This window comes from Triticum aestivum, chromosome 5A (assembly GCF_018294505.1).
Source record: "Triticum aestivum cultivar Chinese Spring chromosome 5A, IWGSC CS RefSeq v2.1, whole genome shotgun sequence".
NCBI classification, from domain to species: Eukaryota; Viridiplantae; Streptophyta; class Magnoliopsida; order Poales; family Poaceae; genus Triticum; species Triticum aestivum.
Window position 1 is genome coordinate 122,768,016 of NC_057806.1, and position 72,089 is coordinate 122,840,104.

At 44.6% G+C, this 72,089-nt stretch overlaps 2 protein-coding genes across 3 annotated transcripts; one reads left to right on the plus strand and one right to left on the minus strand.

Moving 5' to 3' along the window:
- The first annotated feature begins 12,231 nt into the window (after positions 1 to 12,231).
- Positions 12,232 to 18,504, plus strand: LOC123102586 (uncharacterized). The gene is made up of 11 exons (XM_044523989.1): positions 12,232 to 12,506; positions 12,701 to 13,034; positions 13,118 to 13,314; positions 13,591 to 14,040; positions 14,264 to 14,621; positions 14,700 to 14,785; positions 14,978 to 15,069; positions 15,493 to 15,709; positions 16,436 to 17,086; positions 17,191 to 17,386; positions 17,733 to 18,504. The coding sequence occupies exons 2-11, from the start codon at positions 12,713 to 12,715 to the stop codon at positions 18,275 to 18,277; spliced, it is 3,114 nt and encodes a 1,037-aa protein (XP_044379924.1). The 5' UTR covers positions 12,232 to 12,506; positions 12,701 to 12,712; the 3' UTR covers positions 18,278 to 18,504.
- Positions 18,505 to 19,686: 1,182 nt separating this feature from the next.
- LOC123102587 (calmodulin-binding protein 60 A) lies at positions 19,687 to 24,257 on the minus strand. 2 transcript variants are annotated; one of them, XR_006449062.1, is made up of 11 exons: positions 23,887 to 24,257; positions 23,679 to 23,778; positions 23,026 to 23,078; positions 22,388 to 22,872; positions 22,139 to 22,299; positions 21,856 to 22,053; positions 21,227 to 21,350; positions 21,017 to 21,132; positions 20,501 to 20,702; positions 20,079 to 20,263; positions 19,687 to 19,909 (listed from the first exon to the last, which is right to left on the minus strand). XR_006449062.1 is itself a non-coding variant. In XM_044523991.1 (10 exons), exons 1-10 carry the CDS (start codon positions 23,982 to 23,984, stop codon positions 20,130 to 20,132), a joined length of 1,671 nt encoding a protein of 556 aa, XP_044379926.1. In that variant the 5' UTR covers positions 23,985 to 24,256; the 3' UTR covers positions 19,687 to 20,129. The 2 variants fall into 2 exon arrangements, 1 of the variants encoding a protein (XP_044379926.1); XM_044523991.1 differs by having other exon boundaries at positions 19,687 to 20,263; positions 23,887 to 24,256.
- Positions 24,258 to 72,089: the final 47,832 nt, after the last annotated feature.

The following is a 72,089-nucleotide window of genomic DNA, read 5'->3' on the forward strand; positions in this document are numbered from 1 at the left end:
ACAAATCAGCAACATTAACAGCATCATCGCTTTTATGACATGGTATAAAGTGTGCCATTTTCGAGAACCTATCCACGACAACAAATATGCTATCCCTCCCCTTCTTTGTTCGAGGTAAACCTAAAACAAAGTCCATAGATATATCCTCCCAAGGAACACTAGGTACTGGCAAAGGCATATATAAACCATGAGGATTGAGTCGTGACTTAGCTCTTTGACATGTAGTGCAGCGAGCAACAAAACGCTCAACATCCCGTCTCATCTTTGGCCAAAAGAAATGTGTAGCAAGTATATCCTCTGTCTTCTTGACGCCAAAGTGTCCCATTAATCCTCCTCCATGCGCCTCCTGCAACAACAAAAGACGAACGGAGCTAGCTGGAATGCATAGCTTGTTAGCACGAAACACAAATCCATCGTTAAGAACGAACTTGTTCCAAGTTCTCCCTTCCTTACAATTCTGCAATACATCTTTAAATTCAGCATCATGAACATATTGATCTTTGATGGTCTCCAAACCAAATATTTTAAAGTCAAGTTGTGAAAGCATAGTATAACGACGAGACAAGGCATCAGCAATAACATTTTCTTTACCCTTCTTGTGTTTAATGACATAAGGGAAAATCTCAATGAATTCAACCCATTTAGCATGTCTACGGTTCAGTTTTGCTTGACTTTTAATGTGTTTCAAAGATTCATGATCAGAATGTATAACAAATTCCTTGGGCCATAAATAATGTTGCCATGTTTCTAAGCTCCGAACAAGAGCATATAATTCTTTATCATAAGTAGAATAGTTCAGACTAGGCCCACTCAATTTTTCAGAAAAGTATGCAACAGGTTTTCCATCTTGTAATAACACACCTCCTAATCCAATTCCACTAGCATCACATTCAAGCTCAAAAGTCTTATTGAAATTAGGAAGTTGGAGTAAAGGAGCATGTGTCAACTTATCTTTCAATACCGTGAAGGCTTCTTCCTGTGCGGTACCCCAAACAAAAGGCACATCCTTCTTTGTAAGCTCGTTGAGAGGTGCAGCAATGGTGCTGAAATCTCTCACAAAACGCCTATAGAAACCAGCAAGGCCAAGGAAACTCCTCACTTGTGTGACCGTTTTGGGCTGCGGCCAACTCTCAATAGCTTCAATCTTGGCTTTATCAACTTCAATTCCCTGTGGAGTAACAACATAGCCAAGAAAAGATACTCGGTCGGTGCAAAAGGTGCACTTTCCAATGTTTCCAAACAAACGTGCATCACATAGAGCAATAAAAACAGCACGTAAATGTTCCAAATGTTCCTCCAAAGATTTGCTATAAATCAATATGTCATCAAAGTAAACTACCACAAATCGTCCAATGAAAGCACGTAAAACTTCGTTCATTAACCTCATGAAAGTACTAGGTGCATTAGTTAACCCAAAAGGCATGACTAACCACTCATATAATCCAAACTTAGTTTTAAATGCTGTTTTCCATTCATCACCCAATTTCATACGAATTTGATGGTATCCACTACGCAAATCAACTTTGGAGAATATTGTAGAGCCACTCAATTCATCAAGCATATCATCTAGCCTAGGAATAGGATGACGATAACGAATAGTAATATTATTAATGCCTCTACAATCAATGCACATACGCGACGTACCATCCTTTTTCGGCACTAAAATGATAGGAACAGCACAAGGACTAAGGGATTCGCGTATATAACCTTTGTCGAGCAGTTCTTGTACTTGACGCATAATCTCCTTCGTCTCCTCTGGATTGGTACGGTATGGTGCACGGTTGGGTAGCGAAGCACCGGGAATTAAGTCAATTTGATGCTCAATCCCTCGAATAGTTGGTAATCCCGGTGGCACGTCTTGTGGAAAGACGTCAGCGAACTCCTGCAAAATGTTAGTGACAGCAGGGGGCAAAGAGGAAGGCACGTCCTCGAATGAAAATAATGCCTCTTTGCACACAAAAGCATAGCAAACAGATTTGCTGAAATCTAGCTCATCAATATCAGATTTGGTGGCAAGTAAACATGCACTTTTCAATTTAATTTCAGAAACAACAGTAGATGGTTTATTATTAGGCTTCATTTGGTGCTCAAATTCTTTTGCCACAATCTGATTTTCACTCTTATTTGTCTCCTGTTTTGCTTTATTAGCTCTATTAATATCATCTTTCAAAATGGAATCAGGAGTCATAGGAAGCAAAGTAATATTTTTATCGTTATGAACAAGAGTATACTGATTGTTTCTACCATGGTGTACAGAATTTTTATCAAATTGCCATGGTCTACCAAGTAATAAGGAACATGCTTGCATAGGTACCACATCACAATCAACATAATCAGCATATGTAGAGATACTAAAATGCACACGAACAGTACGTGTTACCTTAACCTTGCCGCTGTTGTTGAACCATTGGATGCAGTAAGGATGTGGATGTGGTCTTGTGGTGAGAGATAGCTTCTCCACCATCTACATGGTAGCCAAGTTATTGCAGCTCCCTCTATCTATGATCACGCGAACAGAACGTTCCTTCACAACTCCCTTTGTATGGAACAAATTATGCCTCTGATTTTGCTCAGCTTGTGTAACCTGCACACTCAAAACACGTTGAGCAACTAAACATTCATACCTGTCAGCATCTTCAGGAGCCATGTATTGCGTCTCATGATCAGAATCGTCTCCACCGTGTTCATCACGTGTAATAAGAGCCAAAGTCTCCTCATCATAGTCACTAGCGGACTCATACCCACCATCCTCAGTAACAATCATCACACGCTTAGATGGGCATTCTCTCGCATAATGACCTCCACCCTTGCAACGTCGACAAATAATATCATGTGTTTGCCCTGTTGATGCCATGGATGAAGAAGAGCTCTTTGCAGGCCCAGAAGGTGTGCTCTTGGCAGATAGTGGTGATTGTGCCTGCTTTATTGTATCACGGTTGGAGGTGGCAGCCGATGGAGGCGCCGGTGTAGTAGAACGTGTGGAAGTAGATGATGCACGTGGTGTCCATGATGAAGGTCGACCTGCAGAAAAGTTAGTCCGCGCCAATGCCTGTCGATCCTGCACTTCACGTTCAGCTTTACAAGCAAGATGGAATAAACGAGTGATATTAGTATACTCCTTATACTCTAGAATCGTCTGAATATCTCTATTTAATCCACCCATAAAACGTGCAAGCATAGCTTCATTCTCCTCAACAATACCACATCTAATCATGCCAGTTTGTAATTCCTGATAATATTCTTCTACATAATTTTTTCCCTGTCTTAAGCGCTGCAATTTTTGAAGTAATTCACGTTGATAATATGGTGGAACCCAACGAGTACGCATAGCAGTTTTCAAAGCAGCCCAAGTAGCCGGAATAGGATATAATCTACAATGCTTAGACCACCAAACACATGCAAAACTAGTGAAAGCACAAACAGCAGCAGGAACACGTCTCTCCTCGGGATATTGTAAACATGTAAATCGTTGTTCAGTTTCTAACTCCCAAGTAAGATATATATCAGGAACATATCTACCCTCAAATGGTGGAATATTCAATTTTAGTTTAGGGAGATGGTCATGACCTCGTACCTGAGGGTGAGCCCTACCATTGCCATTATTTGCATGTGGACGACCTGGTGGTTGCTGTGCTGTTGGTGGCACGTAGTTCTGATTTTGATCAACCTCATCCTCATAATCTCCCACATAAGCATCCTCCTCCACATCAGCAGTAGGAGCCACAGAAGTATCAACAGCAGCACCAGCAGTTTGGCCCGACTGAAGAGGGACACGGCTCGCTCGGCGGAGGGCTATTTCCCGACGTGGAGGTAGTCGGTGTTGTTGCTGTTGTTGCAGAGGTGCGACCGGAGCAGCCGGTGGTGGTGGTGGAAAACGCGAAAGCAATTCAGCAAACTTGTTATCGAGCTTTGTTTCAAACGTCTTCTCCATGCCATCTATCTTCTCCATGGCCTCTTCAAATCTGTTTATCACATCTTGCACCTGTCCATTCATCATTTGCTGAAACGTATCATGAAGCTCCTTGTTCGTCAAGTTCTCCCAGTCAGTCTCGTTGGCTTGTGATCCTGGCATGGTTAGCAGCAATAGAAACACACAAGAATATGATCCTACAGACTACTAACAAGTGGTGGTGGTGGCGGGTGTCACAAATCCGTCAAGCAAATCTCAAATTCTTACCAGTTCTTACCCAGCAGCAGGCGGTGATCGGCAACCGTTGTAGTCAAAAACTCTCAAAAGCTTGGATAGAGCGATTGCCAGGGAGAGTCAAACGCACGACGTAGATGTATGTGGAGCTGGGAAGGCTTATAGTATGGTAGCAAAAAGGGTCACAATAATCAATTCAGAGATGCAAAGTTGAATAAACGCTCAACGACGGTACTGTGTTGGTCCTAGGCTAGACCGTGCTAGAGACGCGAGCCTAGAACACTAACAAAATCACGGTGCTGCACGTAAATAAGGGAAAAGCACACTCTGGAACTTTTTTTTTCGCTCTCTTTTTTTTTCGTTCTTTTTTTTGCGCTCCTCTTTTTTTTGCGCTCCTCTTTTTTTTTGCGAAAAATCACTATAATGGCGAGTGTCTCAAAACTCTTCCCTCGTCAAACTGATAGGATGGGCACGAATTTTTTTTTTCACTTTTTCTTTCGGAAATCAGGGCAGCGACGACGAAAAAGTGTGACAAAAAATCACTATGATGGCACGTGGCTCAAAAGACTCAGAAAAGCCTAAAAATAGGATAGGGAAAAAAATTTGCCCGTGAAAATTTTGGCCTAAAAACTGCCCGGGGGTCTCCAATCTTTTTTTTCCGAGACCTACGCAGACAAGGAAACACGACTCGGAATTTAGATTGATCTCAAGAACAAACCTAATATGGGAAGAACTCGGATTGGTGGTGGATATATGGTTGTGGTATATGGCAGTGGTGGTGGTATATGGTAGCGGTGGTGGTATATGGATACAGATTGGTGGTGGTATATGGATACGGATTGGTGGTGGTATATGGATATGGATTCAGAGCGGTGGCGGATAAGAAAAAGTGGTAGATGGGCGATGATGATGGTGCGGCGGCGGCGTGACAACTTATGACCAGAACTCGAAACTCTAAAGGACTAGACTCTAAGACCAGCAACTTGACACGACGATGCAACCGCAAATTCAACAAAGCAAAAACCCTAAAAAGATTATGCAAAGGCTCAGATTGGTTCGGATATGATGAACTAACCCTATTTTTTTGTGTGGCTTTTTTTTCGTGGACTGTAGGTATGAAGAACAGACTCGATCTAATTTACGAAAAACTGTAAAAATCTCACCGAGCAACCTGGAAATCTGATACCACTTGATAGAGGCTAAGGTGTCCCGATGTTTCGATGAGATGGTGGCTATCGTTTTCTGTGGGAGTCGACCTTGACGATCCGACTACGAACGTGCGAGATGTCGCGCCTTAGCAATCGCTAAACCAACTTCCGAGGGTTATTGACCACGCTGGAGCACGATCAACTTGACCACGAGGGTCTGTTTCCTGCGAGCAAACGAAAAACAAGCAAGAAACTGAGATTGCAATCGGGATATTGCGAATATAAGATGAAAGCTTTATTGATCAAGGTGAGGTTCTGTGACGTCTTGGTCTGGTCGTTGGACACAAACGAAGTACGCGAAGTTGCAGCTATGGCGAACTTTTAATCTAAACAAAACCCAAAGTCTAAACGACGCCCTAAGGGCTGTATATATGGAGGAAGAGGGGGGAATTTCGTGGCCCTTGAGGGTGGGGTCCGAAACCAACCCTAACTCTTGTTTCCCCACACATACGGACTCTAAAAATAGCCTATACTTAAGTATTTCGAAATTACATGGGCCTGGCCCATTAATAAGGTGACGCAGCACCTAGAATAGCCTATGGATGAATATTATGAAGTGGCATCTTGTATATTTCGTCCAAGGCTTCATGCACTCCTTATGGCGGCTTCAAAGTCCTGAAATCATCACTTGTAACTCCGTTCTTGATCCCCTTGCGCATGCCATCAACTCCATGCGTGTTCTTGCTCCAATGTTCATCCTTCTCCAAGATAGGCCCTTCATTTGTAAGCAAAACAAATGTATCCAATTTAGGCAGCATCATAATCTCATGAACATTAGAATCATTACCAAGAAACGAAAGTACCTGGTAATTTAATTGGCGTGGGCGAGCTCTAGTAATTGGTCCAGTATATGTAACAGTAGGGGTTGTGGGTGTAACAATGGTATTGATGTCCTCATCAGATGTTGCCTCACTAGTCCACTTGAAGTTTTTTATTTTCTTAAGCAGCCTGTAGAGAGGTAGTGCTTTTTCACCGAGGCGGGAGATGAAACGACTTAGAGCTGCCACGCAACCTACCAGCTTCTGGACGTGTTTGAGTTCCGTTGGTATTGCAAGCTGGGATAGACCTTGATTTTGGCCGGAGTGGCCTCAATTCCTCTATGGGAGACAATAAATCCAAGCAGTTTGCCAGCAGGGACTCCGAAGACACATTTGTCTGGGTTAAGCCATATGTCATAGGCCCGTAGGTTTTTGAAGGTCAAGCGGAGATCGTCCATGAGTTGATCGACTTTTTTGGTTTTAGTGACCACGTCATCGATGTATGTGATGACCCACAAGTATAGGGGATCTATCATAGTCCTTTCGATAAGTAAGAGTGTCGAACCCAACGAGGAGCAGAAGGAAATGATAAGCGGTTTTCAGCAAGGTATTCTCTGCAAGTACTGAAATAAGTGGTAACAGATAGTTTTGTGATAAGATAAATTGTAACGAGCAACAAGTAACAAAAGTAAATAAAGTGCAGCAAGGTGGCCCGATCCTTTTTGTAGCAAAGGACAAGCCGGAACAAACTCTTATATAAGGAAAAGCGCTCCCGAGGACACATGGGAATATCGTCAAGCTAGTTTTCATCACGTTCATATGATTCGTGTTCGATACTTTGATAATTTGATATGTGGGTGGACCGGTGCTTGGGTGCTATTCTTACTTGAACAAGCATCCCACTTATGATTAACCTCTATTGCAAGCATCCGCAACTACAACAAAAGTATTAAGGTAAACCTAACCATAGCATGAAACATATGGATCCAAATCAGCCCCTTACAAAGCAACGCATAAACTAGGTCTTAAGCTTCTGTCACTCTAGCAACCCATCATCTATTTATTACTTCCCAATGCCTTCCTCTAGGCCCAAATAATGGTGAAGTGTTATGTAGTCGACGTTCACATAACACCACTAGAGGCTAGACAACATACATCTTATCAAAAAATCAAACCGAATACCAAATTCACATGACTACTAATAGCAAGACTTCTCCCTTGTCCTCAGGAACAAACGTAATTACTCACAAAGCATATTCATGTTCATAATCAGAGGGGTAATAATATGCATATAGTATCTGAACATATGATCTTCCACCAATTAAACCAACTAGCATCAACTACAAGGAGTAATCAACACTACTAGCAACCTACTAGCACCAATCCCGGACTTTGAGACAAGAATTGGATACAAGAGATGAACTAGGGTTTGGAGATGAGATGGTGCTGGTGAAGATGTTGATGGAGATTGCCCTCTCCCGATGAGAGGAGCGTTGGTGATGACGATGGTGATGATTTCCCCCTCCCGGAGGGAAGTATCCCCGGCAGAACAGCTCTGCCAGAACTCTAGATTGGTTCCGCCAAGGTTCCGCCTCGTGGCGGCGGAGTCTCGTCCCGAAAAGTTCCCTCTGGTTTTTTTCTCATCGAAAGACTTCATATAGGAGAAGATGGACGTGGGAGAGCCACCAGGGGGCCCACGAGGGTGGGGGGCGCGCCCCCCACCCTCGTGAGCAAGGTGTGGGCCTCCTGGCCTTTATCTTTGGCGAGGGTTTTTCTTTATTTATTTTAAGATGTTCCGTGGAGTTTCAGGACTTTTGGAGTTGCGCAGAATAGGTCTCTAATATTTGCTCCTTTTCCAGCCCAGAATTCTAGCTGCCGGCATTCTCCCTCCTTATGTAAACCTTGTAAAATAAGAGAGAATAGCCATAAGTATTGTGACATAAAGTGAGATAACAACCCATAATGCAATAAATATCGATATAAAAGCATGATGCAAAATGGACGTATCAGTATGCCTCGACCGTTTTGCCGATCTGGTTTTCTAGGCATGTTTGAATCATGCATTGGTACGTGGCTCCTGCGTTCTTTAACCCAAAAGGTATCATGTTGAAGCAGAATGGCCCATAGGGGGCGATGAACGCGGTTGCAGCTTGGTCGGACTCCTTCATCTTTATTTGATGATATCCGGAGTATGCGTCGAGGAAGCATAGTGAGTCATGTCCGGCGGTGGCGTCGATGATCTGGTCTATGCGAGGTAGGGGGAAGGGATCCTTGGGGAAGGCCTTGTTTAGGTCCTTAAAGTCGATACAGAGTCTCCATGACTTGTCCTTCTTGGGTACCATGACCAGGTTTGCTAGCCACTCCGGGTGCTTTATTTCACAGATGAATCCGGCCTCCAGTAGTTTTGCCAACTCTTCACCCATAGCCTGTTGTTTAGGTTCGAAGAATCGACGTAGTGTCTGTTTGACTGGCTTGAAACCTTTGATGATGTTCAGGCTATCTATCAGGGGGTGTGAGACCAAGTATGTTTTCACCGCTTTTGGCCACCTGCCTTACCACCCAACAAGCTTGAAGCATGTGAGTTGGATTTGCATTAAGCATGGCCGAGTGTATAGGGCATTGTTTATCCAACAATTCGTCTAGAACCGTTTTGGGTTTATTTCTTTTTCTGACGGGCTCGTGTTCGAGCGAACCTCTTGCGTGCGACCGCTTTGCTTGGGTTTTCCTAGGCCTCGGGGCAGGGACTGACCCCCTACGCATCTGCTGTAACCTCCAGGTGCTCTCCATGGCGCAATATTTGCATACCATATCCGCTAATTTGGCAAAGCTTTGCACACGGCGGCGGGCGAGGGCATTTAAAATCCCTGCGTCCCGGCAATTGAGTCAGAATGCTTCGATTATTTCTTCGTCACGACAGTCGATTATGTTGTTTTTAACTAGGAGAAATCTGGCCCAATAATGATGGACCGTTTCTTCGGGCTGCTACTTGACGTGCAATAGGTCCCATATGTCTGGTCTTCTCGCATCCGGACAATATTCGACATGGGAGGTGGGTGGGAAATTTTTGGGCGATCTCGTCTTCTGTGAGTTTGGGGCGTCGGTAGCGTCGAGCCATCCCTGGGCTGTATCCAGATCTAATAGCGCAGTGGTCGGGTGAATGCCTGCATGGGTCACTTCAAGGTCAGATCCCGTATCACAGGCCGAGTCCGAACTTTCATCTTGACAGGTGTCCGCATTCGGGCTAGAGACCCGAGTGTATACTGTCATGAGCTTCGGAGATCGCGATCCCTCCGTCCTTTCTTTGATGGTAGCGACGAGGTGAGTGATGGGCGGGGTGCAGATCTCTCTATTGTCAGGTTTAAGCCTGATCTGGTTGTAGGCTGTAGGCCTACTGACGAAGATATCTCTATTCACCCCTCTGGCCGTAGGCTATATGCGAGCTGTCCTAGGAATCGACCCAAAAGGTCGTTTACCGAAGAGGTCCTTGCCGGAGGCATGCCTCCTCGGTGTTCGGCGGGACTTTCTTTGGGCACTTAGGTGGGGCCTGGTGTTAGGGCCAGATTCAGGCCTGAGTTGGTTCCCTTTACGCCCACTGAATCCGAGGTCAAGGCGCCGGGCTCAGCGGGTTCTTTGGAAGCAGGGCTTCGCCGAGGGCAGACGCCGGACTCTAGGCTCCGGTGGCTAGCTTCGTGATCGGCGGTGGGGTTTTCAACCGGGTTTAAACGTCCGGTGAGGTCGGCGCAGAAAGTGATGCTGCAGAACATAAAGATCTGGTCGGGGATGAAGATGTCCCTGGCTTGGGTGGGGTTTCCCATGAATGGCTCAACCATTGATCCTTTGGCGAACTCTCAATGAAAGCACCAATGTCGGTGTCAAAACCGGTGGATCTCGGGTAGGGGGTCCCGAGCTGTGGATCTAGGATCAATGGGGAACAAGGGACGATGAACACGGTGTTTACCCAGGTTCGGGCCCTCTCGAAGAGGTAATACCCTACGTCCTGCTTGATTGTATTGGATGTATAATATGGTTACAAAGTAGATCTACCTCGAGATCAGATGAGCTAAACCCTAAGTCGATGAGGTGACGGATGTAGCTCTACCCCTAAAGACTAAAACCCTCCGGTTTATATAGGCACCTGTAGGGTTAGGGTTACATGCGATCGGAATGAAGGAAAGATCACACTAATCTTGACTTGGAGGGCACACCATGACTCCGTAGATCTCCTGTCCGGTCACGGGTCTGCACTCAAGTTTGGGCTCCTAGTGGCCCACCAATTCGGCCCATAGGTAATGGGTCGACAGCTGAGGACCCGTTAGTCCAGGACTCCCTCACTTGCTCCACAAATAGTCCTTTAGATACTTAAATGCACCATATTTTGAGGACCCCACCTGCATGGGCATACCCAAATATTTTGCACTAAGGGTTTCATCTTGCTGAAGAAGGTAGATGACTTATCATGATTTATGCGTTGCCGAGATGCATGACAATAAGTGTTCAACACCTGGTTTACCTCATTAACTCCACTGGCATTTGCCTTAAAGAACAACAGGCTATCATCAGCGAATAATAAATGGTTGACTGGTGGCGTCGAAGTAGCCACCTAAAGACCATTCATGTTGGACGACTCATCTATAGATTTTAGGAGGCATGAAAGTCCTTTGCTGCTATGAAGTAAAGGTATAAAGAAATAGGGCCTCCCTATCGAATCCCACGAGATGGTTTAAACTCCTGTAATTTCTTACCATTAAAGAGCATTGAAAATTTTACTGAACTCACCATGTTCATTACAATTTCCACCCACTTTTAAGAAAACCCGGCTTCAACATTATCGCTTGCAAGTAATCCCACTCCACTCTATCATATATGTTCATCATATCCGGCTTCAGGGCATAATACCTGTTTCTCTCAGCTGTATTCCTCTTCATAAAATGGAGGCATTCATCGGCCGCAATTATATTGTCAGTAATGAGTCTACCTGAGATGAAGGTAGACTGCTCCTCTGAAATAATGTCTGCAACACTAATTTCTGCCTATTGGATATGACTTTGGAAGCAATCGTGTACAACACGTTGCATAAGGAAGTAGGTCTAAATTGTGTCAATTGGGTGGCTCACCTTTGGTATTAGAACCAGAATAGTCTCATTAATATTTTCAGCTGACTCAGTATCTTTAATGATGCGAAGAATAGCCTGGATGACATCAGCCCCACATACCTCCAAGTGGCGCTGAAAAAAATGTGCTGGAAATCTATCTAGCCCTGATAACCTAGTAGGAAACATCTAAAATAATCCGCTTTAACTTCCTCTTGAGTGTACCTGGCATTTAAAACACCATTCATTGCCGAAGTGACTCTAACTGGTACCACATTTAACACCTGGTCCATGTCATGAACTCCCTCGGATGCAGACTACCTATAGTGGAAGTAACATAGAGAGTAATATAGATGACAATTAAGCAAAAAATATGATCTGGCAGCTAATTAACGAGAAGAGAGGCAAATTGAGTAATATAGCTAGTTACTCGCACTATGAGTAACATCACACATACCAAGACAAGATGGGTCTACAACCTAATAAATGAAATGTTGCATGATATCACATATATGTTACTTCCCACTATAGAGGTAGTAACATAGACTTTTAGCATACGCATGTTACTCCCTCCATCCGGATTTATCAGGCCTCCTTATTTTGGGCTAAAGTTTGACCTAAAAATTTAACTAACAAAATGTAAACTATATGTCACAAAAATTATATTATTGGAAAGCTCTTTCAAATACAAATCCAACAGTATAATTTTTATAGCATATACTTTATATTCTAGTAGTCTAAGTCTGACCCAAAGTAGGAAGGGAACCAAGAATCCCGGCCAGAGGTAGTACTAGTCTAAGTTACTCCCCAATATGGATAGTCGTATACAAAGTTTTATAAATGCTCCCAGGAAAAACGTTTTCGGAAAGGACACGAATACAAACCGGCTCACTGCGCCGCGCTACTGGACCGGCCCGCCTCGGGCGTAGGCGAGGTGGGCCTATTCGGGCGTCCGTCGGTGTGCGAGTGTCGCGTTCGTGGGCTGGGGTTTATCCGAGGTCGTCACCGGTTCGGCTTCGGTCGGAGGGGTTTGCCGTTCCTCATAATAAAAAAAAAGGCCGGAGAGGTTTGCCATTGCCATTGCCTTCTCCGGCCGCTCTTGTTTCCGCTTCTCGAGGTTCCGGCCGTGCGGTCGTTGTTCGGTTCGGTGGGCGGTCCCGCAGCTGCGCGGGGTCGCTTCTGCGGGCTTGGTCGCCGTCGGCGGCGGCTGCTCGGTCGTCGTTGTCGGCGCGGTCGCCGGTCCTCTTTCTTGCCCCGCCCTTTGTTCTTCGTTCGGTGCCGTCGACGGGCAGGCGGGCCGTCCTTGGTGAGTGCTTTCGCTTCTCTATTGTATTTTCCCTATTGATTTGGGTGAACAGATTTGGGCTCGATAGCAGTGGGTGTTCGTTCCTACTATTATATTCGGTATTGATAGGCAATTTAGGGATTTTTTGTTAGGGGTTTGTGCATTGCTATTTGTCTGTGCATTGTTGGTCTATATGTTGATCCTCGTATCTTTAGGCCTGTATTCACATGTACCAGACGCCGACATACCCAGGCGGAGCGGAGGGTGCCGTTCCGTCTAGTTTGATGGATACGCCTCTTACGGAGGAAAGAAGGGCGGCTAGGCGAGTTCGCCGGAGGGTTTGCTCCTCTGGCTCGCCAACTTCTTTGAACCATGGCGAGTCAGACGATGCACAAGAAATGAGCACAAATTCTACCGAGATATCAAGCAGTGATTGCTATACTCAGTTGTCAAGTGAAAGTTCAGACGAAGGATGCGAAAATAGAAGCTCAGGCCATCGCAGAAAACGGCGCAAGACATCTGTGATATCCTCTGCATCCGAGCAATCAGGTAATGTTGTTTACTTGCTTGCACATCCGTGTCGAACTTTAAATTGCTATTATAGTCCATTTACCTGTGAACATTCTGTACAGGGCAAGACAGTCCTTCTGCATGCGAGTCTCTTGAGTCGGATGATGTTCAGATAACTCCAGGGAAAGATTATGTGTTACCGCAAAGGTGTGATCTATCTGACGCAGAAAAGAATAGAGTAGTTGTGCTTATCAAAGAAATCAAAGCTAAAGTTACTGTTTTTGTGGCTATCATGTTGAGGTCTTACTCTTCATATGTGGTAAGTTCACTGTTCTTTTCTGTTGAATGCACAGCTCACTGCTTTCAGTCTCAACTCTTTGTTGCTTGCTGATGTGCTACATTCATGTTTTCAATATTATTGAAGAATTATATTATCTGCAAACTTTCATGAACTTTTGGAGAACATACGGATAAAAAAAATATTTTTCTTGCTTGTCAATGGAAACAATACACTTTTTGGGTTCCAAGCTTAAGTTTGGTATATTATATTTTTTTGTTTGAAAGTGGCATAACATTCTGTTCCATCTGTGGTCAGACCATTCCTAAGGAATATGCTGCTGTGCACTTTCCACCTGAAAGTGCAACCATCACGCTTCGGAGTCCAGGCAAGAACAAGAAGTGGCATCCCAGATTCTACAAGAAAGGAACTATGATCAAGCTTACGGGCAGTTGGTTACACTTTGTGCGTGACAATGACGTGCATGAGGGAGATATCTGCATTTTTGTACCGGCAAAAGGTGGAAAACCATTCATGTTTACAGTCCATCTACTTCGCAAAGAAACAACTGATTCTCAAACTGAAGTTTCTCATGAATCTTCGGAGTGTGAGGACTCTCATGGTCAGCCGCCCTACATTTTACCATATGGAGCCCGTCTATCTCCCTCTCAGAGGAGTGCCGTTAAAAAGAAAGTGGACTCCATCCAATCTGAAGTTCCAATTTACGTGTCAATCATGACAAAGAGCAACCTTGGTTCCAGACACATGGTAGTAAGCTAATTCCTTTTTAATATTGAATTGTTACCTTTTGATCTTTATTAACTTTTATGAGTATATGATTCTTGACCTTCCTACAAGAAACTATATTTGGTTAACTATATAACTCCAAATTAAACCTAGAAATACAGTTTCTGATGTTTTAATGGAAAATTATTCAGTCTGTGACTAAAGTCTATACCATGTATCTAACTATCTATCTACGGAATACCAGGAATTGAGTAAACGATATGCCGCTGAACATCTCCCCCACAGAAATGTAACTTTGATGTTCCAGTACATGGGAAAGATATGGAATATCAATATGTTGTTTCATGATCGGAAGTACCCCAAAAGGTGGTACCTTATCGGAGGTTGGTCCAAATTTATCTCTGACAACAGTCTGCGATTAGGAGATATCTGTCTCTTTGAACTGAAAAAGGACGAGAAGGAGCTTACCGTGATAGTCCATCTACTTCGCAAAGAGAGTATTGATCACCCCTCCGGTGTAAGTCCTGTTCTGGACTCGAATTATGTGAGGGCAAGCACAATGATTGCCTCAACAGTGCGTGTTGGGGAGGAGCCAGATGACGGTATGACAGTATTACACAAGTATTAGTACTATAAAAATTCACATATTTTATTTCTGATTTATGTGAAAACTTGTTTAGAAGAAGAAACTGCCTCTTCAGGGCGTGAAGAACAAGGATTCGATGACGAGCCTATCGAGCATAACTATTCTGAGGGAGCCTCTAAGGTCTCCTATATGCTTTTCTATGCCAACTCCACTTCTCTTAAATGTTATGTTTGATATTCTTTAATAACATTCTGGTCCTTTTAAACATCTTGTTGAGTTGTTTTTTGTAATATCCTGGCTTGTTTCTCTTAGTACAATATTTCCATGTTCATCAGAGGACATAAAAGTTGTATTGTCAATTTTTTTGTACAGGCACACATGCCTACTGCTCCATGCTCAGAGAGTAACGTGTCTGGAATCAGCCTGTCACCGGAAGCTAGAGAGCAAGCTGCTGGTTGTTCAAAGTAATTCACTTAGCCATGCATAAATGCTTGTATTCATTTTATTACTAGATGCTACCTTGATGTCACTTGGCATGCATTTAATAGCCTACTCCCTCCGTCCTCAAATAAGTGGACGTTTAGCATTCCAAATTTGTCCACAAAAGAGTGTACTTTTATCTTCTCGATGCACTTTAAAGTAGAGAAAAAATGCTTCTTTTTCATCACACGAGAATCAAACCCAATAACATTCAACACATGGTCTCCACAGTTTTTACATGCATTTAGCTCATTGGAGATGATGGAATAAAAGAGGAGAGAGGTGGTGGCTTGCACCTTCCCAATGCATTTTCTACTCCACGCCATAATTTGTCTTGAAATTTCTATATGTACACTTATTTGAGGACGGAGGGAGTAACTGATTTTTTGATCACCTTATGTTTGCAGCAAAAGTTTTGCAACAGAATTTCCAAATAAGCCTAGCTCCACTATGGAACACAACAGGATTATCCACACTGACAGAGCGGCAGCATCAGAAGTTATTGGTTTGTCAGACTACAGGATCCACAACAGTTGTGATAGTATTGATTCACAAGGAGGAGAGTCTCTTGCTGTTCAACAGCAATCGAGTCCTAGTCCTGGAATTGGCAATTCAGTTAATCTGGTATGGGATAGCTTATTCTCTGGAACACCTTCGAAATGCTGTTTTTGCTTGTTTATATAATCCTCTTATTTCATCAGAGCAGGTGTTCTATTTTTACAAGTTTTTTTGTGCAGTGTCATATTTCTAGCATATGAGTTTTGTCAGAGCAGGTGTTCTATCATATGCAACAGATTTTTGAGTTTTGACCGTGACATATTCACAACCAATGTCGTGTGTATATAAGACTAGCAATATTGAACCTCCAGTAAGGTCTCCATGAGCTGTGTTGTTGATAGATGGCAGATTAGTTGTTTATAAGTTCTTGTTCTTCCTGACATACCAAAATACGAATTTAGGAGGCTAATATAGCATATGGTCTTTTTTGGCGTTCAAACATAGCAATGCGAATTTAGTTAGTCAGTCCCTTCCCAGCATTGCACAGCATAGCTATCAAGCTAGAACTGTGTGTAGTATGTTCCTTTTCATATGGAACACTCTTCGGAGCATGACTTTGCCCATTTGTTTGATTGTACTTAAGTCGTGGATATTCTGTCTGGTGCAGATTGCAGTTTATCTATCTCTCAGGGTCAGTGCTGAGCAGTGTTCATGTTTTAATTGGTGTTAATTCAGTGCTTCGTGGAGCCCTGTGGTGTACATTTCCTATCATTCTGCAAGTATTTTATTTTCTTGCTATTCTATTGTATACTCCGTACGTTCCAGAATAATTCATTGTATGACATGTATCAGGATTCTTCAAGTTGTGACCATAGAAGCGCTGAACATGTGGAGGGAGAGAGTGATGTTGCTTTACAGTCATCAGTAAGAGTTACAGGCCAGCAGGTAGGCGATGCTGAAAAGGAAGTTAATGCCAGCGGTGGAGAAAATACTCTTGCAGATCTACCTCATTTAGAGCCTCAAAATGTGGCAGCTGTGCCCACCCAGGCTGCATTGCCCATGCCTAAGGAAAAAACTGATACTCAGACAAATCGATCTGCCCAATCAGATGTAGCGCAAGCACAACCTCCACAAGGAGAGGTAGAGCAAGCAGGTCTGTCTGGTGTGGCAACGCCTCAGCCTTTACAACCTGAAATGCAAGCATCATTGTCTAGGGAAGTTGAAGCTCCGGCGAATGTTGTAATTCAGTCTGCTCAGCCTTTGGTGCTTGAAATGCAGCCATCAACCCCATTGTCAAATATTCCGCTCGAAAGAACACACCCAAATCGGGGTCAATCAAGTCGTCAACCAGAGGCCGCAGCTGGTTCTGCCCAGCCTGCACAACTCTTTCCGGCGCCGTCGATGATGTTTAATCACCCACCAATTGGTGATGAACCACTGAAAAATGAGCTGCACAGGTTACGGTTACACATTGACTCACTTGATAAAATCTATGAATTAAAGGTTTGCATTTTTTTCTCTTGCTTACATACATCTTGATTTTGAATTTGTCATGCTAATTCTGGATTCATCATGTTCTCATTGATTTCACTTTCACTTATGAACAGCAATCACAACTTCAGACAGAGTGCAGCCAAGAAATTGAGAAGATAAAACAAAAGTATGATTTGTTACTTGAGGAACGGGATTCTGTTCACCTTGAGCAAATGAAGACACTTGATGGTTTATTGGAGAAAGTTGTCTTCCACCAATCACTAGCTGCCGATTTCCGAGCCAAATTCATATCATCATCTGCAGCACAAGGTAATCAATATAGGCAATCATATTTGATGTGTAGAGAAGGATTTTGTTAACCAAATTTCTGTTGCCACGTCTTCTTTTTATCGTGGGTTTTGGATTCAAAGATTCAGTTTTCCTCTCTACATATTTGTTTTCTGTTCTTCAGTGTTTGGATGATCAATTATGCTTATGCTTTATTACTTTGTTTTCGTAATGAGTTCCTGAGCGCAAACGCCAAGCCTGTATGCTTGTCAAGTTATCGTGCTCTCATGGTTTGAATAGGCTCATGCTGAAAATAGTAACAGTAGTTGTGAATTAAGTTGATCCTCACAGATTTATTGATCACTAATGCTCATTTCTGTCTTTGCAGCAAAAGCCTATAGCCGTCCAATCCATCAGACACCTCAGGCTTCTCAGCAAGCACCCATGAGGCCGCCAGGTGTGACATCGACTTCGCCGCCAGCTGCGTGGTCATCAGCTGGTCGACCAGTAGTGCCGGGAGGTGCACAGCCATCACAGGTGGATCGACCATCAACACCAGCATCATCACAGGCGCCTCGTCCGCCATTGCCATTTCCACAAGTGGTCCGGCCTCCCATAAACCCTGGCAACCTTGTCAGAACAACAGGAGCTCCTACAAGTCACATGCCTCGAGGTCCACCACGTGGAGGCCATGGAGTTCCGAGCGCACCCGCTCCTCATCTTCAGCGCAGATTGCCGCCATGGGCGCATTCCACGTCCCCTGCAAATCAGAGGCAGCAGCAGCAGCATGCCACATCTGTAAGCTCGCAGTCTTCACATGCAGTCCCCCCTGTGAGCTCATCACCCTTGCCGCCGTCAAGGTCACAAGCAACTCACCATGGTTCGTCCACTCGGATGGATGTGGATGTGGTATGCCTGTCTGATGATGAGTGAGGAAGAGGACCTAGACTAATGACTAGAGAGTAGGGGTAGGGGAGCCTGACTAGGAATGGCCGATCAACCCATTCATTCGGCTCCATGTTTGTCCACCGCCGTAGTACCTATCCCCCTGTATATGACCGTCCTACCTTCTGTTGCTGTACATTGCGAACCACCAGGTGTTAAGAATGTGTACTGTTTGTCCTCTCCATGTTAATTATGGGTTCTCATCTCATGCTGAATTTCTTATGTTATTAATAGATGTGTTGTTGATATGTTTACGGCATTGATAAATTGATACACGAATGACCCAAGGGGGAAGCAAACTCCACACAACAGAGCAAGCCATGCTAATTTAATTTATGAACAATCATGAAAACCACCATATTTATTTTGATTTTCAAAGTTTTACATAAATTCTTTTGCTGCTTCTGTTTTTTCCTTGATGTTTTCGCTTCTAAAAGGTTCCATGGTTTTCAATTTTTACTCATATCTCAAAAATAATTACACGTTTTTTGAAATGAAATTTTACTGCTAATATTTGTTTTACTTGTTTCATGCACTGTCTTTTTTTTCGAGAAATGTGTAATTAGGATTGTCTTTTGTATTGACTAGGTGTACTGACCAAAGCCATTTTATAAACTGTAAGATCAATGTTGTAGAACTCAAACTGACACTCACCCAATAGGGTAACAAAGCTCCTATCTCTCAATCGACCGAGAATTAACATTCCTAGTCATTTTTACAAATTGATTCATATAAATTGAAAATATGTTTGCCATGTTGTGAAAATCTAGTATTTATCTATATCTAGTAAAAAATGGTAATATTTCTCTAAAACCATGTTCACCGTGACGTAACCTATTCATCTAGCGCAAGAAATGACTAGTGTTTTCTCTTATAGTCATAGTAAAAATATAATCTTGCACTGATCTCAATGTCAAATCGATGGCTTTCGATGTAGACTAAGATTTAACTAATTCTCAAGGGAATGAGAATTAGCACGAGATAAGAATATTACTCCCTCTATAAAGAAATATAAGAACGTTTAAGTCACTACTTTAGTTATCCAAACACTCTTATATTTCTTTACTGAGGGAGTACTAGTTTCTGTAAGTAGAACCAAAAAATGGACACAAGCCAGCATGTACAAATTAAACTATTGCAATAACAGAATGCCAATACAAGAATGAAGAATATAACCACCGTTACTAAAAAAAAAATCTGTGCTTCGGAAATCTAATCTTTGTGGTTCATTCCTGTGACAGACTGCCAGCTCTTAGAAACCATTAGATATGTCTTATCTGGGTTACTTTGAATTAGATGACACAACTCAAACCTCTCAACTCTCTAATGATGTCAAAGCTAGTATTTGAAGTCTGCATGTCCCGGTTAAGCAGAAGTGCACTGGAAGCAGGAACACAAGATCGAAATTCTTTCAGACTTAACAAGAGCAGCTAGTTCAGTAAAATACAGATCGCATTCGCGTGCAATACTTAAAGTTTCTTTTATGAATTTACAAGACATTAACAGCACAATACATAAGTAGTACATCACAAAACAAACAATGCTGTCCATCACCACTGGCAAATTTAACAGAAACGTCAAAATAGCATGACTATATAAGTGTCAACTACAGTTATACTCCCTCCGTTCCTAAATATTTGTCTTTCTAGACATTTCAAATGACTACTACATACGGATGTATATAGACATATTTTAGAGTGTAGATTCATTCATTTTGCTCTGTATATAGTCACTTGTTGAAATGCCTAGAAAGACAAGTATTTAGGAACGGAGGGAGTATATGTTACTCAGGGAATCCATTAAGATCTGATCAATGTTGTTGCCTTGCCAGTCGCGTTGTTCAAACAGCTGATTCTGCTCTGAAGGCTAGCGTCTCGTGACAGTCGCTCTCTCTGAAGCTGACATGCCTAGAGTAAATAGGCTCATCTGTGAAAGCGGCTAAAGCAGACGCATCAAACAGATGGAGTGAAGCATCTGCAAAGGAAGTATCGGTGAGTTTGGAACTTGTTCTAGGGATTTGCTATACAGAAGAATGCATACTACTCTACCCTAATCATGTAATAGGATCTTGACAAATAACATAGAGCAGTTGCTGATTAAAGCGGGGGAAATCGACAAAAGCTTTGGGTGTTGATGCACCAAGGAGAAGAAAATGCTACAGGGGGCATTTTATATTTGCAAACAGAAGATTAAAATGTACTGAGTAATTACCACTGGGTACAAAAGGTATGTCATAGTCCTCATCGACCATTGTCAAGGATGCTTGCTTTAATAACACTGATCCTGAAAATTCGTCTGCAGCGGTAGCCGGGCAATGGAGAGTGACTGAACCTGGTATGTCATTTGCAGCGGTGCTTACATGGTATTGTTCGGAGCCAGAACCAAGGTAAACACTGATGTCAAAAGACGCATCCTGGGAGAGTACAATGCACATAATGATGTCAGATGACAGATTATAGACCAATAGAAGTATTAAACATAGTGAAAACTTTGGGCCACCTTATTTTTTCCCAAAAAGAAAACTTCCCTCGGGCTTCATAGCCAGAGTATAACAAAGACAGATCTATACAAAAGTAATTTTGACAAAATGTAGTACAAATCCACAAAAATAGCATGGTCCCGAGTAAGATTGGGAATAATGACAATTTGCTCTGGAGGATATGGAAGTAGCTGAATTGCATTACAAATATACTTTTGCAGGAGCTATTGTATAACAGCATTACTTACTTCTTCATTTGGCGTCACTCGTATGGATCCAAGCCTTTTTAATGTGCACTGCTTGGAATGACTGCCTGAAGTACCTTGATGATCATCAGCTTCATGAACATTTCTCTCTGCGCAATCTGAGTTTTCATGCCAATAAAGCACTTCACTTGCTGGTTAAGAAGTTAATATACTGTTGTCAGGAAAAATGACAGGTATGTGGACGGTATTTACTCTGTTGAAGTCCTTGGAAAATACTCTGGTTGATTGGTCTTGGTTTTCCATTATCCATTACATAATCAGGCTGAAGGTTGGTCAAAGTTTCATATGCAACTTTGCTCCATTGTTCCACACGCCCCTGCAAACGTGAACCCCGATAAGTGTACATATATTTCAGAACATGTTTGTGAAAGCAAAGCAAGATTAACAACCTTTTCATCTTTCTGCAACACTAAGTTCGGAACCTTGAGGCCTTTTTTGATGATAAAGAAAATATTCGCTGGCCTCTGCATCCTGAGATGCACACAGCCAAGAACTTCATGTAACCGAATTATATGCCCATGTTATGAAGTGCATTGAGATAGCTGAGTGATTGAGGTTATACGTTTGCCGAATGTATCTGTTGTTTGATCTTTTGTCAAAGTCAACAACTGTCATGCGTAAAAAATTCAGAGACTTCCAAAAACTAATGATCTTTTGTTAAAAGAAGAAATGTTATGGTCCAGATAAAACTTATTTATTGTGAATTCTGATGCATTTCTCTTGTATGCATGGAGCTGTTATGATAAACGGAAAATTCATTATGCACAAGCTGCAATTCAGAAATTTCTAGTAGAAGCTCAAAGTCAGTATGAAAGGAACACCTGCATCGGTTTATCGAGGTCCTTGAAGGGAGTGTACTGGTCACTGGATGTGATTCCAACAATCCTATAGAAACAGTTGAAGAACAGGACAACGTCATGGCCTTCCACGATGAAAGAGTAAAGCTCCTTTCCAGGAACACACTTTTTAGCATGATCAACAATAGTCGTCCATACTAGCTTTGTGGCCTTGTTGAGAACCTAAATGCAGTGGGAAATAAACTTAACTTGCTATTATACTCAGTATCAAAGTGAACAAGAAGTGCAGAAGGAATTCATTTCTTACTTTGCGGAGAGTATGTTCATCCTTGTAATATGACGTCAAGAAGTCCTTCACAGAAAAGATGCCACTCCCTTTGAGTGCCTCATGGAAGACACCATCCTTCGAAATTTTCTGCAGGCGCCAAACATCATCATCCAGTGATGGAATGACATGCTTTCGGGATCCTGCAGGTACAAGAAACAGATTGATCACTAGTTTCAATATTCAAAAAAATTAAGGTAACACATCATCAAATTTTAAATCCATGCCTACCTTCTCCGCGACGATCCTTTACTGTGAAAGGTTCAGTTACCCCTTCCAGGATCCGTTCACCAAGCTCATCAACAACCATTACCCCAAGCCTGAACTTGCCACTCCTCATGAACTTGGAGTTATCAATAAAAGTAGCATCACGGAGATCAGCCTTGCCATCCTTCAGGCTAAGCTCCAGCTCCCCCGTCAGCACTGCCCCAACCTTGTCCCGTGGACGAACGATATGTCTGCTGAAATCCTCTAATGTCCAGCAATCTTTGTTATCTATGTTGAAGTCGCCATCAAGAACAACAATTTTGATCTTGGCAGAAAGAAGGCGACAAGAATTGTTCTCTTGTTGGTTGTTCTCCTCCAGGCATATCTTGAGAGGATCACCATTTGCTGTGCAGATTCCCTTCTTTGTGAAAATTTCATTACTCAAGCCATTCAGGAACCTAAGCTTGTATCTTGGAGGCTGGTTCTGGTCAACCAGTGGTTTGCACAAACTGTGTAACACGGCAGATGAAAAGGTCAGTGCAAGCATAAATGGTACTGTATTTAACATGGCAAAAATGTAGTAAAACAAACACTTGCTATATTATTAGTACTATTTTACTGGTTGGACAGAAAAGTGGTGTTTGTAGTCAGGAAATGCTTACCTAGGAGCACGGCTTAAGTAGCATGTAATTGCTTTAGTCACCACTTCTGGTATCTGCCAAAAGGAAGAGGAAAACTTTGAGTGGTTGACCTTCTGAAAAAGTCCAGAAATTGCCATGATAAAGTAAACTACTATCTCCATTCCTAAATATAAGACGTTTTGGCAGTTTAAATTGAACCAACAATATTTAGGAACAGAGGGAATACAAAAGAACAGGATCATGAAAGACTGCTATCTTCATAGTATTATGCATCACCAACACCAATAGCACCCTCTGTTAATGAAACATATAGTACATATCCTGTCATCTTGATTTCGGTTTAGACCAAATTTCGACGGCCACTGGAATTAGCTAAGGTTTTCAATCTGGCCGAAGATCAAGCGTTTTCGTCTGGATCTCGCTGAAACAAAATCACCGCAATTTCCAGAAAAAATCTCTTTCCAAAATGTCAATGGAATTTGAAATATCGCCTAGTGTTCCCAAAATGTCGCCTAGTGTTCCGTCACATCAGATTGCATTGCAGACAAATAGGTTCCGTTCAATAGACTAGTTAGTGAACCGCGTGCTACTGCTACATGATCAACGAGACGGTCAATCAATATATACCATGTAGTTTATCAAGAATCTTCATGGAGCGTGAGATGATTGATTACCCGGCTGATGGCAGACTCAATCACGGACTCAACCGCAGCCTCCACCCTCTGCACGCAGTTGGTGACCATCTCCTCCAGATGCCTGAATCCCCTGATCTCTCTGCAGAGTAATCAATCAAACGGTCAATATCTCTTACTACGAGCCGAAAGTTGAGACAAGAACGGATCAAGAAAGGGACGGAACGCGAGGGAAAGAAGGGAGACTCACAGGTCGAAGGAGCGACACCTCTTCTTCAGCGCTGGCGAACGCGCCGGCGACGGGGAGTCCCCTCCGCCGCCGCCCTCCAGCGGCCGCTTCGCCGGCATGGGCGGGCGCTAGCTAACTGGCTGCTCAGCGCGGCGGGAATCGGATGCAGGTCAAGCCAGGTAGTCTCGCTCGCTCGCTTGCTTGCTTGATTGCTGCTCTAGACTCTCTAGTCAATGTCAATGTGTGTGCTTCTGGTGCGGTGGGGAGTGGGAAGTGGGGAGTATCGGCGCTCGGCGGTATGTTTATATATGGCTCCGCTTGAGACGGGAAGGGAAATGTTCCGCACTTCTCCTCTCCACCTCCGGGGCGGGCGAGGCGAGCGACGCGGCCGGGGAGAAGATTCCTAGGAGAGACGCGGCCGGGGCGAACCGATGTGTGGTATCTTCGTCCATCAGGATCGAAGTCCTGAACTTAATTTTTTTTTGAAAGCATTTATTTTAGGCTTTCGGTGATGTTTGTTAAGAGCATTTTCAACAGACGTGCGGTTACGCGGCGCACTAATTTTTTTTTGCAGCGCTGAAATATCATTTCCGCACGGTGGGTTGATGTTTTAGTTTACCAGAAGTGTTATATTTTGCGTTGTAGGTAGCGCTTTAGCAGGCGCGCTAAATTACAGAGCGCCCAACACAAACAATATTTCTCATTCAACATAAAACTAAAAAGATTAAACACAAAAAAAAATCAACAATAAATAGTTCAATTATTATTAAAACTCAAACAAATAGTTTATCTTCAATACAACAAATAGTTCATGAACAATACAACAAAAGTCAACAACACAACAAACATACAACATCAAACTAGTTTTGTCGCTCATTCGATGACCACCATTTCTCAATTAGATTTTTGAAGGTCATCATGCGTTTCGGCACGTCGAATGACATTGATAGGAGGCAACAAAGCGGGCCACCCTCGCAGCCCTCCTTCGCACTCGCACGGGATGTCCCATCAACTCATACCGAGAATAATCTAAATCTTGCCCACGTTCATTCTCGATGATCATGTTATGCATGATCACAGAAGCGCTCATGATGTACCAAATGATCTTTTGATCCCAAAATCTAGTCGGTCCTCTCACAATAGCAAATTGGGCTTAGAAAATCCCAAAAGCTCTCTCCGCATCTTTCCTAGCCGCCGCCCGAGCATTGTGAGAATCAAGATTTTTCTTACCTTGCGGTGCCGTTAACGGCTTCACAAATGTTTGCCACCTTGGGTAGATGCCATCCGCAAGATAATAGCCATAGTTGTATATATGACCATTTTTACAAACTCCACTGGTGGAGTTTCACCATTTGCAATCCTATTCATGAGTGGTGACCATTGAGGAACATTGATGTCATTGCAAGATCCAGGCATTCCGAAAAAACATGCCAAATCCAAGTCTCATAATCGGCCACTACTTCAAGGATTATAGTGGAACCCTTTTTCTGGCCATGGAATTGTCCATGACATGCCTTAGGACAGTTCTTCCAACTATAATGCATGCAATCTATTGAGCCAAGCATACCTGATAACCCGCGAGCTTTGTTTATCGCCAAAAGCCTTGCAATGTCTTCAGCATTGGGAGCTCTCAAATATTCCGGACCAAACACTTGCACAATTCCAACTACAAAGCACTTGACACACATGATGGCTTGACTTTCACCCATGGCCAAGTGGTCATCAACTAGATCTGTCGGAATACCATATGCCAACATACGCAGAGCGGCGGTCACCTATTGAAAGGTGCTATGCCCGAGTTCTCGGGTGGCATTCCTCCTTTGCTGAAAAAACGATCATGGCTCGCCAGTTTCTCCGCAATGTGTTTGAACAACTCGATGCTCGTCCTAAAACAGCGCCGAAAGTAGGACTCAGGGTACGTGGGATTCTCCACAAAATAGTTCCTCATAAATTTGTTGTGGGCATCGATCCTTTACGTCCATAATTTCCGACGATCGAAAACCGAACCACTGTGCGTCAGCTTTTTATTGGCGTGCATAGCTAGGATCATTGCAACGTCCCCCTCCTCTTGAAGATCAAATTCTTCATCGGAAGAATCATAGGACGAACTCATCTACAAACTTGAATTTATACTAATTTAAAACTACAAACAACATGCACCAAATTCATCTACAAATGTAAAGTTAGAAGAAATATATACCTTGCAAGTATTTTCAAACACCTTGTGGGCATCGAGCTGCAAACGGCTGCCGATCACTATTCGTCCGAGGAACGGTGCACTCGAGGGGCGGCAGCGAGGAGAGAAGCAGCGGCGGCCACCGGGAAAAGCATGGGAAGTAGTGGCGTGCTAGGCATAGGCGGGGGAAGCACAGACGGGTCATCCAAGCGAATGAGGGAAGGTGCGGGCGGAGGCGCCAGCTGTCGGTGTCAAAACCAGCGGATCTCGGATAGGGGGTCCCGAACTGTGCGTCTAGGATCGATGGTAACAGGAGATGATACGTCCATTTTGCATCATGCTTTTATATCGACATTTATTGCAATATTACACATTATGTCACAATACTTATGCCTATTCTCTCTTATTTTACAAGGTTTACATAAAGAGGGGGAATGCCGGCAGCTGGAATTCTAGGCTGGAAAAGGAGCAAATATTAGAGACCTATTCTGCACAGCTCCAAAAGTCCTGAAATTCACGGAAGTTATTTTTAGAATATATAAAAAATACTGAGCGAAGAAAGCACCAGAGGGGGCCACCCACCAGCCACGAGGGTGGGAGGCGCGCCCTACCCCCTGGGCGTGCCCCCCTGCCTCGTGGGCCCCCTGGTGACCCTCCGATGCCCATCTTTGGCTATATGGAGTCTTTCGTCCGAGAAAAAAATAATAAGCAAGCTTACGGGACGAAAATCCGCCGCCACGAGGCGGAACCTTGGCGGAACCAATCTAGGGCTCCAGCGGAGCTGTTCTGCCGGGGAAACTTCCCCCCGGGAGGGGGAAATCATCACCAACGATCCTCTCATCGGGAGGGGGTCAATCTCCATCAACATCTTCACCAACACCATCTCATCTCAAACCCTAGTTCATCTCTTGTATCCAATCTTTGTATCCAAACCTCAGATTGATACATGTGGGTTGCTAGTAGTGTTGATTACTCCTTGTAGTTGATGCTAGTTGGTTTACTTGGTGGAAGATTATATGTTCAGATCCATTATGCATATTAATACCCCTCTGATTATGAGCATGAATATGCTTTGTGAGTAGTTACGTTTGTTCCTGAGGACATGGGAGAAGTCTTGCTATTAGTAGTCATGTGAATTTGGTATTCGTTCGATATTTTGATGAGATGTATGTTGTCATCCCTCTAGTGGTGTCATGTGAATGTCGACTACATGACACTTCACGCTTGTTTGGGCCTAGAGGGAGGCATTGGGAAGTAATAAGTAGATGATGGGTTGGTAGAGTGACAGACGCTTAAACCCTAGTTTATGCGTTGCTTCGTAAGGGGTTGATTTGTATTCATATGTTTGATGCTATGGTTAGGTTTACCTTAATATTTCTGTTGTAGTTGTGGATGCTTGCAATAGGGGTTAATCATAAGTGGGATGCTTGTCCAAGTAAGGATAGTACCCAAGCACCGGTCCACCTACATATCAAATTATCAAAGTACCGAACGCGAATCATACGATCGTGATGAAAACTAGCTTGACGATAATTCCCATGTGTCCTCGGGAGCGTTTTCCTTCATATAAGAGTTTGTCCAGGCTTGTCCTTTCCTACAAAAAGGATTGGGCCATCTTGCTGCACCTTATTTACTTTTATTACTTGCTACTCGTTACCAATTACCTTATCACAAAACTATCTGTTACCGATAATTTCAATGCTTGCAGAGAATACCTTACTGAAACGACTTATCATTTCCTTCTGCTCCTCATTGGGTTCGACACTCTTACTTATCAAAATGACTATGATAGATCCCCTATACTTGTGGGTCATCAATATTCTTTTCTGGCGCCGTTGCCAGGGAGTGAAGCGCCTTTGGTAGGTGGAATTTGGTAAGGAAAAATTTATATAGTGTGCTGAAATTTACTGTCACTTGTTACTGTGGAACATAATCCTTTGAGGGGTTTGTTCGGGGTATCTTCACCTTGTACGGAATGACAATTAGTTACCCCTCAACCTACTGAACCTACTGAAAATGTTTACTTTGAAATTCCTGCGGGTATGATAGAGAAACTGCTAGCTAATCCTTTTGCAGGAGATGAAACATTGCATCCCGATTTGCACTTAATCTATGTGGATGAAGTTTTTGGATTATTTAAGCTTGCAGGTATGCCCTATAATGTTATCAAGAAGAAGGTCTTCCCTTTATCTTTGAAGGGAGATGCATTGACATGGTATAGGCTATGTGATGATATGGGATCATGGGACTATAAGCGATTGAAATTGGAATTTCACCAGAAGTTTTATCCTATTGTAATTCCCGAATAATTAGGCTACAGTAAAACTCTCCTAATGATGCCATGTCATCTGTGATTACTATTGCTAAACTTTCGTTAGTTCAAACCGATTCAAAAATCAGTTCAGAAAAATGGCAAACAACAAAAGTTTTTAAAAGTTGAAACAAAAATGTTCGGTCAGTGCCAAAAATGGCATAGGTAATTATGGTGAAGTAAACACATTTTTAGAAAATGCCTAAATACTTTAAAATGAAATAAAACAGAAAAGAAAATAAATAAAAGAAAGAAATTAAAAAAACAAAAACAAAAAAGGGAAGCCCCCCTGGACCAGGCGGCCCAGCTCACAGGCCCGCTGGCCCACCTGGCCCAGCTGGCCACACCCGGCCCGGCTCCCCTGCCTCGTCCCCTTCTTGTTCCCCCGACCAGGGTCGGAACAGGGGCGCGTCGCCACCGAACCCCCCTCGCCGGCGTCGAGGAGAGGATAAGGCCGCCACGCCCCCGCCTCCTCGATCCCGCCTCCCACTCGCCCCCATGCTCTCTCTCTCTCTCTCGGTTCCTGCGCCTCTCCCTTCCCCCTCAGATCCACCGCGCCGCTGTAACACCCCGGATGTAACTTTCCCTATTTGTACTCCAACTCTTGCCGTTTCCGGCGTTAAGTTATATTTATTTCTCGGGTTCGGGTCTTTGTCTCCGTGTGTTGTTTTCTTTTCTTGCATCTCATATCATGTCATCATGTGCATTGCATTTGCATACGTGTTCATCTCATGCATTCGAGCATTTTCCCCGTTGTCCGTTTTGCATTCCGGCGCTTCGTTCTCCTCCGTTGGTCATTTCTAGCTTTCTTTCGTGTGTGGGGATTAAACGTTTCCGGATTGGACCAAGACTTGCCAAGCGGCCTTGGTTTACTACCGGTAGACCGCCTGTCAAGTTTCGTATCATTTGGACTTCGTTTGATACTCCAACGGTTAACCGAGGGACCGAAAAGGCCTCGTGTGTGTTGCAGCCCAACACCCCTCCAATTTGACCCAAAACCCACCAAACTCTTCTCCATGTCCTAGAGCGTTCGATCACGATCGCGTGGCCGAAAACCGCACCTCATTTGGACTCTCCAAGCTCCACTTATGCCTATAAATAGCCCCCTCCTTTTTCGGATCATCTCCTTCCCCGAAACCCTACCCTAAAAAAAATTTCCAGATCCGCTACCGACGGACGTGTCCGGAGCGGACCAGACAACATCCGCCGCCGCGCCCAGCCACCCGCCGATCGCCACGTGGCACGCCTGCCCGCGCCGCCGCCGAAGCCCGCTCGGCCCGGGGAGAGCCCCCGAGGCCCGAGCCGCCGCCGCCCTTCGTCTTCGCGCCCGGTGGCCGGCGCCACCACGGGCCGCACCGCGCCACCGCGGGCGACCTCGCCTCTCTGCCGGCCGGTGGCCGCCGCCCCACGCCCGAGCCGGCTCCGCCGTGCTCCTCCTCGCCGCCCCGGGCCACCGCCTCCTCCGGCGCCGACCTCGCCGCCCGCCGACGCCGGCAAGTCCCCGGCGAGCTCCTCCACAGTTCGGTCGCCACTGTTCCAGCGAACCCCGGCGACCTCCTCGGGAAGCATGCTGGATCTGAGATCTAGAAGGAGGCGGTTGACTTTCTCTCCCGAACCCTAGTTTTTCGGGCATACTTTGACCAGTGATATCTCCGCATCCGTAACTCCGTTTTGGACATATAGTATATGAAAATGTTCGTCTCGACGAGTACATCATTTCATTCCATTGCATCATTTTCATTTGAGTTCATCTTGATGCCAGAAATGCTGCTATAATGAGGCTTCGTGAGTTAATTGTCAGATCTGTTAGTTCATCTTAGACTTTTGTCATTTTTGCCATGATTATTGTGTGCATGATATGCCTGTGAGTCCTTCATATGTTTTGTTAAGCATTTTGTCTTCTTTCCAGAGGTGCAACCCATGCATTTTTAGGATGTGTGTGGTGACTTGTGCAAGCTTGCAAAGTGAGGCACCCGGGAAATCTGTTTTCAGAGACTTAGTAGTTTTCACTAAGTCTGGGATTATTTAGTTCATGATGCCATATGTTCAGCTTGTTTCCTAGTGATCCGTGCCTCTTTTGAGGATGATCAGTAAAAGAGTTTTGTTAATCATGTTATGCTCTATCCATCCATGTCTTTGTCTGCAATTTTGGAGCACCATAGCTTGAGTCAATCGAGCTCTACTTTTGCTTCGTGGTGAATCTGGGCAGATCGTCAACTCGTTTGCGATTTTGCCGATGTTATTGTAGTTGATCCGTGCATGCTATGCCCTTGTTCTTGCCATGTATAGCTTGTATTTTGTGCCTTCTTAATGGATGTATGCTTGCCTTTCCATGACTTGCACCGTAGTGAGTGCATCGAGCTTGTTTACATGCCTTTGTGAGTTATATTTCAGCATGTCTTAGTTTTCACTAAGTCTGAAAACTGATTGTGTTTTAGCTATGTTCGTGTGCCCGTTAGTATATTTTTGTGAACCCTTTTGGCCCCAGATCACTTTGGGTCTTTTGTTAAGCTTGTTGAGTAGCTCCATGCCATGTTCTTACTTGTCATGTTCAGGTCATGTATCATGTTGTTTTGCTGCTTCGAAGAGGGCTTCGTGATCTGAAATTTCAGACAAGTGTTAATTTCACTAAGTCTGGAATCTGTTTTGCATTTGCGTTTTTGTCATGCTTGTTTGAACCTCTTAATGGATGAATTGGCCATGGCTCAGTGCTAGTCTTTTGTTAAGCATCTTGTGTGCATCCCTTCCATGTATTTTGTTGTCATGTTTGGTGGCTGTAGCATGTTCATTTCGTTGCATTTAGGTGCCTACTTGCTGTAAATCGCAGACCAGTGTCATTCTTAAAACGCTTGCCATTTCCAAACCGTAACTCCGACTCGGATGATCTTTATATCGTTTTCAAGCGATTTCATCCCCTCTTTCCAGTGGCACCCTTGGAATTCCAAGTGAAGGCCAGGTTCATGCTTTTCCTGTCATATCTTGCATTTCGCATCCCGCATCGCATCCCGCATATCATACCATCTTTGCATCTTATTGTTTGAGCTTGCACGTGGTTGATTGTATCCTTCTTGCTTGTTTGTCTTGTTTGGGTAGAGCCGGGAGACGAGTTCGCTACTGAGGAGCCCATTGAGTTTGCTTGTGAGGATCTAGCCAACTCTGACAACTGTGCAGGCAAGATGATCATACCCTCGAAATCACTACTATCTTTGCTATGCTAGTTTGCTCGCTCTTGCTATGCCAATGCTACGATGCCTACCTTTTGCTTGTCAGCCTCCCAATTGCCATGACAAACCTCTAACCCACCTTGTCCTAGCAAACCGTTGATTGGCTATGTTACCGCTTTGCTCAGCCCCTCTTATAGCGTTGCTAGTTGCAGGTGAAGATTGGAGGCCGTTCCTTGTTGGAACATCATTTATTTATTTGTTGGGGATATCATTATATTGCCATGTTATCTTAATGCATCTATATACTTGGTAAAGGGTGGAAGGCTCGGCCTCTCGCCTAGTGTTTTGTTCCACTCTTGCCGCCCTAGTTTCCGTCATATCGGTGTTATGTTCCCGGATTTTGCGTTCCTTACGCGGTTGGGTTATAATGGGAACCCCTTGATATTACGCCTTGGTTAAAGCTTTTCCAGCAATGCCCAACCTTGGTTTTACCATTTGCCACCTAGCCTTTTTTTCTTTCCCTTGGGTTCTGCAGACTCAAGGGTCATCTTATTTTAGCCCCCCCACGGGCCAGTGCTCCCTCTAAGTGTTGGTCCGAACTGAGCTGCCTGCGGGGCCACCTCGGGGAAACTTGAGGGTTGGTTTTACTCGTAGCTAGTCTCATCTGAGTGTGCCCTGAGAAAGAGATATGTGCAGCTCCTATCAGGATTTGTCGGCACATTCGGGCGGTGTTGCTGGTCTTGTTTTAACCTGTCGAAGTGTCTTGAGTTACCGAGATACCGAGTCTGATCGAAACGTCTTGGGAGGAGGTCTATTCCTTCGTTGACCGTGAGAGCTTGTCATGGGCTAAGTTGGGACTCCCCTGCAGGGACTGAACTTTCGAAAGCCGTGCCCGCGGTTATGGGCAGATGGGAATTTGTTAATGTCCGGTTGTAGAGAACTTGAACCTTAATTAATTAAAGTGAATCAACTGAGTGTGTTACCGTGATGGCCTCTTCTCGGCGGAGCCCGGGAAGTGGACACGGTGTTGGAGTTATGCTTGCGCAGGTTGTTCTTCTAGATTCTCACTCGCGCTTTGCCTCCTCTTCTCGCTCTCTTTTGCGTATAAGATAGCCACCATACATGCTAGTCGCTTGCTGCAACTCCACTTATATTGGCCTTATCTATTCCTATAAGCTTAAATAGTCTTGATCGCGAGGGTGCGAGATTGCTGAGTCCCTGTGGCTCACAGATACTATAACTCCAGATGCAGGTCCAGGTGATTCCGCTCCAGGTGACGAGTACGAGCTCAAGTGGGAGTTCGACGAGGACTCTCAGCGTTATTATGTCTCTTTTCCTGACGATCAGTAGTGGTGCCTAGTTGGGGTTTGATTCAGGGCCTTGTCGCATGTTGGGTTTTCTTCTATTTTGGCGCCGTAGTCGGGCCATGAGTGTTTGTATGATGGATGTTATTTATGTACTATGATGTGACGTGGCGAGTGTAAGCCAACTATGTTTCTCCCCCTTTTTATTATGCTTTACATGGGATGTTGTAATGATTGCCTAACTTGCGACATTGTTTTCAATGCGGTTATGTCTCTAAGTCATGCCTCGACACGTGGGAGCTATAGCCGCATCGAGGGCGTTACAGCCGCTCCCCCTCGTTCCCCACCGCAACCGAGCGCCGCCATGGCCTCGCCGCCGTAGAACTCGCGGCCACCGCGACCTCCAAGCCCCTCCGACGTGTCCGCTCGCTCCGCCTCCCTCGACTACGCCTCCCCGTCAAGACGCAGGACGCCGGGCACCCTCGAACGCTGCCCCAGCCTCGTCTTCTTCCTCGGATCCCCGGCGCGTCTCCGACGAGCGCCGTCGACTCTACAGCTCCTAAATCCCCCAAGGGCCTTTCGTGTGTGCCGCTCGGTGAGCTCCCCCGCCTCCTGTTCCTCCTCGTGTAGCCCCTCGCGCACCGTAGTATCGTCGTTGCCATTGCCGTGAGCCCGTCGCCGCCGTGGCCACAGCCGCCGTCACGCTCGCTCGGACTCGCCGTTGTACTCCTTGGGTTCCTAGGAGCCCAACGCGCCTGCGCACGCTCCCTCCCGTGCCTCCTAACGCCGTCCCCGTTGAGCGCCCGAATGCGCTGCCACCTGCGCTCGTCGCCGGCGTGCCTCCGGTGACCAAATGGTCACGGGCGAGTGCCCCTTGCGTTCGCCGCCTCGCGTACGCCTCGCCTGGCCTCTCCTTTCATTCGCTAACATGATGCGTCATCATTTCCTCCCGCGCCCGACTCCGGCCTTCCGCCGATGAGCTCGCCGCGCTCGATTCTGGCCACCACTGCCCGCGTAACCACCGCCAACCACCGTGTCGTCGTCTTGCCGTTCTAACGCACCCGGCCGCGCTCGATTTGGTGCCCCATGGGCGAAATCCGACGCTCGCCGGTGTTCGGCCGCTGCGCACGAGCTCGCCGGAGCTACTCCGGCGGCTCCGCTGAGCTGGCACCCCGGGGCTCCACCCTGGGTCACTGCCTGTGGGCCTGGGGGCCCCAACTGGCCACGTTGACCGAAGTCAACTACACTGATGTGGCAGCTACTGCCACTGACATGCGGGCCCCATGCCATAAAAAGAATAAAAACAAATAGATAAACTGCTAATTAACTAAATTAATTAATTAAAACCTAATCTCTCACTGACTACTAGGCCCCACCTGCTAATTAAACCATTCAGTTAGTTTTAAAACTCTGTTAATGCCCCTGACAATGACATGTGGGTCCCATTGGACCCACCTGTCTGGTTTGACTGGTCAACCGACCAGTTGACCTGCTGACATCACTCTGATGTCATGCCTGCGTCATTATTCACTGTTTTGGATAATGTTAGAATTAAATAACTAATTAAAATCATAAAATGATTTAAATCTTTAGAAAATCATATCTTTTAATCCGTAACTCGGATGAAAATACTTTCTACATGAAAGTTGCTCAGAACAACGAGACGAATCTGGATACGCAACCCGTTCGTCCGCCACGCATCCCTAGCATACCAAACACGCAACTTTCCCCCTTCGGTTCATCTGTGCGAAAACGCGAAACACCGAGAATACTTTCCCGGATGTTTTCCCCCTTCACTGGTACCACCTCGTACCGCGTTAGGGCACGCCTAGCATCGCGCTTTGTCATGTCATGCATCATCATGCATTTGTTTGCATTATATTTATTGTTTCTTCCCCCTCTTCTCTCGCTAGATATCGACACCGATGCCGCTGCTACCCAGTACGACTACGGTGTTGACGACCCCTCTCTCTTGCCAGAGCAACCAGGCAAGCCCCCCCTTGATCACCAGATATCGCCTACTCTCCTCTATACTGCTTGCATTAGAGTAGTGTAGCATGTTACGGCTTTCCGTTAATCCTATCCTGATGCATAGCCTGTCCTTGCTACTACTGTTGTTACCTTTACCTGCAATCCTAATTCTTAGTATAGGATGCTAGTTTATCATCAGTGGCCATACATTCTTGTCCGTCTGCCATGCTATACTATCGGGCCGTGATCACTCGGGAGTTGATCACGGGTATATACATATACATAATATATGATACTTGTGGTGACTAAAGACGACTCGGCTCGTAGGAGTACCCGCGAGTGATCCACGGATTGGGTCCGAAAGGACGTTTGTCCCGACGGCCCTCTGAGTGGATCTTTGTGGCGAAGCGACAGGGTAGGTTGAGACCACCTAGGAGAGAGGTGGGCCTGGCCCTGGTCAGCGTTCGCGGTTATTTCAAAATAACACGTTTAATGAGATCTTGGTATTTGATCTGAGTCTGGCTACTGGCCTATATGCACTAACCATCTACGCGGGGACAGTTATGGGCACTCGACGTCGTGGTATCAGCCGAAGCCTTCATGACTTCAGCGACTGAGCGGCGCGTGCCGGGTTGGACTGGAACGCCTACTCTTGTATAAGGGAGGCTAGGTCTGCTCACCGGCCGCGTACGCAACGTGCAGGTGTGCAATGGGCGATGGGCCCAGACCCCTGCGCCATAGGATTTAGACCGGCGTGCTGACCTCTCTGTTGTGCCTAGGTAGGGCTGCGACGTGTTGATCTTTCGAGGCCGGACATGACCCAGGAAAGTGTGTCCGGCCAAATGGGATCGAGCGTGTTGGGTTATGTGGTGCACCCTTGCAGGGAAGTTAATCTATTCGAATAGCTGTGATCTTCGGTAACAGGACGACTTGGAGTTGTACCTTGACCTTATGACAACTAGAACCGGATACTTAATAAAACACACCCTTCCAAGTGCCAGATACAACCGGTGATCGCTCTCTCACAGGGCGACGAGGGGAGGATCATCGGTTAGGATTATGCTACACGATGCTACTTGGTGAACTTACCATCTACTCTCTTCTACATGCTGCAAGATGGAGGTGGCCAGAAGCGTAGTCTTCGAAAGGACTAGCTATCCCCCTCTTATTCTGGCATTCTGCAGTTCAGTCCACATATGATACCCTTATTCCATTTGATACCAATGCATACATATGTAGTGTAGCTCCTTGCTTGCGAGTACTTTGGATGAGTACTCATGGTTGCTTTTCTCCCCCTTTTCCCCTTTCCTATATCTGATTGCTGCAACCAGATGTTGGAGTCCAGGAGCCAGACGCCACTGTTGATGATGACTACTACTACTCGGGAGGTGCCTACTACTACGTGCAGCCTGCTGACGACGACCAGGAGTAGTTTAGGAGGATCCCAGGCAGGAGGCATGCGCCTCTTTCGATCTGTATCCCAGTTTGTGCTAGCCATCTTATGGCATCTTGTTTAACTTATGTTTGTACTCAGATATTGTTGCTTCCGCTGACTCGTCTATGATCGAGCTCTTGTATTCCAGCCCTCGAGGCCCCTGGCTTGTAATATGATGCTTGTATGACTTATTTTATTTGTAGAGTTGTGTTGTGATATCTTCCCGTGAGTCCCTGATCTTGATCGTACACGTTTGCGTGTATGATTAGTGTATGATTAAATCGGGGGCGTCACACCTATGCATCTTGTTCATCGTGATTGTAATTATATATATAATTTTTGGCCTCGCGAAGGTGAAAGCATCGCTCAAGCTTGGGGGAGGCTTAAGTCAATGTTATATTCATGCCCCAATCATGAGTTCTTAAGAGAAATGATTATTGAAAAATTTTATGCTCGGCTTTCTGACAACGATCGCTCCATGCTCGATACTTCTTGTACTGGTTCTTTTATGATTAAGACTATTGAATTCAGATGGGATTTATTGGAGAGGATTAAACGCAACTATGAAGATTGGGATCTCGACGAAGGTAAGGAGTCAGGTATGACACCTAAGTTTGATTGTGTTAAATCTTTTATGGATACTGATGTTTTCCGTAAGTTTAACACTAAATATGGAGTTGACTCTGAGATAGTAGCTTCTTTCTGTGAATCTTTTGCTACTCATGTTGATCTCCCTAAGGAGAAGTGGTTTAAATATAATCCTCCCATTGAAACAAAAGTAGTTGCACCTATTAAAGTTGAAGAAAAAACTATCACTTATGATGATCCTGTTGTTCCCACTGCTTATGTTGAGAAACCACCTTTCCTTGTTAGAATTAAGGATCATGCTAAAGCTTCAACTATAGTCAACAAGAGTAATATTAGGACACAAAACCCCCTGATCAAATTAAAGTTGAACCTAATATTGCTATGGTTAAATATCTCTTGGTCGATAATATTGATGGGCAGGTTATTTATTTTTGTGAAGAAACTGCTAGAATTGCTAAGCCTGGTGCTAAGGATAAACATAGACCTGTTATAGGCATGCCTGTTATTTCTATTAAAATAGGAGCTCATTGTTATCATGGCTTATGTGATATGGGTGCTAGTGCTAGTGCAATACCTCATACCTTATACAAAGAAATTATGCATTATATTGCACCTGCTGAGATAGAAGATATCGATGTTACAATTAAGCTTGACAATAGAGATACTATTTCACTGATTGGGATTGTTAGAGATGTTGAAGTCTTGTGTGGGAAGGTTAAATATCCTGCTGATTTTCTTGTTCTTGGTTCCCCACAAGATAGCTTTTGTCCCATTATATTTGGTAGACCCTTCTTAAATACTGTTAATGGTAGGATAGACTGCGAAAAGGATGTTGTTACTATTGGTTTGGGTGATATGTCTCATGAGTTTAACTTCTCTAAATTTCATAGACAACCCCTTGATGAGGAATTACCTAGTAAGGATATGCCTCCTAATGATCCTTTAGAACAATATTTGCTCGACCATGAAAATGATATGTTCATGAATGAAAGAAGGGAAATAGATGAAGTATTCTTTAAACAAGGACCTATTCTGAAACACAACTTGCCTGTTGAAATCCTAGGGGATCCTCCTCCACCCAAGGGTGATCCCGTGCTTGAGCTTAAACCGTTACATGATACTCTTAAATATGCTTATCTTGATGAAAAGAAGTATCCTGTTATTATTAGTGCTAACTTTTGAGAGCATGAAGAAAAGAAATTATTGAAAACTCTCAAGAAGTATCGTGCTGCTATTGGATATACTCTTGAAGTTCTTAAGGGCATTAGTCCCCCTCTATATCAACACAAAATAAATTTGGAGAAGGATGCCAAACCAGTTATTGACCACCAACGACGGCTAAATCCTAAGATGAAAGAAGTGGCAAGAAAGGAAACATTAAAACTCCTTGAGGCAGGTATAATTTATCCCGTTGCTGATAATCAGTGGGTAAGTCCTGTCCATTGTGTCCCTAAGAAGGGAGGTATTACCGTTGTTCCTAATGATAAAGATGAATTGATCCCACAAAGAATCATTACAGGTTATAGGATGGTAATTGATTTCCGCAAATTAAATAAAGCTACTAAAAGATCATTACCCTTTGCCTTTTATTGATCAAATGCTAGAAAGATTATCTAAACATACACATTTTTGCTTTCTAGATGGTTACTCTGGTTTCTCTCAAATACCTGTGTCAGCTGATGATCAAGCAAAGACCACTTTTACTTGCCCTTTCGGTACCTTTGCTTATAGACGCATGCCTTTTGGTTTATGTAATGCACCTGCTACCTTTCAAAGATGCATGATGGCTATATTCTCTGACTTTCGTGAAAAGATTTGTGAGGTTTTCATGGATGATTTCTCTGTTTATGGATCCTCTTTTGATGATTGCTTGAGCAACCTTGATCGAGTTTTGCAGAGATGTGAAGAAACTAATCTTGTCTTGAATTGGGAGAAGTGCCACTTTATGGTTAATGAAGGTATTGTCTTGGGGCATAAAATTTCTGAAAGAGGTATTGAAGTTGACAAAGCTAAAGTTGATGCTATTGAAAAGATGCCGTGTCCCAAGGACATCAAAGGTATAAGAAGTTTTCTGGGCCATGCCGGTTTTTAAAGGAGGTTCATTAAGGACTTCTCAAAAATTTCTCGGCCTCTGACTAACCTATTACAAAAAGATATTCCTTTTGTCTTTGATGATGATTGTGTAGAAGCATTTGAAATACTTAAGAAAGCCTTGATTTCTGCATCTATTGTTCAGCCACCTGATTGGAATTTACCCTTTGAAATTATGTGTGATGCTAGTGATTATGTTGTAGGCGCTGTTCTAGGACAAAGAGTTGATAAGAAATTGAATGTTATACAGTGTGCTAGTAAAACTCTAGACAATGCCCAGAGAATTATGCTACTACCGAAAAGGAATTCTTAGCAGTTGTATTTGCTTCTGATAAGTTCAGAACTTATATTGTTGATTCTAAAGTAACTATTCACACTGATCATGCTGCTATTAAATATCTTATGGAAAAGAAAGATGCTAAACCTAGACTTATTAGATGGGTTCTCTTGCTACAAGAATTTGATTTGCACATTATTGATAGGAAGGGTGCTGAGAACCCCGTTGCAGAGAACTTGTCTAGGTTAGAAAATGTTCTTGATGACCCACTACCTATTGATGATAGCTTTCCTGATGAACAATTAAATGTCATAAATGCTTCTCGTACTGCTCCATGGTATGTTGATTATGCTAATTACATTGTTGCTAAATTTATACCACCTAGTTTCACATACCAGCAAAAGAAAAAGTTCTTCTATGATTTAAGACATTACTTTTGGGATGAACCACATCTTTATAAAGAAAGAGTAGATGGTATTATTAGACGTTGTGTACCTGAGCTTGAACAAGAACAAATCCTACGCAAGTGTCATTCCGAGGCTTATGGAGGGCACCACGTTGGAGATAGAACTGCACATAAGGTATTGCAATCCGGTTTTTATTGGCCTACTCTCTTCAAGGATGCCCGTAAGTTTGTCCTATCTTGTGATGAGTTTCAAAGAATTGGTAATATTAGTGGACGTCAAGAAATGCCTATGAATTATTCACTTGTTATTGAACCATTTGATGTTTGGGGCTTTGATTATATGGGAACTTTTCCTTCCTCTAATGGGTATACACATATTTTAGTTGCTGTTGATTATGTTACTAAGTGGGTAGAAGCTATTCCAAGTAGTAGTGCTAATCATAACACCTCTATTAAGATGCTTAAAGAAGTTATTTTTCCGAGGTTTGGAGTCCCTGGATATTTAATGACTGATGGTGGTTCACACTTTATTCATGGTGCCTTTCGTAAAATGCTTGCTAAGTATGATGTTAATCATAGAATTGCATCTCCTTATCACCCACAGTCTAGTGGTGAAGTAGAATTAAGTAATAGAGAGCCCAAATTAATTTTGCAAAAGACTGTTAATAGATCTAGAAAGAATTGGTCCAAGAAACTTGATGATGCATTATGGGCTTATAGAACTACATACAAAAATCCTATGGGTATGTCTCCGTATAAAATGGTTTATGGAAAAGCTTGTAACTTACCTCTTGAGCTAGAACATAAGGCATATTGGGCCATTAAAGAGCTCAACTATGATTTCAAACTTGCTGGTGAGAAGAGGTTATTTGACATTAGCTCACTTGATGAATGGAGAACCCAAGCCTATGAAAATGCCAAGCTGTTTAAAGAAAAAGTTAAAAGATGGCATGACAAAAGGATACAAAAACGTGAGTTCAATGTAGTTGATTATGTATTGCTATACAACTCTCGTTTGAGATTCTTTGCAGGCAAACTTCTCTCTAAATGGGAAGGCCCTTACGTCATCGAGGAGGTCTATCGTTTCGGTGCCATAAAAATCAACAACTTCGAGGGCACAAATCCGAAGGTGGTGAACGGTCAAAGAATCAAACATTATATCTTAGGTAATCCCATAAATGTTGAAACTAATATTATTGAAACCGTAACCCCAGAGGAATACATAAGGGACACTTTCCGGAACGTTTCAGACTCCGAAAAGGAATAGGTACGTGGTACGGTAAGTAAACCGACTCCAAAATAGTTCTAATGGCAATATTTCTCTGTTTTGGAATATATAAAAAAAATAAGAAAATAAGAAGCATACCAGAAAGGACACGGGGCTTCCACGAGGGTGGAGGACGCGCCCTACCCCCCTGGGCGCGCCCCTGCCTCGTGGGCACCCCGTGTGCTCTCCGGACTCCGTTTTCTTGCACGATACTTCTTTTGGTCGGTAAAAATTCATTATATAATCCCCCGAAGGTTTTGACCACCGTATCACGCAAATATCTCTTATCTTTTGTTTCGAGCTGTCCTGCTGCAGATCTGAGCAACATGTCGTCCCAGGATTCGGAAGGAGAAAGCTACGTGGCTGATTACCTTTCAGATCCTAAGGTCTATGGGGATGTGGAGCATTGTGGTTGGACTATGGAAGAAGAAGAGGACTATGAACCTAAGGGAAAGGAGGAGACGAGCTGTAACGCCCACGATGCGGCTATAACTCCCACGTGTCGCAGCACGACTTAGAGGCATAACCGCATTGTAAGCAATGTCGCAAGAGGGGTAATCATTACACATCCCATGTACTGAATAAGGAAAGAGGTACATAGTTGGCTTACAATCGCCACTTCACACAATACATGAATAAAGCATTACAACATCCAAATACAAACAAGGTCCGTCTACGGAACCAAAATAAAAGAAGACTACCCCAAATGCTACACAGATCCTCGATTGTCCCAACTGGGCTCCACTATTGATCAACTGGAAACAGAACAACATAACGAACACGATCTTCATCGAGCACCTCCTTGAGCTCGGTTGCGTCACCTACACGGTATCATCGACACCTGCAAACTGGTTTTGGAAGTATCTGTGAGTCACGGGGACTCAGCAATCTCACACCCTCGCGATCAAGACTATTTAAGCTTATAGATAGGGAAAAGGTTTTTGAGGTTGAGCTGTAGCATGTTGGGGAACGTTGCAGAAAATTAAAATTTTTCCTACGGTTTCACCAAGATCCATCTATGAGTTCATCTTAGCAACGAGTCTAGGGAGAGAGTTTGCATCTACATACCACTTGTAGATCGCGTGCGGAAGCTTGCAAGGTGATGATGTAGTCGTACTCGACGTGATCCAAATCACCGATGACCTGCGCCGAACGGACGGCACCTCCGCGTTCAACACACGTACGGAACAGCCACGTCTCCTCCTTCTTGATCCAGCAAGGAAGGGAGGAGAGGTTGAGGGAGATGGCACCAGCAGCAGCACGACGGCGTGGTGTTGGTGGAGCTGCAGTACTCCGTCAGAGCTTCGCTAAGCGCTATGGAGTTGGAGGAGGTGTTGGGGAGGGAGAAGGAGGCAACCAAAGGCCAGGGCTCAAGGTCTGAAGTCCCTCCTCCTCCCCCACTATATATAGGGGTGCCAAGGGGGGGTGGCCGGCCCTAGTAGATGAGATCTACTAGGGGGGCGGCGGCCTAGGGAGGTTTCCCTCCCCCCCAAGGCACCTAGGGGTGCCTTCCACCACTAGGACTCCTCCTAGGGGGAAACCCTAGGCGCATGGGCCTATAGGGGCTGGTGCCCTTGGTCCAAGATGGCCAAGGCGCACCCCCTACAGCCCATGTGGCCCCCCGGGACAGGTGGCCCCACCCGGTGGACCCCCGGGACCCCTCCGGTGGTCCCGGTACAATACCGATAACCCCGAAACTTGTCCCGGTGCCCGAAATAGCACTTCCTATATATAAATCTTTACCTCCGGACCATTCCGGAACTCCTCGTGACGTCCGGGATCTCATCCGGGACTCCAAACAACATTCGGGTTACTGCATATACATATCCCTACAACCCTAGCGTGACTGAACCTTAAGTGTGTAGACCCTACGGGTTCGGGAGACATGTAGACATGACCGAGACTCTCTTAGTCAATAACCATCAGCGGGATCTGGATACCCATGATGGCTCCCACATGCTCCTCGATGTTGTCATCGGATGAACCACTATGTCGAGGATTCGATCAAACCCTGTATGCAATTCCCTTTGTCAATCGGTACGTTACTTGCCCGAGACTTGATCGTCGGTATCCCAATACCTTGTTCAGTCTCGTTACCGGCAAGTCACTTTACTCGTACCGTAATGCATGATCCCGTGTCCAACACCTTGATCACTTTGAGCTCATTATGATGATGCATTACCGAGTGGGCCCAGAGATACCTCTCCGTCATACGGAGTGACAAATCCCAGTCTCGATCCGTGTCAACTCAACAGCTACTTTCGGAGATACCTGTAATGTACCTTTATGGTCACCCAGTTACGTTGTGACGTTTGGTACACCCAAGGCATTCTTACGGTATCCGGGAGTTACACGATCTCATGGTCGAAGGAAGAGATACTTGACACTTACAAAGCTCTAGCAAAACGAACTACACGATCTTTTATGCTATGCTTAGGATTGGGTCTTGTCCATCACATCATTCTCCTAATGATGTGATCCCGTTATCAACTACATCCAATGTCCATAGTCAGGAAACCATGACTATCTGTTGATCACAACGAGCTGGTCAACTAGAGGCTTACCAGGGACACAGTGTGGTCTAAGTATTCACACGTGTATTACGATTTCCGGATAATACAGTTATAGCATGAATACAAGACAATTATCATGAACAATGAAATATAATAATACTTTTATTATTGCCTCTAGGGCATATTTCCAACAGTCTCCCACTTGCACTAGAGTCACTAATCTAGTTACATTGTGATGAATCGAACACCCATAGAGTTCTGGTGTTGATCATGTTTTGCACGCGAGAGAGGTTTAGTCAGCGGATCTGCGATATTCAGATCCGTGTGCACTTTGCAAATCTCTATGTCTCCATCTTGAACATTTTCACGGATGGAGTTGAAACGACGCTTGATGTGCCTGGTCTTCTTGTGAAACCTGGGCTCCTTTGCGAGGGCAATAGCTCCAGTGTTGTCACAGAAGAGTTTGATCAGCCCCGACGCATTGGGTATGACTCCTAGGTCGGTGATGAACTCCTTCACCCAAATCGCTTCATGTGCTGCCTCCGAGGCTGCCATGTACTCCGCTTCACACGTAGATCCCGCCACGACGCTCTGCTTGCAGCTGCACCAGCTTACTGCTCCACCATTCAACATATACACGTATCCGGTTTGTGACTTAGAGTCATCCGGATCTGAGTCGAAGCTAGCGTCGACGTAACCCTTTACGACGAGCTCTTCGTCTCCTCCATAAACGAGAAACATGTCCTTTGTCCTTTTTAGGTACTTCAGGATATTCTTGACCGCTGTCCAGTGTTCCTTGCCGGGATTACTTTGGTATCTTGCTACCAAACTTACGGCAAGGTTTACATCGGGTCTGGTACACAGCATGGCATACATAATAGATCCTATGGCTGAAGCATAGGGGATGACACTCATCTCTTCTTTATCTTTTGCCGTGGTCGGTGACTGAGCTGAGCTCAGTCTCATACCTTGTAACATAGGCAAGAACCCCTTCTTGGACTGATCCATTCTGAATCTCTTCAAAATCTTATCAAGGTATGTACTTTGTGAAAGACCTATGAGGCGTCTCGATCTATCTCTATAGATCTTGATGCCTAATATATAAGCAGCTTCTCCAAGGTCCTTCATTGAAAAACACTTATTCAAGTAGGCCTTAATGCTGTCCAGAAATTCTATATTATTTCCCATCAGGAGTATGTCATCTACATATAATATGAGAAATGCTACAGAGCTTCCACTCACTTTCTTGTAAACGCAGGCTTCTCCATAAGTCTGCATAAACCCAAACGCTTTGATCATCTCATCAAAGCGAATGTTCCAACTCCGAGATGCTTGCACCAGTCCATAAATGGATCGCTGGAGCTTGCATACTTTGTTAGCGTTCTGAGGATCGACAAAACCTTCCGGCTGCATCATATACAGTTCTTCCTTAAGATGCCCGTTAAGGAATGCTGTTTTGACGTCCATCTGCCATATCTCATAATCATAGTATGCGGCAATTGCTAACATGATTCGGACGGACTTTAGCTTCGCTACGGGAGAGAATGTCTCGTCGTAGTCAATCCCTTGAACCTGTCGATAACCCTTAGCGACAAGTCGAGCTTTATAGATGGTAACATTACCATCCGCGTCCGTCTTCTTCTTAAAGATCCATTTGTTTTCTATCGCTCGCCGATCATCGGGCAAGTCTGTCAAAGTCCATACTTTGTTTTCATACATGGATTCTATCTCGGATTTCATGGCTTCAAGCCATTTGTTGGAATCCGGGCCCGTCATTGCTTCTTCATAGTTCGAAGGTTCATTGTTGTCTAACAACATGATTTCCAGGACAGGGTTGCCGTACCACTCTGGTGCGGAACGTGTCCTTGTGGACCTACGAAGTTCAGCAGTAACTTGATCCGAAGTACCTTGATCATTATCATGGTTTACCTCTTCAGTTGGTGTGGGCATCATAGGAATGGTTTCCTGTGCTGCGTCACTATCCCGCTCAAGAGGTAGTACTTCATCGAGTTCTACTTTCCTCCCACTTACTTCTTTCGAGAGAAACTCTTTTTCCAGAAAGCATCCGTTCTTGGCAACAAAGATCTTGCCTTCGGATCTTAAGTAGAAGGTATACCCTATAGTTTCCTTAGGGTATCCTATGAATACGCATTTTTCCGACTTGGGTTCGAGCTTTTCAGGTTGAAGTTTCTTGACATAAACTTCGCATCCCCAAACTTTTAGAAACGACAGCTTAGGTTTCTTACCAAACCATAATTCATACGGTGTCGTCTCAACGGATTTAGACGGTGCCCTTTTTAAAGTGAATGTAGCTGTCTCTAGAGCGTATCCCCAAAATGATAGCGGTAAATCGGTAAGAGACATCATAGACCGCACCATATCCAATAGAGTGCGATTACGACGTTCGGACACACCGTTTCGCTGAGGTGTTCCAGGCGGCGTGAGCTGTGAAACGATTCCACATTTCTTTAAGTGTGTACCAAATTCGTGACTTAAGTATTCTCCTCCACGATCTGATCGTAAGAATTTTATCTTTCGGTCACGTTGATTCTCCACCTCATTCTGAAATTCCTTGAACTTTTCAAAGGTCTCAGACTTGTGTTTCATTAAGTAGACATACCCATATCTACTCAAGTCATCTGTGAGAGTGAGAACATAACGATATCCTCCGCGAGCCTCAACGCTCATTGGACCGCACACATCGGTATGTATGATTTCCAACAAGTTGGTTGCTCGCTCCATTGTTCCGGAGAATGGAGTCTTGGTCATTTTACCTAAGAGGCATGGTTCGCACGTGTCAAACGATTCATAATCAAGAGACTCTAAAAGTCCATCGGCATGGAGCTTCTTCATGCGCTTGACACCAATGTGACCAAGGCGGCAGTGCCACAAGTATGTGGGACTATCGTTATCAACTTTAAATCTTTTGGCATCTACACTATGAACATGTGTAATATTACGCTCGAGATTCATTAAGAATAAACCATTGACCATCGGAGCATGACCATAAAACATATCTCTCATATAAATCGAACAACCATTATTCTCAGACTTAAATGAGTAGCCATCTCGTATTAAACGAGATCCAGATACAATGTTCATGCTCAAACTTGGCACTAAATAACAATTATTGAGGTTCAAAACTAATCCCGTAGGTAAATGTAGAGGCAGCGTGCCGACGGCGATCACATCGACTTTGGAACCATTCCCGACGCGCATCGTCACCTCGTCCTTTGCCAGTCTCCGTTTATTCCGCAGCTCCTGCTGTGAGTTACAAATATGAGCAACGGCACCGGTATCAAATACCCAGGAGTTACTACGATTACTGGTAAGGTACACATCAATCACATGTATATCAAATATACCTTTGGTGTTGCCGGCCTTCTTATCCGCTAAGTATTTGGGGCAGTTCCGCTTCCAGTGACCCTTCCCCTTGCAATAAAAGCACTCAGTCTCAGGCTTGGGTCCATTCTTTGACTTCTTCCCGGTAACTGGCTTACCAGGCGCGGCAACATCTTTGCCGTCCTTCTTGAAGTTCTTCTTACCCTTGCCCTTCTTGAACTTAGTGGTCTTATTGACCATCAACACTTGATGTTCTTTCTTGATTTCAGCCTCTGCTGACTTCAGCATCGAGAACAATTCAGGAATGGTCTTTTCCATTCCTTGCATGTTGTAGTTCATCACAAAGCTCTTGTAGCTTGGTGGGAGCGACTGGAGGATTCTGTCAATGACCGCCTCATCTGGGAGGTTAATGTTTAGCTGGGTCATACGGTTGTGCAACCCAGACATCTTCAGGATGTGCTCACTGACAGAACTGTTTTCCTCCATCTTACAACTGTAGAACTTGTCGGAGACATCATATCTCTCGACCCGGGCATGAGCTTGAAAAACTAGTTTCAGCTCTTCGAACATCTCATATGCTCCGTGATGCTCAAAACGCTTTTGGAGCCCCGGTTCTAAGCTGTAAAGCATGCCGCACTGAACGAGGGAGTAATCATCAGCGCGAGTTTGCCAAGCATTCATAATGTCTTGGTTCTCTGGGACGGGAGCGTCACCTAGCGGTCCTTCTAGGACATATTGTTTCCTGGCAGCTATGAGGATGATCCTCAGGTTCCGGACCCAGTCCGTATAGTTGCTGCCATCATCTTTCAGCTTGGTTTTCTCTAGGAACGCGTTGAAGTTCATGTTGACATTAGCGTTGGCCATTGATCTACAAGACATATTTGCAAAGGTTTTAGACTATGTTCATGATAATAAAGTTCTAATCAAATTATGAACTCCCACTTAGATTAGACATCCCTTTAGTCATCTAAGTGTTACACGATCCGAGTCGACTAGCCCGTGTCCGATCATCACGTGAGACGGACTAGTCATCGTCGGTGAACATTTTCATGTTGATCGTATCTTCTATACGATTCGTGTTCGACCTTTCGGTCTCCGTGTTCCGAGGCCATGTCTGCACATGCTAGGCTCGTCAAGTTAACCCTAAGTGTTTTCGCTGTGTAAAACTGTCTTACACCCGTTGTATGTGAACGTAAGGATCCATCACACCCGATCATCACGTGGTGCTTAGAAACGACGAACTGTAGCAACGGTGCACAGTTAGGGGAGAACACTTCTTGAAATTTTATAAGGGATCATCTTATTTACTACCGTCGTCCTAAGTAAACAAGATGCATAATACATAATAAACATCACATTCAATTATATAGTTGTGACATGATATGGCCAATATCATATAGCTCCATTGATCTTCATCTTCGGGGCTCCATGATCATCTTGTCACCGGCTTGACACCATGATCTCCATCATCATGATCTCCATCATCGTGTCTTCATGAAGTTGTCACGCCAACGACTACTTCTACTTCTATGACTAACGTTTAGCAATAAAGTAAAGTAGTTTACATGACGTTATTCAATGACACGCAGGTCATACAAAAATAATGACAACTCCTATGGCTCCTGCCGGTTGTCATACTCATCGACATGCAAGTCGTGAATCCTATTACAAAGAACATGATCTCATACATCACAATTCATCATTCATCACAACTTCTGGCCATATCACATCACATGATCAATCGCTGCAAAAACAAGTTAGACGTCCTCTAATTGTTGTTGCATCTTTTACGTGGTTGCAATTGGGTTCTAGCAAGAACGTTTTCTTACCTACGAATCACCACAACGTGATTTTGTCAACTTCTATTTACCCTTCATAAGGGCCCTGTTCATCGATTCCGCTCCAACTAAGGTGGGAGAGACAGACACCCGCCAGCCACCTTATGCAACTTGTGCATGTCAGTCGGTGGAACCGGTCTCACGTAAGTGTACGTGTAAGGTTGGTCCGGGCCGCTTCATCCCACAATACCGTTGAGCAAGAAAGGACTAGTAGAGGCAAGTAAGATGACAAAATCCACGCCCACAACAAAGTTGTGTTCTACTCGTGCAAAGAGAACTACGTATAAACCTGGCTCTGATACCACTGTTGGGGAACGTTGCAGAAAATTAAAAATTTTCCTACGGTTTCACCAAGATCCATCTATGAGTTCATCTTAGCAACGAGTCTAGGGAGAGAGTTTGCATCTACATACCACTTGTAGATCACGTGCGGAAGCTTGCAAGGTGATGATGTAGTCGTACTCGACGTGATCCAAATCACCGATGACCTGCGCCGAACGGACGGCACCTCCGCGTTCAACACACGTACGGAACAGCCACGTCTCCTCCTTCTTGATCCAGCAAGGAAGGGAGGAGAGGTTGAGGGAGATGGCACCAGCAGCAGCACGACGGCGTGGTGTTGGTGGAGCTGCAGTACTCCGGCAGAGCTTCGCTAAGCGCTATGGAGTTGGAGGAGGTGTTGGGGAGGGAGAAGGAGGCAACCAAAGGCTAGGGCTCAAGGTCTGAAGTCCCTCCTCCTCCCCCACTATATATAGGGGTGCCAAGGGGGGGTGGCCGGCCCTAGTAGATGAGATCTACTAGGGGGGGCGGCGGCCTAGGGAGGTTTCCCTCCCCCCCAAGGCACCTAGGGGTGCCTTCCACCACTAGGACTCCTCCTAGGGGGAAACCCTAGGCGCATGGGCCTATAGGGGCTGGTGCCCTTGGCCCAAGATGGCCAAGACTCACCCCCTACAGCCCATGTGGCCCCCCGGGACAGGTGGCCCCACCCGGTGGACCCCCGGGACCCCTCCGGTGGTCCCGGTACAATACCGATAACCCCGAAACTTGTCCCGGTGCCCGAAATAGCACTTCCTATATATAAATCTTTACCTCCGGACCATTCCGGAACTCCTCGTGACGTCCGGGATCTCATCCGGGACTCCGAACAACATTCGGGTTACTGCATATACATATCCCTACAACCCTAGCGTGACTGAGCCTTAAGTGTGTAGACCCTACGGGTTCGGGAGACATGTAGACATGACCGAGACTCTCTTAGTCAATAACCATCAGCGGGATCTGGATACCCATGATGGCTCCCACATGCTCCTCGATGTTGTCATCGGATGAACCACTATGTCGAGGATTCGATCAAACCCTGTATGCAATTCCCTTTGTCAATCGGTACGTTACTTGCCCGAGACTTGATCGTCGGTATCCCAATACCTTGTTCAGTCTCGTTACCGGCAAGTCACTTTACTCGTACCGTAATGCATGATCCCGTGTCCAACACCTTGGTCACTTTGAGCTCATTATGATGATGCATTACCGAGTGGGCCCAGAGATACCTCTCCGTCATACGGAGTGACAAATCCCAGTCTCGATCCGTGTCAACTCAACAGCTACTTTCGGAGATACCTGTAATGTACCTTTATGGTCACCCAGTTACGTTGTGACGTTTGGTACACCCAAGGCATTCTTACGGTATCCGGGAGTTACACGATCTCATGGTCGAAGGAAGAGATACTTGACACTTACAAAGCTCTAGCAAAACGAACTACACGATCTTTTATGCTATGCTTAGGATTGGGTCTTGTCCATCACATCATTCTCCTAATGATGTGATCCCGTTATCAACTACATCCAATGTCCATAGTCAGGAAACCATGACTATCTGTTGATCACAACGAGCTGGTCAACTAGAGGCTTACCAGGGACACAGTGTGGTCTAAGTATTCACACGTGTATTACGATTTCCGGATAATACAGTTATAGCATGAATACAAGACAATTATCATGAACAATGAAATATAATAATACTTTTATTATTGCCTCTAGGGCATATTTCCAACAGTCTCCCACTTGCACTAGAGTCACTAATCTAGTTACATTGTGATGAATCGAACACCCATAGAGTTCTGGTGTTGATCATGTTTTGCACGCGAGAGAGGTTTAGTCAGCGGATCTGCGACATTCAGATCCGTGTGTACTTTGCAAATCTCTATGTCTCCATCTTGAACATTTTCACGGATGGAGTTGAAACGACGCTTGATGTGCCTGGTCTTCTTGTGAAACCTGGGCTCCTTTGCGAGGGCAATAGCTCCAGTGTTGTCATAGAAGAGTTTGATCGGCCCCGACGCATTGGGTATGACTCCTAGGTCGGTGATGAACTCCTTCACCCAAATCGCTTCATGTGCTGCCTCCGAGGCTGCCATGTACTCCGCTTCACACGTAGATCCCGCCACGACGCTCTGCTTGCAGCTGCACCAGCTTACTGCTCCACCATTCAACATATACACGTATCCGGTTTGTGACTTAGAGTCATCCGGATCTGAGTCGAAGCTAGCGTCGACGTAACCCTTTACAACGAGCTCTTCGTCTCCTCCATAAACGAGAAACATGTCCTTTGTCCTTTTTAGGTACTTCAGGATATTCTTGACCGCTGTCCAGTGTTCCTTGCCGGGATTACTTTGGTATCTTGCTACCAAACTTACGGCAAGGTTTACATCGGGTCTGGTACACAGCATGGCATACATAATAGATCCTATGGCTGAAGCATAGGGGATGACACTCATCTCTTCTTTATCTTTTGCCGTGGTCGGTGACTGAGCTGAGCTCAGTCTCATACCTTGTAACATAGGCAAGAACCCCTTCTTGGACTGATCCATTCTGAATCTCTTCAAAATCTTATCAAGGTATGTACTTTGTGAAAGACCTATGAGGCATCTCGATCTATCTCTATAGATCTTGATGCCTAATATATAAGCAGCTTCTCCAAGGTCCTTCATTGAAAAACACTTATTCAAGTAGGCCTTAATGCTGTCCAGAAATTCTATATTATTTCCCATCAGGAGTATGTCATCTACATATAATATGAGAAATGCTACAGAGCTCCCACTCACTTTCTTGTAAACGCAGGCTTCTCCATAAGTCTGCATAAACCCAAACGCTTTGATCATCTCATCAAAGCGAATGTTCCAACTCCGAGATGCTTGCACCAGTCCATAAATGGATCGCTGGAGCTTGCATACTTTGTTAGCGTTCTGAGGATCGACAAAACCTTCCGGCTGCATCATATACAGTTCTTCCTTAAGATGCCCGTTAAGGAATGCTGTTTTGACGTCCATCTGCCATATCTCATAATCATAGTATGCGGCAATTGCTAACATGATTCGGACGGACTTTAGCTTCGCTACGGGAGAGAATGTCTCGTCGTAGTCAATCCCTTGAACCTGTCGATAACCCTTAGCGACAAGTCGAGCTTTATAGATGGTAACATTACCATCCGCGTCCGTCTTCTTCTTAAAGATCCATTTGTTTTCTATCGCTCGCCGATCATCGGGCAAGTCTGTCAAAGTCCATACTTTGTTTTCATACATGGATTCTATCTCGGATTTCATGGCTTCAAGCCATTTGTTGGAATCCGGGCCCGTCATTGCTTCTTCATAGTTCGAAGGTTCACTGTTGTCTAACAACATGATTTCCAGGACAGGGTTGCCATACCACTCTGGTGCGGAACGTGTCCTTGTGGACCTACGAAGTTCAGCAGTAACTTGATCCGAAGTACCTTGATCATTATCATGGTTTACCTCTTCAGTTGGTGTGGGCATCATAGGAATGGTTTCCTGTGCTGCGTCACTATCCCGCTCAAGAGGTAGTACTTCATCGAGTTCCACTTTCCTCCCACTTACTTCTTTCGAGAGAAACTCTTTTTCCAGAAAGCATCCGTTCTTGGCAACAAAGATCTTGCCTTCGGATCTTAAGTAGAAGGTATACCCTATAGTTTCCTTAGGGTATCCTATGAATACGCATTTTTCCGACTTGGGTTCGAGCTTTTCAGGTTGAAGTTTCTTGACATAAGCTTCGCATCCCCAAACTTTTAGAAACGACAGCTTAGGTTTCTTTCCAAACCATAATTCATACGGTGTCGTCTCAACGGATTTAGACGGTGCCCTATTTAAAGTGAATGTAGCTGTCTCTAGAGCGTATCCCCAAAATGATAGCGGTAAATCGGTAAGAGACATCATAGACCGCACCATATCCAATAGAGTGCGATTACGACGTTCGGACACACCGTTTCGCTGAGGTGTTCCAGGCGGCGTGAGCTGTGAAACGATTCCACATTTCTTTAAGTGTGTACCAAATTCGTGACTCAAGTATTCTCCTCCACGATCTGATCGTAAGAATTTTATCTTTCGGTCACGTTGATTCTCCACCTCATTCTGAAATTCCTTGAACTTTTCAAAGGTCTCAGACTTGTGTTTCATTAAGTAGACATACCCATATCTACTCAAGTCATCTGTGAGAGTGAGAACATAACGATATCCTCCGCGAGCCTCAACGCTCATTGGACCGCACACATCGGTATGTATGATTTCCAACAAGTTGGTTGCTCGCTCCATTGTTCCGGAGAACGGAGTCTTGGTCATTTTACCTAAGAGGCATGGTTCGCACGTGTCAAACGATTCATAATCAAGAGACTCTAAAAGTCCATCGGCATGGAGCTTCTTCATGCGCTTGACACCAATGTGACCAAGGCGGCAGTGCCACAAGTATGTGGGACTATCGTTATCAACTTTAAATCTTTTGGCATCTACACTATGAACATGTGTAACATTACGCTCGAGATTCATTAAGAATAAAACATTGACCATCAGAGCATGACCATAAAACATATCTCTCATATAAATCGAACAACCATTATTCTCAGACTTAAATGAGTAGCCATCTCGTATTAAACAAGATCCAGATACAATGTTCATGCTCAAACTTGGCACTAAATAACAATTATTAAGGTTCAAAACTAATCCCGTAGGTAAATGTAGAGGCAGCGTGCCGACGGCGATCACATCGACTTTGGAACCATTCCCGACGCGCATCGTCACCTCGTCCTTTGCCAGTCTCCGTTTATTCCGCAGCTCCTGCTGTGAGTTACAAATATGAGCAACGACACCGGTATCAAATACCCAGGAGTTACTACGATTACTGGTAAGGTACACATCAATCACATGTATATCAAATATACCTTTGGTGTTGTCGGCCTTCTTATCCGCTAAGTATTTGGGGCAGTTCCGCTTCCAGTGACCCTTCCCCTTGCAATAAAAGCACTCAGTCTCAGGCTTGGGTCCATTCTTTGACTTCTTCCCGGTAACTGGCTTACCAGGCGCGGCAACATCTTTGCCGTCCTTCTTGAAGTTCTTCTTACCCTTGCCCTTCTTGAACTTAGTGGTCTTATTGACCATCAACACTTGATGTTCTTTCTTGATTTCAGCCTCTGCTGACTTCAGCATCGAGAACAATTCAGGAATGGTCTTTTCCATTCCTTGCATGTTGTAGTTCATCACAAAGCTCTTGTAGCTTGGTGGGAGCGACTGGAGGATTCTGTCAATGACCGCCTCATCTGGGAGGTTAATGTTTAGCTGGGTCATACGGTTGTGCAACCCAGACATCTTCAGGATGTGCTCACTGACAGAACTGTTTTCCTCCATCTTACAACTGTAGAACTTGTCGGAGACATCATATCTCTCGACCCGGGCATGAGCTTGAAAAACTAGTTTCAGCTCTTCGAACATCTCATATGCTCCGTGATGCTCAAAACGCTTTTGGAGCCCCGGTTCTAAGCTGTAAAGCATGCCGCACTGAACGAGGGAGTAATCATCAGCGCGAGTTTGCCAAGCATTCATAATGTCTTGGTTCTCTGGGACGGGAGCGTCACCTAGCGGTCCTTCTAGGACATATTGTTTCCTGGCAGCTATGAGGATGATCCTCAGGTTCCGGACCCAGTCCGTATAGTTGCTGCCATCATCTTTCAGCTTGGTTTTCTCTAGGAACGCGTTGAAGTTCATGTTGACATTAGCGTTGGCCATTGATCTACAAGACATATTTGCAAAGGTTTTAGACTATGTTCATGATAATAAAGTTCTAATCAAATTATGAACTCCCACTTAGATTGGACATCCCTTTAGTCATCTAAGTGTTACACGATCCGAGTCGACTAGCCCGTGTCCGATCATCACGTGAGACGGACTAGTCATCGTCGGTGAACATTTTCATGTTGATCGTATCTTCCATACGATTCGTGTTCGACCTTTCGGTCTCCGTGTTCCGAGGCCATGTCTGCACATGCTAGGCTCGTCAAGTTATCCCTAAGTGTTTTCGCTGTGTAAAACTGTCTTACACCCGTTGTATGTGAACGTAAGAATCCATCACACCCGATCATCACGTGGTGCTTAGAAACGACGAACTGTAGCAACGGTGCACAGTTAGGGGAGAACACTTCTTGAAATTTTATAAGGGATCATCTTATTTACTACCGTCGTTCTAAGTAAACAAGATGCATAATACATAATAAACATCACATGCAATTATATAGTTGTGACATGATATGGCCAATATCATATAGCTCCATTGATCTTCATCTTCGGGGCTCCATGATCATCTTGTCACCGGCTTGACACCATGATCTCCATCATCATGATCTCCATCATCGTGTCTTCATGAAGTTGTCACGCCAACGACTACTTCTACTTCTATGACTAACGTTTAGCAATAAAGTAAAGTAGTTTACATGACGTTATTCAATGACATGCAGGTCATACAAAAAATAATGACAACTCCTATGGCTCCTGCCGGTTGTCATACTCATCGACATGCAAGTCGTGAATCCTATTACAAAGAACATGATCTCATACATCACAATTCATCATTCATCACAACTTCTGGCCATATCACATCACATGATCAATCGCTGCAAAAACAAGTTAGACGTCCTCTAATTGTTGTTGCATCTTTTACGTGGTTGCAATTGGGTTCTAGCAAGAACGTTTTCTTACCTACGAATCACCACAACGTGATTTTGTCAACTTCTATTTACCCTTCATAAGGGCCCTGTTCATCGATTCCGCTCCAACTAAGGTGGGAGAGACAGACACCCGCCAGCCACCTTATGCAACTTGTGCATGTCAGTCGGTGGAACCGGTCTCACGTAAGTGTACGTGTAAGGTTGGTCCGGGCCGCTTCATCCCACAATACCGTTGAGCAAGAAAAGACTAGTAGAGGCAAGTAAGATGACAAAATCCACGCCCACAACAAAGTTGTGTTCTACTCGTGCAAAGAGAACTACGCATAGACCTAGCTCATGATGCCACTGTTGGGGAACGTAGCAGAAATTCAAAATTTTCCTACGCGTATCACCAAGATCTATCTATGGAGAGACCAGCAACGAGTAGAAAGGAGTCCCTGGATATTTAATGACTGATGGTGGTTCACACTTTATTCATGGTGCCTTTCGTAAAATGCTTGCTAAGTATGATGTTAATCATAGAATTGCATCTCCTTATCACCCACAGTCTAGTGGTGAAGTAGAATTAAGTAATAGAGAGCCCAAATTAATTTTGCAAAAGACTGTTAATAGATCTAGAAAGAATTGGTCCAAGAAACTTGATGATGCATTATGGGCTTATAGAACTACATACAAAAATCCTATGGGTATGTCTCCGTATAAAATGGTTTATGGAAAAGCTTGTAACTTACCTCTTGAGCTAGAACATAAGGCATATTGGGCCATTAAAGAGCTCAACTATGATTTCAAACTTGCCGGTGAGAAGAGGTTATTTGACATTAGCTCACTTGATGAATGGAGAACCCAAGCCTATGAAAATGCCAAGCTGTTTAAAGAAAAAGTTAAAAGATGGCATGACAAAAGGATACAAAAACGTGAGTTCAATGTAGTTGATTATGTATTGCTATACAACTCTCGTTTGAGATTCTTTGCAGGCAAACTTCTCTCTAAATGGGAAGGCCCTTACGTCATCGAGGAGGTCTATCGTTTCGGTGCCATAAAAATCAACAACTTCGAGGGCACAAATCCGAAGGTGGTGAACGGTCAAAGAATCAAACATTATATCTTAGGTAATCCCATAAATGTTGAAACTAATATTATTGAAACCGTAACCCCAGAGGAATACATAAGGGACACTTTCCGGAACGTTTCAGACTCCGAAAAGGAATAGGTACGTGGTACGGTAAGTAAACCGACTCCAAAATAGTTCTAATGGCAATATTTCTCTGTTTTGGAATATATAAAAAAATAAGAAAATAAGAAGCATACCAGAAAGGACACGGGGCTTCCACGAGGGTGGAGGACGCGCCCTACCCCCCTGGGCGCGCCCCTGCCTCGTGGGCACCCCGTGTGCTCTCCGGACTCCGTTTTCTTGCACGATACTTCTTTTGGTCGGTAAAAATTCATTATATAATCCCCCGAAGGTTTTGACCACCGTATCACGCAAATATCTCTTATCTTTGTTTCGAGCTGTCCTGCTGCAGATCTGAGCAACATGTCGTCCCAGGATTCGGAAGGAGAAAGCTACGTGGCTGATTACCTTTCAGATCCTAAGGTCTATGGGGATGTGGAGCATTGTGGTTGGACTACGGAAGAAGAAGAGGACTATGAACCTAAGGGAAAGGAGGAGACGAGCTGTAACGCCCACGATGCGGCTATAACTCCCACGTGTCGCAGCACGACTTAGAGGCATAACCGCATTGTAAGCAATGTCGCAAGAGGGGTAATCATTACACATCCCATGTACTGAATAAGGAAAGAGGTACATAGTTGGCTTACAATCGCCACTTCACACAATACATGAATAAAGCATTACAACATCCAAATACAAACAAGGTCCGTCTACGGAACCAAAATAAAAGAAGACTACCCCAAATGCTACACAGATCCTCGATTGTCCCAACTGGGCTCCACTATTGATCAACTGGAAACAGAACAACATAACGAACACGATCTTCATCGAGCACCTCCTTGAGCTCGGTTGCGTCACCTACACGGTATCATCGACACCTGCAAACTGGTTTTGGAAGTATCTGTGAGTCACGGGGACTCAGCAATCTCACACCCTCGCGATCAAGACTATTTAAGCTTATAGATAGGGAAAAGGTTTTTGAGGTGGAGCTGTAGCAAGCACTAGCATATATGGTGGCTAACTTACGCAAAAGAGAGTGAGAAGAGAAGGAAAGGTACGGTCGAGAAAACTATGATCAAGAAGTGATCCTAGAACAACCTACGTCAAGCATAACTACAACACCGTGTTCACTTCCCGGACTCCGCCGGAAAGAGACCATCACGGCTACACATGAAGTTGATGCATTTTATTTAAGTTAAGTTTCAGGTTTTCTACAACCGTACATTAACAAATTCCCATCTGCCCATAACCGCGGGCACGGATTTCGAAAGTTCAAATCTCTGCAGGGGTGTCCCAACTTAGCCCATCACAAGCTCTCACGGTCAACAAAGGATATTCCTTCTCCCAGAAAGACCCGATCAGGCTCGGAATCCCAGTTACAAGACATTTCGACAATGGTAAAACTAAACCAGCAAAGCCACCCGATGCGCCAACAATCCCGATAGGAGCTGCACATATCTCGTTCTTAGGGCAACACCGGATGAGACATCCTACGAGTAAAACTAACCCTCAAGTTACCCTGAGGTGGCCCCGCAGTCTACTCAGTTCGGACCAACACTTAGAGAAGCACTGGCCTGGGGGGTTAAAATAAAGATGACCCTTGAGTCTGCAGAACCCAAGGGAAGGTGGTAGGTTGTTAGTGCAAATGGTAAAACCAAGGTTGGGCCTTGCTGGAGGAGTTTTATTCAAAGCGAACTATCAAGGGGTTCCCATTATAACCCAACCATGTAAGGAACGCAAAATCAAGGAACATAACACGGGTATGACAGAAACTAGGGCGGCAAGAGTGGAACAAAACACCAGGCATAAGACCGAGCCTTCCACCCTTTACCAAGTATATAGATGCATTAATTAAATAAGAGATATCATGATATCCCAACAAAATATCCATGTTCCAACAAGGAACAACTCCAATCTTCACCTGCAACTAACAACGCTATAAGAGGGGCTGAGCAAAGCGGTAACATAGCCAAACAATGGTTTGCTAGGACAAGGTGGGTTAGAGGCTTGACATGGCAATATGGGAGGAACGATAAGCAAGTGGTAGGTATCGTAGCATAGGCATAGCAAAAGAGCAAGCATCTAGCAAGCAAAGATAGAAGTGATTTCGAGGGTATGGTCATCTTGCCTGAAATCCCGCAAGGAAGAAGAACAAATCCATGAAGAAGGCAAACGGACGTAGTCGAACGAATCCTCACAAACGCGACGTTAACGGAACCAACCCAAAGAAGCATACCGGAAAGAAGCAAACAACATAGTAAACAACCATCACATAAACATGGCATGATGCGCAAACAAGTATGTTGCATGTCCGGATTAATGAAGCATGGCATGGCAAAGTGCACAAACAAACCTACAAATTAAGTGAAGCTCAATATGCAACGGGATGCATATTGACGGAACACCACAACAATTATTTAGTTCTCTCTCGGTTATGTACCCAACAATATTAAATGTTGTTAAACATGTCAAGAGGTGAAACATAAAGGAATTATCTACCGAAACAATTTAAATGGGGCCGGATATAGCAAAAAACAAATCCGATAAATCCCCATATGCATTTAGCAAATTAATACAAACAACAATTTTAAACATTCTTGATGTGGTTAACATGATGAGGATGACATGTGCAAGTTATGCAATTTTTATTAAAAGTTGACAAGAGCATATTAAGAAGCATTTGTCATCGTGGCGTAAATGAAAGGGGTGCCACGGAGACGATAACATAATGGTGCCACGACAACGTTCCAGTTCTGACAACTCATTGAGACATCGGTGCAAAAGAAAGTGTGACGGGAGCATGCAAAAGATGGTGGGGGTGATCCCGGTTACCGAGTTCCCACGGGTCGACGACGGTGACAAGGCAAAAGAGGGGCAACGTGCACCGACAATTCGGGCCCGGAGCAAGCACGAGCATCTCATACATCACACATGCATTCGTTCACGGGCGGTCGTCTCGGGGTTATACCTTCGAAGCGTGCGTTATCGGAGGGGTTCAAGTTCGATGCGGTGTAGGGGAAGTAGATGTAATCGGGACGTCGAGGGAAGTAGTGGTTCACGGGTCGTAGTGGAAGTAGTGGTTCACGTTTCGTAGATGTTCGGGGTCACGACGAGCAACTTGACATCCACGGGGTCTTCGAGGGTCGACGGTAGTTGTTCTATGCATCGGGCGTCAAGGTACTTGTCATTCTTAGTGAATCCGAAGACGGCGGTAGTTGTACACACGTTGTCGGGGAACTTGTCAGTCCGGTCTTGGCGACGGTAGTTGTGCACGGATCATAGACGTTCTCGGGTCATCGTTAAAGGAGCCTGGCGGATTTGAATCCCTTCGAGGTTGTCGTGGTACTTGGGGTCTTCGGACTTGCCGGTCTCGACGAAACGAAGGGGTACTTGGCGATCGACGGACGTCGTGGTACTTGGGGGTAGTGGTACTTGACGCATCGTCATGGTACTTGGCAAAATTCTTCGAGAAGATACTTGATGGTCCGGGTATGGTTCTTCGCGTATCATTCTTGCCGATCCAAAACCAAGCGAGACAAAAGGGCCCCGGGTGGGCAGCAGCAAGGTAGGGCGGTGCGCGAGCAGTGGCAGAAGATGCCGAAAAAACCAACACAGGTCTGGGCATGGCCCAAAGCAGAAGAGGCAGTGATGGTTATGCTCAGAGTGGGGGCATCTCGATGCCGGCAGCTCGATGCAGAGCAGGCGAAGCAGGGTCACTACTGCCGAGCAGCTATTGACAGCCAAGCAGCGACATGGAGGCGGGGAAGCAGGAGCAAGGCGAAGTAGGTGACGGAGCAAGGCGAGATGGCGCGGCCTCCAGGGAAGCAGCGGGCAAAGCCGACGCTCGGGCAGGCACAAACGCAGAGAAGAGGAGGCAGGACACGGACGAGGAGACGCGGGAGGCGTGGCCCTCGGACTAAAGCGGCGGCGGAGGTCAGAGCGCTGGCACGATGAGGTTCGGCGGTGAGCGAGAAGAGTAGCAACAGAGCAGCTCGGGGCTTCGCAAGGAGGACGAGAGGGAGCGGGCAGGGGAGCGGGACCTCGCTGGAAGGAGTGGAGGGGCTCAGCGCGATCGAGAGAGGCCAGGGAGGCTGAGGAGCGCTAGAGGGAGAGAGCGATCGAGGGAGAGAAGGAAGAGCGATGTGGGAGGGAGATGGGGATCGAGGATATGGGGATCGGGCTGCGTGTCTCTCTGGCGGCGCGAGGGGAGAGGAGATCGTGAGGAGAGGGAGGTTGGTTCGCTGGGCCTAGGGTTAGGAATTAGGTGGGCCTGCGGGGGAGCAAGGCGGACTGGCTGGCCGGCCCAAAGAGAGGGCACCGGCTGGGCTTGCTGGATTGGGCTCTCTGCTGGACCTGAGTCGGGCTTCTCTCTTCCTCTCTCTATTTCCTTTAACAAAAAGTAAAGAGAGGAGAAAAATGGAAAAGGAGGGGTTAGAGAAAACATTTGGGCATGCGGTTAAATCTCCCGGACTCATAAAAATGAGTTCGTTCCGAGAAAAGGCATTTGGCACCGCTTGGAAGGATTGCATTCAAACACTTTTGAATGTGATTCAAATAATTTGAATTAACAAAACATTTTTGGAGAGTCCAAAAATGTTTGGAATTTTTGTGGAGATCGGGAAAGTGATGGAAGAAAAATATGGGCAAAGTTTGAGGTCAAGATGTGAGATAACAAAGGCCTAGGGAATTACTTGCAAGTGTGTTTTGGCGATTCCAAATTAATGGAATTTTTATAATAGATCCCTAAATATTAGGAGGATATGTCATAAAGAGAATTCACTCTTCCCTCGATTTAAATGGATCGAAGATCCACACAATTTATTTAGTTGAGATGCAAAAGATTTATGACATGATGGCATGGCAAGATGCGACACGCAAGCAAATGACAAGGCAACAACAGCGAATAACTGGAAGACACTTGGCGCAACGGTCTCGGGGCGTTACAACACTCCACCACTACGAGAGGATCTCGTCCCGAGATCTAAAATGGCACCGGAGGGAAAAACGGAGGAGAAAGAGAAGAGGTAAAACTAAGTTGCTTCTTGGACAAACAAGTGAAACCACGAACCTTGAGAGGTTGAACAAATTGAAAGAAAGAATACAATGTAGAAGAACAAAGTTGCAAACACTCCTTTAGAAAAGAGGAACAAGGAACATTACTAGAACCTTGTAGGTTGAAAGACAAAAGAAAAAGGGGTGCAATGGACAAGAAGTAGATGCAAGATCCTTGGTTGACACGAGATGTACAAGGAATGATAAAGATCAATTACGGCAACACTCCAGTTGGAAATGGAAGGTAAAGAATAAGAGCTTGGCAAAATGAAAGCACTTGGATGCGACTCCGGTTAGAAGAGGAATAATAGACACAACACTCCGGTTAAGTGAATAAGCATGAAAAGAACACGATCCTCATAAAACAAGAAGATGGATTGAAGAGAGCAACATCACAATGCCTCTGGAACAAAAGTAAGAATGGAATGGAATAAACAAAGGGAAACAAGATCTTGAGAGAGTACGCTTACAACAAATGCTAGAACGAGTTGTTGGAAAAAAACCAACAACGAAAAGAATAAGCTTGATATGGTATTATGGAATACATCTCAAATTATGAGGTGACAACCTGCCACTCACGGGAAAAGAATTGGATTGATATTAACAAGGAGACGAGAAACTTATTCACCGGGAGGATAGATGAAGAACTTAGGTCATTTATGAGCACCATAAAAGCAACAATCCTTATGGAAAGATTTAGGTGAAATATAACCCAAGATAACTTGAATGAAGAGATTGGTGGATTTAAAATACCTCATTCTTAACAACATGTGAATCATGAAACATGAACTCAAATTATCAAGAATGACACCACCTCCAATGATACGGTAGAAAGAATTGCACTCCGGATTGCAAAATGAAGAAAACTTGAGCTCCTCTGAAAAGAATCTCGATGAACCCTTCGAGAAGGAATTTAAATCCTTGATGAACCACCATGTAGAGCCTCCATGAAGAACTCCGGTAATAAAAGGATGATAGAAAGAAAGAGAAGTTGAAAACACAAGGTGAATCCTTGCAATGATTTAAATGGATCTCCGTGATAATTAGAGCTTGGAACTTCGAGAAAGAAAAGATGAACAAAAGAAAATCAAGAATTTATTCATCATGAACAAACTCCGAAGGAAGAAATTTATCACTTGGATGGAACAAGAATAAGAATTATGTTATACGTATCCTTCACCAATTTAATTGATGACAAGCAACAGATTTGGCATACTACTTATTCTCGTAGAAAGGATTAAGATAGATATAGCGCAACTTGAGAAGGTCTTCAACGATCCACCAGTAGGATTGGAACAATGAATAAATTGATATGATAACAACATAAGAGAATCATGGAAGAACCACCGTAAGAACTGAAAAAAACGAATGAAGTAAAAGGGATGAATCACCGGTAAGAATTAGAGAACGAATGAAGATACTTGAGATAATTTAGATGCAAGAGAACGAAGAGATCCCGAACTGATTAGAGAAAACTTGAATGATGCACCCATAAGATTTGGAGAATTATAGCTGAGGGCTGAGAATGAATAAGTCTTCTGAAATGACGGGCTTCGGAAAAACAAACTGAAAAGACTCTTGAAATGCTTCGGATGGGTGAAAAAAATTCTCACGGTCGAAAAACCAATATGAGAGGATGGCATAAGGCTAGAATCACGAATCTCTGAGAGAACGGATAAGATATGGAGGTAAAACTCTTCTTCGGTCTTCACAATCTGAGAATGACGATGAGAAACACCACCAACTTATTGAGATACCCCGAGATGAAAATTAGAAAGGTTGAACCAACGATTAAAAGAAATAAAAGATCTTGGAGAAAGGCATATGACTGATGACAATTCATTCTTACGTCAAGCTTCAAAAAGAATTTAGGATATCTCCGGGAAAATTAGAAGAGTCAGGTAAGATCCTGGGAAAAGACCTGTGGGTTAGGGCCCACTGAAAAGAAACACCATTGAAGTGAATTAATAGAGAGATTGCCCTGGTTGAATTAAATGGCTTGAATAAGATAAGACATCAAAATAGGTTGAACGGATCTTGGAAGACAAGACGAGCCTTCTGAGATATCTTCAGCACTCCGGAACAATTGAATAGTGAGAAATGAATGAATAGGAGAAGCACCGGCATGAGAAGGTATTTGAAACGAGGAAAAGATATGATCAATAACGCTTGAATTGAATCCACCGGAGAAGAAAATGAGTGGAAAGTGACGAACTTGAAGCTCCGTTAGAATCTTCATGAGAACCACCAGGTAAGAACTTTGACGAAAAGCATGAAGAAACTTCACATCCATAAAAGGATACTTGAATAAGAAATCTGAGTCCTCGAAGAGAAAGGGAGGGTGGGCAGGAAAAACAAAGGCAACTTGGAGACGGATGAAACAAACACCGTTGAGAAGAACTGATAATTGATCTTGCGGATGTTGGAATGATCGGATCCACTAGAATAGAGACACGCCGGTTGAAAAGGATTGACATGACAATCTCGAAGATCAAGAAAGATTGGTATTCACATAGAAATATGAGAACACCGCTTAGGAAAGGTATGGAATCCACATTTGTCATTGAAGCAACTCGAATACCACAACTGAAAACAAAACAAAGGATTGGCTTGCAAAATAAGTCGGAACAAACATATGATAGAGATTTCGTCCGAAGTTTCCATGGTGGGGCCTACACGGGCTCGATCGTACAACACCATCATGTACAAGACAGTGCACATGACATACGAAGCGTCCCCGAGTCAGCATAGCCAAGGACTCTTTAAGACACAACGATACCACTGTAAAACCAACCGTGGATAGGCGGACCACTAGACGTCGAACCCCAATTTCATATCATACATTTGTCGTAAAGATATCCTAAGAGCTACTTGAATTCCCACTTATAAACTCCCGAAATTCTCTTGGTTATGCAACCAAGTGTTGGGGATACAGGGGAAGTATAATATCTCACCCAAAACTAGCAAATCCTACATCCAGCTGTATCCATCCTTCAACACATAACCAAGAAACCTTCGGAAATCATTTACCTCAACCTTCGAAAAGCATCCGTTATACGAGTTATGGCAATACTCCCGAACTCCCTCCTAGTACTGGGTGGCGTTGAGGTTATCTCACCAACAACTGCATAAAAGAGATTTTCGATGTCGGCGAAACTCAGGTATACCAGAACTGCAACGATAAAATTGTGATGACAACACCTCGGAGCTCAACTCCCCGGGACACTGCCACAACCCCTAAATGTTAGGAGGCACCAAGAACAATGTTCTCGTAACAAAACCATCGGAAAGATTCCAAGATACCCGCGTGATCCTAAATTTTTTAGTGAAATTTGAGAAGAGAAGAGTCAAAACTCTACGTCAGGATGCCTCACTAGAGGGACGAAGGGACTGAGGAGTAAAAATAATCCTATGCTCCGATATATATAATCCTAAATGACTCAAAACATTTTTCTAGACTCAACAACGCCAACTTGTAATGCCCACGATTTGATCAAGCAGGAGGTCCTAAGGTCAGGGAAGGCTCTGATACCAACTTGTAATGCCCACGATGCGGCTCTATCTCCCATGTGTCGAAGCACGACTTAGAGGCATAACCGCATTGTAAGCAATGTCGCAAGAGGGGTAATCATTACACATCCCATGTACTGAATAAGAAAAGAGGTACATAGTTGGCTTACAATCACCACTTCACACAATACATGAATAGAGCATTACAGCATCCAAATACAAACAAGGTCCGTCTACGGAACCAAAATAAAAGAAGACTACCGCAAATGCTACACAGATCCCCGATCGTCCCAACTGGGCTCCACTACCGATCAACTGGAAACGGAACAACATAACGAACACGATCTTCATCGAGCACCTCCTTGAGCTCGATTGCGTCGCCTGCATGGTATCATCGGCACCTGCAAACTGGTTTTGGAAGTATCTGTGAGTCACGGGGACTCAGCAATCTCACACCCTTGCGATCAAGACTATTTAAGCTTATAGGTAGGGAAAAGGTTTTTGAGGTGGAGCTGCATCAAGCACTAGCATATATGGTGGCTAACGTACGCAAAAGAGAGCGAGAAGAGAAGGCAAGGCACGGTCGAGAAAACTATGATCAAGGAGTGATCCTAGAACAACCTACGTCAAGCAGAACTCCAACACCGTGTTCACTTCCCGGACTCTGCCGGAAAGAGACCATCACGGCTACACACGCGGTTGATGCATTTTATTTAAGTTAAGTTTCAGGTTTTCTACAACCATACATTAACAAATTCCCATATGCCCATAACCGCGGGCACGGCTTTTGGAAGTTCAAATCCCTGCAGGGGTGTCCCAACTTAGCCCATCACAAGCTCTCACGGTCAACGAAGGATATTCCTTCTCCCAGGAAGACCCGATCAGGCTCGGAATCCCAGTTACAAGACATTTCAACAATGGTAAAACTAAACCAGCAAAGCCACCCGATGCGTCGACAATCCCGATAGGAGCTGCACATATCTCGTTCTCAGGGCAACACCGGATGAGACATCCTACGAGTAAAACCAACCCTCAAGTTTCCCCGAGGTGGCCCCGCAGTCAACTCAGTTTGGACCAACACTTAGAGAAGCACTGGCCCGGGGGGGGGGGGGTTAAAATAAAGATGACCCTTAAGTCTGCAGAACCCAAGGGAAGGTGGTAGGTTGTTAGTGCAAATGGTAAAACCAAGGTTGGGCCTTGCTGGAGGAGTTTTATTCAAAGCGAACTGTCAAGGGGTTCCCATTATAACCCAACCGTGTAAGGAACACAAAATCAAGGAACATAACACCGGTATGACGGAAACTAGGGCGGCAAGAGTGGAACAAAACACCAGGCATAAGACCGAGCCTTCCACCCTTTACCAAGTATATAGATGCATTAATTAAATAAGAGATATCGTGATATCCCAACAAAATATCCATGTCCCAACAAGGAACAACTCCAATCTTCACCTGCAACTAACAATGCTACAAGAGGGGCTGAGCAAAGCGGTAACATAGCCAAACAACGGTTTGCTAGGACAAGGTGGGTTAGAGGCTTGACATGGCAATATGGGAGGCATGATAAGCAAGTGGTAGGTATCGTAGCATAGGCATAGCAAAAGAGCGAGCATCTAGCAAGCAAAGATAGAAGTGATTTCGAGGGTATGGTCATCTTGCCTGAAATCCCGCAAGGAAGAAGAACAAATCCATGACGAAGGGAAACATACGTAGTCGAACGAAGCCTCACAAACGCGACGTTAACGGAACCAACCCGAAGAAGCATACCGGAAAGAAGCAAACAACATAGTAAACAACCATCATATAAACATGGCATGATGCGCAAACAAGTATGATGCATGTCCGGATTAATGAAGCATGGCATGGCAAAGTGCACAAACAATCCTACAAATTAAGTGGAGCTCAATATGCAACGGGATGCATATTGACGGAACACCACAACAATTATTTAGTTCTCTCTCGGTTATGTACCCAACAATATTAAATTTTCTTAAACATGTCAAGAGGTGAAACATAAAGGAATTATCTATCTAAACAATTTAAATGGGGCTGGATATAGCAAACAACAAATCCGGTAAATCCCCATATGCATTTAGCAAATTAATACAAACTACAATTTTAAACATTCTTGATGTGGTTAACATGATGCAGATGACATGTGCAAGTTATGCAATTTTTATTAAAAGTTGACAAGAGCATATTAAGAAGCATTTGTCATCGTGGCGTAAATGAAAGGGGTGCCACGGAGATGATAACGAAACAGTGCCACGACAACATTCCAGTTCTGACAACTCATTGAGACATCGGTGCAAAAGAAAGTGTGACGGGAGCATGCAAAATATGGTGGGGGTGATCCCGGTTACCGAGTTCCCACGGGTCGACGACGGTGACAAGGAAAAAGAGGGGCAACGTGCACCGACAATTCGGACCCGGAGCAAGCACGAGCATCTCATACATCACACATGCATTCGTTCACGGGCGGTCGTCTCGGGGTTATACCTTCGAAGCGTGCATTATCGGAGGGGTTCAAGTTCGATGCGGTGTAGGGGAAGTAGATGTAATCGGGACATCGAGGGAAGTAGTGGTTCACGGGTCGTAGTGGAAGTAGTGGTTCACGTTTCGTAGATGTTCGGGGTCACGGCGAGCAACTTGACATCCACGGGGTCTTCGAGGGTAGACGGTAGTTGTTCTATCCATCGGGCATCAAGGTACTTGCCATTCTTAGTGAATCCGAAGACGGCGGTAGTTGTACACACATTGTTGGGGAACTTGTCAGTCCGGTCTTGGCGACGGTAGTTGTGCACGGATCATAGACATTCTCGGGTCATCTTTAAAGGAGCTTGGCGGATTTGAATCCCTTCGAGGTTGTCGTGGTACTTGGGGTCTTCGGACTTGCCGGTCTCGACGAAACGAAGGGATACTTGGCGATCGACGGACGTCGTGGTACTTGGGGGTAGTGGTACTTGACGCATCGTCATGGTACTTGGCAAAATTCTTCGAGAAGATACTTGATGGTCCGGGTATGGTTCTTTGCGTATCGTTCTTGCCGATCCAAAACCAAGCGAGACAAAAGGGCCCGGGTGGGCAGTAGCAAGGTAGGGCGGTGCGCGAGCAGCGGCAGAAGATGTCGAAAAAACCAACATAGGTCTGGGCATGGCCCGAAGCAGAAGATGCAGCGATGGTTATGGTCAGAGTGGGGGCATGTCGACGCCGGCAGCTCGATGCAGAGCAGGCGAAGCAGGGTCACTGCTGCCGAGCAGCTATTGACAGCCAAGCAGCGACATGGAGGCGGGGAAGCAGGAGCAAGGCAAAGCAGGTGACGGAGCAAGGCGAGATGGCGCGACCTCCAGGGAAGCAGCGGGTAAAGCCGACGCTCGGGCAGGCGCGAACGCAGAGAAGAGGAGGCAGGACACGGACGAGGAGACGCGGGAGGCGGGGCCCTCGGACTAAAGCGGCAGTGGAGGTCGGAGCGCTGGCGCGATGAGGTTCGGCGGTGAGCGAGAAGAGTAGCAACAGAGCAGCTCGGGGCTTCGCGAGGAGGATGAGAGGGAGCGGGCAGGGGAGCGGGACCTCGTTGGAAGGAGTGGAGGGGCTCGACGCGATCGAGAGAGGCCAGGGAGGCTGAGCAGCGCTAGAGGGAGAGAGCGATCGAGGGAGAGAAGGAGGAGCGATGCGGGAGGGAGATGGGGATGGAGGAGATGGGGATCGGGCTGCGTGTCTCTCTGGCGGCGCGAGGGGAGAGGAGATCGTGAGGATAGGGAGGTTGGTTCGCTAGGCCTAGGGTTAGGAATTAAGTGGGTCTGCGGGGGAGCAAGGCGGACTGGCTGGCCCGCCCAAAGGAGAGGGCGCCGGCTGGGCTTGCTGGATTGGGCTCTTCGCTGGACCTGAGCCGGGCTTCTCTCTTCCTCTCTCTATTTCCTTTAACAGAAAGTAAAGAGAGGAGAAAAAAATGGAAAAGGAGGGGTTAGAGAAAACATTTGGGCATGCGGTTAAATCTCCCGGACTCATAAAAATGAGTTCGTTCCGAGAAAAGGCATTTGGCACCGCTTGGAAGGATTGCATTCAAACACTTTTCAATGTGATTCAAATAAGTTTGAATTAACAAAACATTTTTGGAGAGTCCAAAAATGTTTGGAATTTTTGTGGAGATCGGGAAAGCGATGTAAGAAAAATATGGGCAAAGTTTGAGGTCAAGATGTGAGATAACAAAGGCCTGGGGAATTACTTGCAAGTGTGTTTTGGTGATTCCAAATTATTGGAATATTTATAATAGCTCCCTAAATATTAGGAGGATATGTTATAAAGAGAAGTCACTCTTCCCTCGATTTAAATGGAACGAAGATCCACACAATTTATTTAGTTGAGATGAAAAAGATTTATGACATGATGGCATGACAAGATGCGACACGCAAGCAAATGACAAGGCAACAACAGCGAATAACTGGAAGACACCTGGCGCAACGGTCTCGGGGCGTTACACGAGCTCAGATGAAGATGAAGTCCCACTACCTCAACCTGGGGACATGCATGAGGAGTTCAAAAAGTCAAGCCTCCCGGATAGAGCAAAGAAACCTAAGATCGAGTTTATCCCCTTTCGCCTCTTGCAGGAAAACAAGCAGGAATTATGCAAAAATATATTAAGCCTGGAGCAGGAGATCGATGACCCGAGGGATCAAAATTCTGTCCTCAAGTGCAAATTAAGGAAGAAGCCTACGCCATCAACAAAACCATCATGTTCTTCACCAACAAAGAAGAACTGAGCCTCGGGTATGGGCACTCCCCTTGGCAACTGCCAAGCTTGGGGGAGTACCCCGATATCGTATCACCATCACTTTTATCTTTACCGTTTTTCTTAGTTTGATCCTTTTGATAATATCTTGATCTAGTAGCATAAAGTTTTAGTATGATCTAGTTCTGAGTTTTGCTTTATGATCCTTATATGTAATCAAGTACGTGAGCTATATATAATAAAGATTAGTGTTGAGTCAAGGGCTTTATTATTTTGCTATGATCTTGAGGGAATAAAATAAAAGAGAAGAAATAAAAAGAAACAAAGAGATCATATGGATCTTATGGAGAGTAATGAGCTCACATATAAAGAGTATGATGAATAAAAGTTGTTGAGAGTTGACAAACATAGTTTTGGTTATTGTTGCAATTAATAGGAAGTAATAAAGAAAGAGAGGTTCACATATAAATATAATATCTTGGACATCTTTTATGATTGTGAGCACTCATCAAAATATGACATGCTAAAGAGTTAATGTTGGACAAGGAAGACAACGTAATGGGTTATGTTTTCTTACATCTGAGATAATTATATTGTCATGGATCATCCAACATGTTGAGCTTGCCTTTCCCTCTCATGCTAGCCAAGTTCTTTGCACCAAGTAGAAATACTACTTGTGCTTCCAAATATCCTTAAAACCCAGTTTTGCCATGAGAGTCCACCATACCTACCTATGGATTGAGTAAGATCCATCAAGTAAGTTGTCATCGGTGCAAGCAATAAAAATTGCTCTCTAAATATGTATGATTTATTAATGTGGAGAAAATAAGCTTTATACGATCTTGTGATGTGGAAGAAATAAAAGCGACGGACTGCATAATAAAGGTCCATATCACAAGTGGAAATATAAAGTGACGTTCTTTTGCATTAAGATTTTGTGCATCCAACCATAAAAGCGCATGACAACCTCTGCTTCCCTCTGCGAAGGGCCTATCTTTTATTCTTGTCTTATACTTCATGCAAAGAGTCATGGTGATATTCACCTTTCCTTTTTATATTTTCCTTCGGCAAGCACAGTGTGTTGGAAAGATCCTGATATATATAGCTAATTGGATGTGAGTTTTCATGAACTATTATTGTTGACATTACCCTTGAGGTAAAACGTTGGGAGGCAAAACTATAAGCCCCTATCTTTCTTTGTGTCCGATTAAAACTTCATAACCATAAATATCGCGTGAGTGTTAGCAATTGTGAAAGACTAAAAGATGGTTGAGTATGTGGATTTGCTGAAAAGCTCTTATATTGACTCTTTCCTATATTATGATAAATTGCAATTGCCTCAATGACTGAGATTAGAGTTTGTTGGTTCTGAATGAAGTATATGATTCATACTAGAAATTGTGATTGAATTGTTACTTTAGCATAAGAGATCATATGACAATATATATATATATATATATATATATGTATATATGTTGCTGTTCTAAGAATGATCATGATGTCCTCATGTCCGTATTTTATTTTTATCGACACCTCTATCTCTAAACATGTGGACATATTTTTCAATTTCGGCTTTCGCTTGAGGACAAGCAAGGTCTAAGCTTGGGGGAGTTGATACGTCCATTTTGCATCATGCTTTTATATCGACATTAATTGCATTATGGGCTGTTATTACACATTATGTCACAATACTTATGCCTATTCTCTCTTATTTTACAAGGTTTACATAAAGAGGGGGAATGCCGGCAGCTGGAATTCTGTCATGGAAAAGGAGCAAATATTAGAGACCTATTCTGCACAGCTCCAAAAGTCCTGAAACTTCACGGAAGTTATTTTCAGAATATATAAAAAATACTGAGCGAAGAAAGCACCAAAGGGGGGCCACCCACCAGCCACGAGGGTGAGGGCCATGTCCTACCCCCTCTACGCGCGCCCCATGCCCCGTGGGCCCCCTGGTGACCCTCCGATGCCCATCTTTGGCTATATGGAGTCTTTCATCTGAGAAAAAAATAATAAACAAGCTTACGGGACGAAACTCCGCCGCCACGAGGCAGAACCTTGGCGAAACCAATCTAGGGCT

What these genes read in the sequence shown, in the direction of transcription:
- LOC123102586 (XM_044523989.1), top strand. Translation starts at nt 12,713, where the DNA reads ATGTACCAGACGCCGACATACCCAGGCGGAGCGGAGGGTGCCGTTCCG. An exon ending in ATTCTGAGGGAGCCTCTAAG is followed by an intron (nt 14,786 to 14,977) that starts GTCTCCTATATG and finishes TTTTTTGTACAG; the next exon opens with GCACACATGCCTACTGCTCC. An exon ending in ATCATCATCTGCAGCACAAG is followed by an intron (nt 17,387 to 17,732) that starts GTAATCAATATA and finishes CTGTCTTTGCAG; the next exon opens with CAAAAGCCTATAGCCGTCCA.
- LOC123102587 (XM_044523991.1), bottom strand. Translation starts at nt 23,984, where the DNA reads ATGCCGGCGAAGCGGCCGCTGGAGGGCGGCGGCGGAGGGGACTCCCCG. An exon ending in TACTTAAGCCGTGCTCCTAG is followed by an intron (nt 22,873 to 23,025) that starts GTAAGCATTTCC and finishes CGTGTTACACAG; the next exon opens with TTTGTGCAAACCACTGGTTG. An exon ending in TTTCCAAGGACTTCAACAGA is followed by an intron (nt 21,133 to 21,226) that starts GTAAATACCGTC and finishes ATGAAAACTCAG; the next exon opens with ATTGCGCAGAGAGAAATGTT.